The following is a 72,089-nucleotide window of genomic DNA, read 5'->3' on the forward strand; positions in this document are numbered from 1 at the left end:
CTTTGACTTGCTCAAATTGAAAAACAGACATTCTCTCAATCTTTGTGGTCTTTTTCTATCCTTAGTCAAACAACAAGTTTTTCTAAGGTCATCTCTTTACACTTATGTTTGAGATATTTTTTGAAATCTCTCAATCTCAATGATTGCAGCAACTTGGAATGACTCACTCAACGTCATTTTCTCCACATGAATGTCATGGAGAAGAGAATTACAGTTATTGCGCTTGACTGATGATTGTCTCGAAGTCTATCATCTTGTAATTAAGGAACTTTTCGATGATGAATTTTTTCATGCGATGTCCTCCATTTTATATCTTTTCTCCAAAAAAATCCCAAAGTTCTTTAGTAGATTTCAGTAATGAATATACTCTTCTATCTAACGCCAAAATTGACAAATAATTTGAGTAACTATTCACATGTTGGGATACTGCAATCTTGTTAATTAAGGTTGTAAATACGATATTCCATACTTATTTTGAATTGAGCTATTTGTACCTTAAAAATGTACATCCTTGAAATCAAAATCATTGATTGCTTTAAGTATTGTTAAAATTAATGATAAAAACATGTGCTATATCACACAATGTCAACAAACCTATCAAGGAAACTGTAAATGTAGCTAAACTAACTTATTTCACTATAGAAATAAATGGAATAGAGAATCGATTTCCATTGCTTAAAATCTTAAATATATTTAACTTTTCCTATTTCCCCTATATCTTAAAAGAGAGAATCCCATGCTACTGTTCATTTGTGTTTTTTCTTCATGGTTCATTGTTCAATTATAAAATGTGGTATGAAAACTTCTGCCCTTTAATTTATTGTTCATCTGAAATTGGCAGCCACCTTTTTTTAAATAGAATCCCCCTATCTACTTTGACCTTAAAAGATGCCTAGATCACTGTTCTTCTTGAGGCAGAGTTTTCACACTTAACTGGTTCTCCACTGTAGCTCAATTGGTTCTACATTTTTCATCTAAAAAAACACATTTAGCGCGTTCAATTGTTCACAGAGCCATTTACTGTTGCCGCTTATTTAAAGAAAAGAGAAGTCTTAGTGAGGACCAATATTTTCAGTAGCTTTTGGTTCATGAATCCTAACTTCATCTATCTTGCTGCGAAAATCCCTAGAAAAATCTTGATTTCGGGCTTAGAAAACAACCAAACGAATACCACCCGACCAAGGCTCGACCCAAACCAAACCAAATGAACACTTTTGTTGCCTCAAATTTCTAGGCTCACGCAATTATCCTCTTCTAACCTACAAAGGATCACGGTGGCGGTGATTACAACATCACAAAGGGAGGAAGAAGTGAAAGGGACCAATAGTTGGATATCACTAAATCACCTCACCAAGACATGGCTGCCTCTCTCTCATTTTCTCTCCTCTGTTGTAACTCTCTCACGCACGCATCAAGGAAGATAGGGCTAGGAACAAAACATATATAGCAAGACATTAGGTCACTCATATGGATTGGGCCACAGTTTTCTCTATAGATGGGCTGACATTTAATTACAAATAAATGGACCACACAATCCAAAAACCATCTAACCCAAACTTGGGTTATCTAAAAGAATAGGTTGTTTTCGAGCCAAGCCAAGCCTATGGTGTCGATAAATTTTCCGTGAACTATTTTAAATCATAGCTTAGATTTATTGGGTATCAAAACCCAACAAATCTTCACCTTAATGCCCATTAAATCTATAAGCAATGAAAACACAAAGTTTATACTTGTATAATCAAGGTAACCAATAAAATTGGTATCACAGACCTTACCTCGTATTTCTAACATGAAATACATACCATATCTGCTCTATGTACTCACCAGGGCTAAGATCAAGAGCACTCGAGCAGAAGCTGATATTCACAGTAATCAACTAAGAGCAAATAAACATGCGATAACGATATAATATAGGATAACACATAGATCTTTTCAAAAATACGGTCACATAGAACAACAGATTAACACCAAGTTAATCAAACACACGGTCAAATACACATGCAACAAATCTAATTCTTGCTGAATAAAGTTACTTCTTATGAAATCCACTATTAGACTCTGCCAGTTCATGAATTGTGATTTTATTAATACACTCTTAATGTAATTCTTGGCGAACTAGGTAACTACAAATGTTACAAAAAGCTATTTATTATTTGAATTTTATGTTATAACGGACCGGAATATTTCTATTTTAATAATTGTTCGATCTCATTTTGTAGATTAATTAATTTTATTATAGTACTTGCTGTTCGAAATTTGACTTTGTGGGTGGTAATGACTTATTTATTTTTGCCACTAGCGTAAAAATTTATGTTTTAAAAGTGATTAGCAATTCTATGGCTTTAGATGTCCATTGTTAAATAATATGTGCCTCTAAATGTACATTGTTCAATGTTATTACATCCAGGTTTAAAAAAATTGACCGAAGGCTTAACTGCGTGGCTCTGCACTACTACAACTAAGAAATAAGGTTGAAGTACTATGGATATCAGAGCTATCTGTTTAAATGACTCAAATTAGTGAACTGTGCTTATCTATGCTAGCAGGTTAGGTTCATCAGACTAGGTAGCTTAAGAGCGTAGAATTGGACCGCCCTCAATAGATGAATATGGTATATAATGGAATTGACCCAAAAATTTCTCTATTTAAATTTTTCCAGTCTTTGGTAACAGCGTAAAATCAGACAAGAGTATGTCCAGCTGTAATCCTCAATCGATCTTACCTGATCTAATTGTATTACTGACTATAATTGATTGCTTGTGTGTAATAGTATTTTATATGGCCTCACTGGTAAGTGGTTACCTATACCCTGCTTCCATTCCCCCTTTTTATAAGAAAGCCAAATGTTAGAAGAACTCGGTCATTCTAGCAGCGATAAGAAGACTATAAAAACGACCAAGATCAAGATACTACGGTCCAGTCTTGGTCACATGGCGCAGTTTCTAGGACCGACTGACGCCTCACCTGCATTGGTACCTAGTGTAGTGGTTGCACATTCAACGTAGTGTTTGGACTCACGTGCCTTCCAGGACCGAGATTTTTGAGTGTACTGCATATGATTTGCCAGCTTTGTGGCAACAAAAAGATTAGATGTCCCCCCATGCTATGACCATTTGTAATTTCATCTCTTTCACCCCATGTCCTATGTCCCAACATTGTATATCTCTTCACCTTGACACCTTTGACCAATTAGATTCCTTACACGTGTAGACTCTAATCATCATGAAAATTCAGCATGGCCATTGTTTCATTTATTTGGGTTGAGGATGCATTTTACAGTTTCTCTGTTGCTACAGAGCTTTTCATTGGAGAAAGGGACGGGAAAGAAGTGCTTTATGCTGGCTTCAAGGGACCTCATTATATGGGGTTGTCCACCCCGTTGGCAATGGATCTCTTTTCCCAATTCCAGGTTCTATATTTATCCTGCATAAGAATAACAAGTATCTTTTTTTTTTTTTTTAATATTAATTATCTCGCTTGATAGTTTGTTGCGTGTCTGATTCAGATTTCCAGAGGTCGGAGTGCGTCTTGTTGGGTACTTGTTTGCATTTTGTGGCAAGATAAATACCTCCATGCTTTCTTCAGGAACTAAATATGCAGCTTACCTCGTGTTCACTTTGAGATCAGGAATTAATGGATATGGGCACCAGCTTGCTCAGGCTTTGATAGAAATTAGTGGACAAAACGCTGATGAACAAACTAACTATTTACAAATTGGACAAGAAGCTGATGGTAAAACTGTCTATTGTCCAGATGAAGAACAGAGGCAAAGGTGCCAGACTGTTCCTAGACCCAAAACTTTCTTGCATTTAATCTCTCATGTATTTTGAGGGCTAGACATCATAGAGTCCTCAGAGTTGCACAGATATCCCAAGTTCAGGGATGATGGATGGATGGAAGTTGAGATGGGAGAGTTCTTCATCCAGGGAAAACAAGATCAGGATGTGAAAATTATATCTGTGCCGTGGAATCCAGGACTGTGGTGTAATTGTTGGCATGGTGGTCATCTTATTATTCAAGGTATTGATATCAGACCAAGAGCTTGGTGAATATTTGATTTACTATTTTCATCAGAAACAAGTACATGGGTGTGGGAGTCCAACTATGTACACTTCCAAGTCAGCTTATTGACTTTTCTTTGCTTATTACCTCTGTTTAGATTCTTTATTTTGTGTCCCAGACCTCACACATTATTCTCCAAACTCACGTGATAACAATTTTTTGAGCTTATGATGAATTGGAGAATTAGGATTATCTTTTCTATTCTCTTTTAGTACGTTTCCAGTGAATGAATGATTTCCATTGTCAGTCAGTTGTTTGAAACTACTAGTCATAACGACCTTTAGAAAGTTTTTGCTTGAACTTGTGGCTTGATGCCTTTTCTAATGCCTATAATGATCTCTCTGTTGTCAAAAACATGTTTTTAATTTTTAATTTTGAGTTTATTTTCAATTTTTTTTGAAGGTCTATTTTAAAATGGTTGAAAATGCGTTCGATTTGTCATTCTTGGAAAATGTTTATGAATTTTATAAATTATTTTATGATAGTTTACGTGATGTGAACCCGCGTAGGTAAACGCTACGAAACCCACGAACAAGATTTAAATCTTCCCAAGAAAGTCAAAGCAAGGTTTTGGATTGAATTCAATAGATTTGGAACCAAGCAATCTGAATTGTTGACGATGTGAGGACCTCTTGATTACACAAAAATACGGAATCTCACCTGGTTGATTTGAATGCCACAAGATTAAATCTTGATAGTGCTTGAATTGTTCAATTCTAGAACAAGAGTTGAAAGCAATATAGCCTCTCAAATTCGAATAACATCAAAAGGTTCTTACAATTAAAAATAAAATAGTATTTATACCAGGTGTAAAAAACTAGGTAAAAATGTGCCTTATATTTCAAATATGGTAAGAAATCTACTAAGTATCAAATTCTATCAAAAATAGGAATTTTGCGAAAAAAAACGCTTCAAATTTTAACTATGCGGTCGTATGGTGTAAAATCATGCGGTCGCATGGAACGTTCGAAAATCCCCATAATTCTCTGCATCAATACATGCGACCGCAGGATGGTTTTAACCATGCGGTTGAATGGTTCTTCTCTCCAGCTCCATCTTCGGCTGCTTGTATTGTGTTGATCCAATTGGTTTCAGCCTTCGATCCGAACACGAAAATTGTCTCATTTTGAGCCTCGAACATGATTTCATCGATGGTTGTCTTGACGAGTAATCTCATTGCCTCTTTCACTCCCTTTGTTCTCGCTCGTGTCATAGGTCCATCTTCGACTTTCAACGGATCTTTCCCCGGGCTTGACGTTGGATTTGATTTGGTTGTTTGCGGCTCCTGGATCACATCATCCCCTCCCTCTTCGAAACGATTCGTCTTCGAATCTGAACCTGCATCAAAGAGAGAAAGATTAAATACATTAAAAGTTATCGAAACATTATACTTACCTGGAAGATCCAATTTGTATGCGTTATCATTGATCTTCTCAACTACCTGGAACGGTCCATCTCCCCGTGGTAACAATTTCGATTTTCTTTGCTCTGGGAACCCTCTTTTCTGAAGTGCACCCAAACCCAATCTCCTGGTTCGAATGTGACAATTTTCCTGCCCTTATTTGCTTGGTCCGCATAGTACTTTCTTTTCTTCTCAATTTGCTCCCGCACCTTTTCATGGAGTGACTTCACCAATTCGGCCTTCCTTTTTCCATCCAAGCTACCTCGTTCATTAACAGGCAAATGTATTAAATCCATAGGTGTTATAGGATTAAAACCGTAAACAATTTCAAAAGGAGAAAACGACATAGTGGAGTGTGTGGCTCTATTATATGCAAATTCGATAAAAGGTAAGCACTCTTCCAAATTCTTCAAATTCTTATTAACTACAGTGCGCAAAAGTTATGTCATAGTCCTATTCACTACTTCGGTTTGGCCATCTATTTGTGGATGACAAGTTGTAGAAAATAGTAGTTTCATGCCTAACTTACTCTACAAGACTCTCCAAAAGTGATTAAGGAACTTAACATCCCTATCTGACACTATGGTTTTAGGTGCTCCATGCAAGCGCACAATTTCTTTATAGAACAAATCTGCAATGTTAGTAGTTCATCAGTTTTGTGACAGGGAATGAAATGTGCCATTTTACTAAACCTATCCACCACTACAAAAATTGAATCTCGCCCCTTTTTATTCCTAGGCAAACCTAACACAAAGTCCATTGAAATATTTACCCAAAGTCCACTAGGTACTGGTAAAGGTATATACAGTCCATGAGGTAAGACCCTAGATTTAGCCTGTTTACATTTTATGCATCGACTACAAACCCTTTCTACATCAACTTTCATTTTAGGCCAATAGAAATGTTCAATCAATATCTCTAAAGTCTTTGCTACCCAAAGTGACCCATAAGTCCCCCACTATGTGCTTCCCTAACCAATAGTTCACACATAGAGCAATTAGGAACGCATAATTTACTCTCCTAAAACAAGTATCCCTCATGCTTAAAGAACTTATCTATAGCCCCCTTGTGACATGAATTGTAAATGTCGAAAAAATAAGAATCAGTAACATATATGTCCTTAATATACTCTAAACCAAGCAATTTTGCACTTAAAGTAGTTAGAAGCACATACCTGCGTGACAATGCATCTGCTACTACATTTTCCTTACCTTGTTTGTAATAGATGACATATGGAAAAGTTTCGATGAATTCTATCTAGCGTGTATGTCGTTTGTTCAACTTACCTTGACCCCGCAAATATTTTAGTGACTCATGATCTGAATGAATTACAAACTCCTTCGACCATAGATAATGCTGCCATGTTTCCAAAGCTCGAACAAGTGAATAGAGTTCCTTGTCGTATGTAGGATAATTGAGAGCCGCACCACTTAGCTTTTTACTAAAGTATGCTATAGGTCTCTTATCCTGCATTAAGACTGCTCCTATACCTATTCCTGATGCATCACACTCAATCTCGAAAGTTTTGTCAAAATTAGGAAGTGCTAAAACCGGTGCTTTACACAAACAATTTTTGATAGTGTTGAATGCATATTCTTGCTCTAACCCCCAACGATATCCTACATTTTTCTCGACAATTTCAGTTAAGGGTGGGGTTATTGTGGTAAAATCTTTAACAAAACGCCTACAAAAACTAGCCAATTCATGAAATCTTTGAACCTCGGTTATGTTTTTAGGTGTTGGCCAATCCTTAATATCTTTTAATTTCTCTTCATCTACCTCTACACCGTTAGCACTAACCACAAAGCCTAATAATATAACCCTATCCATACAAAATGTACACTGTTTAAAATTGGCATAAAATTGTTCATTTCTTGAAACCACAAGCACAGATTTTAGATGTTCCACGTGCTCATCAAGACTCTTGCTATAGATTAAAATTCATCGAAATAAACTACAACAAATTTTCCAATGAAATCACGCAAAACATGATTCATTAATCGCATAAAAGTGTTTGGTGCATTTGTGAGTCCAAATGGCATGATTAACCATTCATACAATCCATATTTAGTTTTAAAAGCCATTTTCCATTCATCACCCTTCCTCATGCGAATTTGATGATATCCACTTTTAAGGTCAATTTTACTAAGCAACACATGTACCATGTAGCTCATCTAACATATCATCTAGTCTAAGAATTGGGTGACGATACTTTATCGTGATGTTGTTGATGGCTCTGCAATCCACGCACATTCTCCAAGACCCATCTTTCTTTGGCACCAGCAACACAGGTACTGCAGATGAACTCATACTTTCCCTTACATATCCATTTTTCATCAATTTCTCAACTTGCCTCTGAAGCTCCTTTGTCTTCTCTGGATTACTCCGATAAGCCGATCGGTTCGGAATGACAGCTCCAGGTATGAAATCAATCTGATGCTCAATTCCTCTAATGGGTGGTAACCCACTCGGCACGTCCTCCAAAAATACATTGTCAAATTCCTGCAACAAAGAAATAGCTAAACTAAGGAGGGATGTGTTATGCTCCTCAAAGTTGAGGAGTGACTCCTTGTAAACCAACAATATCATTTGTTGTCTCTCAACTATTGCCTTTTTTCAACTCACTCCCTCTCACAAAGAAATTTTGTTTCGGCTTTTCTCTCATCTCAAAAGACTATCTTTCTTTTCTCTCATGTGGCCCCACTCTTTTTTCCTCTCTATTGGCCACCTCACTCTTTTCTCTCTGTTTTTCTAACTCTTTCACTCTTGCTTCTTCTTCATTTTTCTATACTTGTTCCGGTGTTAATGGTGTAAGAGAGATAGACCTCCCATCTTTTATAAAGCTGTACTTATTTCTGTATCCATCATGCATTGCTTTCCTATCGTACTGTCATGGTCTTCCCAACAAAATGTGCCTCGCATGCATAGGTACAACGTCACATATTACCTCATCCTGATATCTACCAATGGAAAAATTAATCAACACCCTTTTTGTCACCTTGACCTCCCCACATTCATTCAGCCATTGTAACTTATAAGGTCTAGGATGTTTTAATAGTGTTAAGCCCAACTTTTCCACCATGTTAGTGCTAGCTACATTAGTACAACTACCACCATCAATTATTACACTACATACCTTACCATTAACGAAACACCGCGTGTGGAATACGTTTTCTCGCTGTTGTTCCAAGTCGACCGCCTTGATTTGAGCACTAAGAGCTCGCCTCGTGACCAACAACCTACTGTTAACTGCATACTTAGTTGTATCTTCCTCATCAACATCTTCCAATCCTGGCATGTCTGCATATTCACTTTCACTTTCCACTTCCCCGTTATCTCGTAGAATCATTGTCTTCTTGTTTGGGCATTGAGAAGCAATGTGCCCTACTCCCAAGCATCGAAAACATTTGATGTCCCTGTTTCATGATGGATTTGATTCCCCCTTTGGTATAGGCTTGCTAGCACCCTCTTCCTTGCCTCTTGGTACCTCAGCTCTTCCTCTTGCAGTAGTCCCATCTCTTTTGTTATTTTCCCAATTCGATTTCCAGGAAGGATTAGAACCCGAAGATCCAGATGGGTGCCTTGCTGTTCCTTTTCGCTTCAACTGCCTTTCTACCTTCATCGCCACATGTAACATGTCTTCAATTTCTACATAGTGCTGCAATTCCACTGCATTTGCAATGTCTCTGTTCAATCCACGCAGAAATCGAGCCATGGTAGCTTCGCTATCCTCCTCCACATTTACCCTGATCATTAGTGTCTCCATCTCCTTATGGTAATCTTCCACACTCCTGAAGCCTTGATATAAATTTTGCTATCTTTGATGAAGCTCCCGATAGTAGTGAGTAGGTACAAACCTCTTCCGCATGATAGTTTTCAATTCCTCCCATGTATTAATAGGTCGCTCCCCACTTCTCCGCCTTAAAGTCACCACCTGATCCCACCAAGTGATTGCATAATCAATGAATTCAAGAACTGCAATTTACACCTTCTTCTCCCCCGAGTAATTGTGGCAATCGAAGATTAACTCAATTTTCTTTTTCCAGTCCAAGTTGGCCTCCGGATCACTCCTACCTTTGAAGGAATGAATGGTCATTTTAATGTTACTCAAGTTTCCATCCACCTCATCTCCACCGAGATTCCTACCTCTCCTGTCTAGTCTGACTCCTCTATTTCTACCCCTTCCAATATCCATATACACTGTCGCATCCTCATCCAATCCACTATCAACCTCAAATTCACTAAGTTCCTCCATCCTAGGTTCCCGCCTACCCTGTCTCCGTGCATTAAGAACACCTCTTCGAGTATTGGCAGGCAATGGATTTTGCCTTTTTCCCCGTGTATCCTGTCTATCCATCCGATCTCTCATATCTACACATAACTACTCAATCCTCCTCACCGAGTCCTCTAGCATGGAAACCCGATCATCAACCCTTCCTGAATTTGATCCTTCCCTGTCAGACATCCTAAATCTAAATTATTTTCTGCCTCACAAGTTTTCACTCGGAATTTCACTCAATACGTCTTTTCCATCTATTTCTCCCACCACTCTGCCTTTTTCCACTCGTTGCGTTCACCAAGTCTCCAAAAGAACAATTTCGGAACTCAATAAAAAAAATAATCACGTGGAATTCAAACTGGTGTGAGTGAGACTACAAAATCAAGGATTTTTGTTCTGACTGGCAATTCGAACTAAACAATTAAAGACTGACTCAAAAACACGAAATAAGAAAAGAATTATTGACTGACTTTTAAATTAGATGCAAAATAATAAATGGAACTAAAGAGAGTCGATAAATTTTCCCCAAGATCAATAATAATAATAATAATTTTTTTTACTGCGTACGGATGAACAGTACCGTACAGATGAATAGTAAACTTTTTTTTGGACCCGGACTTTAACTACGACACCAACGAAAGAAACGGAAGTTGTTTTAGATGCTAAATGAGCCCAAAAATAACTTTTGAAGTTTTAGACGAAAAGAATTCAGATCAAAGACTCAAGAATTTACTGGACAGAAGAACGCGAAGAACGAAAAAAAACTAGAAACAAAGACTTAACAAGAATTTAAAAGGGATATAACCTTGAATTGGTGCCTAAGCTCTGATACCAACTAATGTGAACCCGCGTAGGCAAATATTACGGAACTCACAAATAAGATTGATATCTTCTCAAGAAAGTCAAAGCAAGATTTTGGATTAAATTCAATAGATCTGGAACCAAGCAATTCGAATCGCCGATGATGTGCGGACCTCTTGATTACACAAAAATACGGAATCTCACCCGGTTGATTTGAACACCACAAGATTAAATCTTGATAAGTTCTTGATTTGTTCAATTGTAGAACAAGAGTTGAAAGCAATATAGCCTCTCAAATTCGAATAATGTCAAAAAGTCCTTACAATTGAAAATAAAATAGTATTTATACTAGATCTAAAAAACTAGGTAAAAACGTGCCTAATATTTCAAATATGGTAAGAAATCTATTAAGTATCAAATTCTATCAAAAATAGAAAATTTGCGAAAAAAATAAAAAAAAAGGCTTCAAATTTTAGCAATGCGGTCGCATGGTGTAAAATCATGCGGCCGCATGGAACATTCGAAATTCCTGAATAATTCCCTGCCTTACTCCGTGCGGCCGTAGGACTATTTTAACCATGCGGTCGCATGGTTCTTCTCTCCATCTCCATCTTCGGCTGCTTGTATCGTGTTGATTCAATTGGTTTCGACCTTTGATCCGAACACGAAACTTGTCCCATTTTGAGTCTCGAACATAATTTCATCGATGTTTGTCTTGATGAGTAATCCCATCACCTCTTTCACTCACTTTGTCCTCGCTCGTGTCATAGGTCCACCTTCGACTTTCAACGGATCTTTCCCCGGGCTTGACGTTGGACCTGATTTGGTTGTTTGCGACTCCTGGATCACATCATTACTTCATTAATCTGATTATTCAATAAAATAGAATAAATTTTTATTAAAACTAGTTTTGTGTGTTATTTTGAAAGGGATGTTAGCGTCTTGAATGTCAAGGATTGGGGAGATATCGTATTACAAAATTTCCACACGCATATTTACATAGAAGAAATAATGTTTCATAAAGTTGTAAGGGTCAATGAATTGTGAAACATTTAAACAAAGAGGGCAAAGGAAATGTTATGGAAAAGGCATTAGGGAAAAGTTCAAATTTACAAGAGGAGAACGTGTTACAACGTATAATACAACAACGTACTTCAAAATATACTTTCGTTTGGTTTCTTTTCTACTAAACTGACATGGAAATGAAGCAAAAGTTCCATATAGTCAAAATAGAAACATAGATGCAAATTGCAATGGTTAGAAAGAGACAAAATCAACTTATCAAAGAGACAAAATCAACTTATCCAAAACAAAAGCTCGCTACCAAAAAATAAAACTAAAAAGCCTAAACCAATCTTATCTTCTTCATTTCATCTCATCTATCCCTGCCATTTCACAGTCGCGGTGCTGTTGTTTGTGGTTCCAAAATTGCTATTTGTCGTTTGATGCCATTTCATCCATTTCACAGCCAAAACCAATTGAATTTCTCCGCTGTCTACTTCCATTTCAATGATTTCATTATTTTCATCCATCCCTGCTTTCTGCTGTCATTTCACAATCTGCCCTCTCAAGAACATTTCTCAAACCGATTTCAACGGAGAGACCCCCTTCAATTTTTGGCCTAAGGCGCAGGCCTCATCCACCTCACCTCAGGACTGGCTCTGAGTACACAATATGGAAATTATCAAAGCAAAATGTTATTATATTTAATACAAATTACAATTTTATTGAGGGCCTTACATCTGCATTACTTGTCATGCCCGCACGTTTAACATTGGTACCAGAGTCTAAGTAGGTTGTTTTCTTGCTTAACTATATGCTGAAAATGTTTTAAATTAAATTGAAATGCATGAATTTCGATTTTATTTCAAAGCTTGAATGTTGTTAATGGCAACTTTTGATATACTTCATATAAATTCATGAAATTTATACTGTATGTTCATGATATTATGGAGAACATATCTGGAAAATTTCACTTCGTTTAGATTTGTATTGTAGGAGAAAAATCGAACCCTAGTTGAGAAAACATAAACTTCATCGCATGATAATTTCTTGCATGTTAAGTTCCACCTACCCATTATATATGGTTGAATAGTTTGTCCTCAAATATTGCAAGTGCAATTTGGAAAATTGTATGTTGCTCTCTACACTTTTGAATGTTGAATATTTCAAATGTAATTTGAAAAATTGGATGTTGGTCCCTCAAATATTACAAAATGTACTTTGAAAAATTGCATGTTAGTCCCAACATATTTGAATGTTGTTTATTCTAATATCAATTTGAAAAGTTGTAAGTTGGTCCAATTTTTTTTTTTTTTTTTTTTTTTGGAAATTGATTATTCCAAATTCAATTTAAAAGATTGTGAATTGGTCCCTCAATTATTCTTGATTTTTTTTAATGCAATTAAAATAATTTTTATATAATTAAAAATATTTATATTTACAATTTTTGAATTTAATTAAATTCTTTTTTTTTATTTTATAAAAATCAAGAATATTTTTGTGAAGTGGTATTTTCCTGGTGGGAGTTTTTTTTCCCTCTCATTTTTTAAATGAAAAATACTCCAAAAGTATTCGATATACTGTCTTTTCTACTAGGGCTAGATAAAACTTCCGAACCGAATCGATCGAACCCAAACGGAACGGTTCTTCCTAAGTTAAATACCCGAATGGGCATCTGAATCGAGAACCAATGAGTTTAGTTTGATTCTCGGTTCTAGATCAAGAACCGAAAAATCGAATAAGAATCGAATTTTCTTAATTTTTTAATTATTTTATTTTTTCTAAATAAATTTGCCAACTAGTTAGTTTAGTTCATACCAAAAAATATGATTTTTCTATTTCTAATTTTTAGTTCAAAGCCAACTTAATCAAATTGACTTAAATTTTATCCAAATCTGTTACTCAACCGTAGTACTGTTTCTGTCGTTCTAGAGAAATCGAATTGAAGCTCAACAACGCTTCTCTTAATTATTGTGAGCTCGCTATATTCCTCTCCTTGTGATTTTAACAATCAAATTTATGAAGAACTCAGTAAAGATAGACACATAAAATTGGACTACATTATTTTGTAAAAGTTAAGATTGAACATATAAATAGTTGAATTAATGTACTTTGTAAATATTAAAAATTTTAATTATAATACAGAACCTGAGAATCGAATAGAATCGAACCGAACCGAACCGAACCAAATGAAACTGAACCCGATCGATTCCATAATTAAATTTGGACTCGACGATTCTACTTACTAAATACCCAAAAATTTCAAGTCTAGTTCGATTCTAAAGAGAACCGAACCGAACCGAACCGACCAAGTCAGCCTTAGTAGTGGATTGATTTACATTTTGGAGATTTTTTGGGCTTTTAGATCTGACTAATCTGCATTTTGGTGGTTTTTGGATCTGGCAGCAGTTTTCATTGGAAATACATGTGAGGGTGTTAACAGTGGTGGTGAGGTCGGCAACGACCAGTTGGGGCAGTTGCTGGTGGGGTGGGGGTAGCACTTTCTCTCACCCTCCTAGGGTACATTTTCGTAAGAGCTCATTTTTTAGACTTAACTTCAATTTTTTTCCTACTTGTGGGGCCTCCTCTTGTTCTTTTTCAATAACAAATCATTTTTCAAGGAGATGCCCAAATGCTCTTTTACAGTAAGCTTTCGCTGCATGTTTGCTCGTGGTTATAGTAAATGGTTTTGAGGGAAAAATCTGCTTTCATGTAGAGTTAATTTTTTTGTTATAGTAATTTTGGGTAGGATGTTAGTTAGTTTGTTTTATATATAAGAGTTTGGTTATATTTTTGATGAATTGGTTGAGGTTTGGAAGTTCCAAACTTTGAAATTAATAGAATTGATTTCATTTAAAGGTATTATGTTAATGGTGATACCTGTGGATATATACAATAAATATGTTTTCGTGCAACATGAGAAAGAGTAGTAAATTAAATTAACAGGAAAATATTTCCTACATAAGAATAAGATTGAAAGTTAAAAAAAAATTAAAAAGTTTTATAGACGTGTCAAGCTTCCAATGTGGTTAAGCTTTCGTAAAAAAGGGACAACCTTAAAATTAAAATTGGAGTTCTTAGCTTAAAGAAAAGAGAAAAAAGAAAAAAAAAATTCGAAGCAGATTCTGCGTGCACACATGTAGTGCTCTTCGTGTGTGCAGTCTCCGTGCACAGATAGTGCAGTCTCCATGCACGGAATGAGCACTCTCCATCCACGGAGAGTGCAAATAGACAATTGGGAAAACTGATACGAGAGAGAATTGAAGAAACAATAGGGAAATTGAATGCCAAAAAGAAAAAAAAAAAAAAAAAAAGAGAGATCATTTGCTCTATGCAATCGATTATCGAAACTTGTTTCTTTTCTGCATCAACTTCCTGGACAAACTACACCTTAATTGAATTTCTAAGAGTTTTTTCTTTTCTTTTTTTCGTTATTTGCACCATATTCAGGAAAATTTGAACTTTTAATACATTCATTACTTTGTGTGGTGGTGAAATTTAACTTCAGAGGAACCACTCTTTTGTGGTCTCAGGTAAATTATCTTCATTCTACTTTAACATTGGCAAACGATGCTTGTTTTTTCTTTCTATAACTTAAGGTTTTTTTTTAAAAAAAAAAATTGGGCTTGATTTTTGTGGTAAAATTTGATTGTTTGACTTGTGAATTGTCCAGGGAAGTTTCTGAAATTTTAGCTGGTTTTATTTGCCCAAAAAGAAGATCAAATTTTGGAATACACTGCTATGTTATTGTTCGACATAATCGATGGATTATAATTATGTAGAGCTTAATAGTCATTCCATGCTTCATTCCTGTTTGCTAAACTTACTGTTTGCTTAGTTGCTCCCAAATCCTTACTGGAATTTTTGAAATCGACATGAAAGAAGAAAAATGAGGCCGCAAACACAAGAAAACAAAAAACATATAAAATATTAGTGATATGGGAGAATTTCACCATTGATCCCCAACTTATTGCTCAAATTTCAATTAGTCCTCAAATTTTTTAAAATCAATCTTCAGCCCCTTATTCTTATCTCTTAGCCCGAACGGCCTTAATTATGAAAAAATATATAAATCTATACTAGACCACCACAGTACTTCCATAAGTCCAAAGTTATACCTTTGTGGTGGAAACAAGTAATCCTATCAAATAATATAAAAAATTTGACATGTCAGTTGAAAGAATCCTTGAAAGGCATTACATAAAAATTTGTAATTTTCTACGATGGCTAAACATTTCTTTTTCATGAAAAAATGATAAGTAAATTATATATAGACATGATTCAATGTGAGTTATTTTGAGTTAATTCAATGCCATGCCACGTCTTTTAAGTATTTCAAACCGAGGTTCTAAGTGCTACGACCTTCCATCCAATTACCATAAGAAATTCTATATGAAAATAATGAATGCTCTTAAGAAAGTCCAAATTCCTAGAAGGAATTCCGGATGAAGCAATAAGTATTGCTCTGGAGCAGTTCGAGCTAAGGTTGTGAGTTTTGTAACTCCCACAAGGAATTTTAGAAGAAAACATATTGCTCTTAAACAAATCCAAATTCCAAGAAGGAATTCTTGAGGAAGAAATAAGCAGTTTGAATTGAGGTTGCGAGTGCTGAAATGCTTTCAGCCAATATTTTATAAGAAATTTTGAAGGAAGAATTAATGATTTCTCTTATGCAGTCCGGAGCTGAGATTACAAATGCTATAACACATAACTAATTTTTATAAGAAATAAAGATTAGTCTAGCATAATCCCATAGTTACAAAAGTGTCAATTTTGATCTTCAATAGAGAAATATACAATTGTAAGCTAATGAATACGCAATAAATACAAAACTCGTGCAATGCACGTGACAAAGACTAGTTTTTAAAATAGGTTGAATGCCTAGAACTTCGTGTGACGGAGGTGACTTCCGTGTTTTAGTCCCATTTTTGTAAAAAAAAAGTTTATTATAGAATACTGATTTTTTGAACAATGTGTGCTTAAAAAATAAAAAAAAATATTTTTGATTTACATGTAAAACTATTTTATGGAGAATGTGAAATTGGAAATGATTTTTTTTTATTTTTTTTTTTAAAGGGGGGGGGGGGGGCCAAGGGCTCGAAGTCACGCTAGTTGAAGGGTCAGGAATCTCAGCTCAAATTCTTCAAACAAGGATTGCATCACAAAAATAAAAAAAGCGTGACATTTATTTTTTAGAGCGCAACAACCTATTTCTCTCCCATTTGTAAACAATTCTCTCTCCATACACTAAACCATTTCCCTCTCGTGAAATTAGTGGTTTCAAGAATTTATTGCTTTGAACAATGTTGTCCTGTATTGAATTGACAGGAAGAAGGTGTTCTTACTAAAGAGCCTCGATGAAGTGATTTTCGAGGTGGAGGATGTTGGAAAAAATAGTATATGGCTCGCTTTTGATACAATTTTTGGTGGGACTCGTTGGTCCAATTCGGAAGATCAAAATTGATTTGTGTTCTCATTAGAATATCGAAATCATGTATTTACTTGTCAAAAATGAGCTTGGGTGAATGAGAAATTGAAGCTTAAAGTTGATCATTGGAAGATGATTTATGTAGGAAAATGAGTTTATCCCACATAGGAAAATTATGAAAGCAAGAACCACTTTATATATGGCTACACATTAAACGGGTGTAATCATATGTAGTATAAAGACTCTCTCCACATGCGCTCGCAGTGGGATGCAAATCACAGACCGAAATAGCTTTAGGACCTTGAACTCGTGTACGGGCGCACTTGCGTACACGAATGTCAAACCGAATGGAGAAAAAATTGGCCCGTTTGAAGTGTCCACGTTTTGCAATTTTTTTTGCTTTATCCAATTGACTTTTGAGTTTCTAAAACTGCTAAAACTCCGATGGTTATTGCAGAAACTAAAGTAACTCCAATTTTTATTGCCATAGAGTTAATGGACAGAATTAACTTATATTAAATCTCACTTTCTAGCAATTCTTACACACGAAATACAGGAGAAAAAATGTGCCTTCATATTATCATTCTTTGCGAAGTTGGTCTGTCTGTATATACAATCTCGATTTCTGTCAACGTCGTCTTGGTTGTAATATTGTTCGAATACTAATCAATTCACTGAAGTAGTATCTGTGATGCTCGGATCCTACTGGTTTTATTATTGTATCCTGGGAAATAGACGTTCGAATTAAATCTTAATTACTTAAAGTGAAGGGGTGAATCTGTTTTAAGGAAATTGTGTACGCACAGACTTCGGGTTAAAAATTCATTTTCCTGAATTTTATTTTACCATTTGACTTGCAGATTTATATGCATTTATATTATTTTTGTGCTTCATATATTTGAAGTTTATTTCATGCTTATGTTAAAATACAAATTTGAGTCTGTTTATGTTAAAAATAAAAAACTAAATTTTTTTTACTGACATTTGGTTTGGTAAGTGCATATATGGTATTATCCAAGTTTGATATTTATAAGTGCAAAAATCGGTATTTGAAAATACGGTATCTAACCTCACTGCATATACGGTATATGCAAATACGTTAAGCTCTTGCATGTATGGTACGTTGGTGCAAATACAGTAAATTGTTGTAAATACGGTATACTGTTGCAAATACGGTAAAATATTGCAAATATGGTATGCTGTTACAAATACGGTAAGCTGTTGCAAATAACTTTTGATACGGACTATATGGCAATTTTATTGATTCAATTATTTTCTTGTTTTTGGGCACATGGGGTGAAATATAACAATTTAAATTATCTTTTACGAGTAAATTATTAAATATATACGGTAGTACAACGTATTGCTCATTACTGAAAATGTAGAGGTCGGTCAAAGTTCTAGCAATGATGAAAATATAGTTTATTGAAAAGAATTTGAACGATTAATCACAATCTAAATGAAAATTAATCTTTTTGATTTTTAAAACTCAATATTCGTCAAAAGAAATAAGTGAGATATCACTCTAAAATGTTTACTAATTTAAAATTGAAAATATATTCCTCATCATGCCTTTTATCCATCTGTTAAATAACATATATATAAAAATCCAATTTCAACATTATAATCTATTGTGAGACAGAAACTCGTTTGATAGCTGCAATGATTTCCATGTGCTGTCGAGGGTTGTATAGTGAACGCTTTTTCACTAATGAGCCCCAAGGACGCTTGCCGACTGTCGTCGGTGAATTCCACATTCCGATTAGCTGTAGAATCCAACGTCGTTTGGGGAAGGTTTTTGCCGCCTAATTATCGTGACATTTGTTGGTCAACAAATCTTGATTCCTCTCAATTTTTTGTAGGGATGAAGTGGTCAACAAATCTTGGATCCAGAAGGATATGTAGAGAGAAAAATGAGAGAACAAAGAGTGAGTGTTACTCTCCAAATTAACTCACTCTCTATGATTAAATGTATTGAAAATATTTCAACATAATGGATAAAATAATAAAATAATTTGAAGAAAAGTTAACGAAAATAAAAGACAAAAAAATAATAAAATATTTTTCGGACTAGTAAAATTAAGTGTAAAACACAAAGAGTCCATCGGAGTACTTAAAAAATTTATTTCAAATTTATAGATGTTCTGTAAATTGCTAAAGATGCTCTTTAAACCACAATACCAAAAAAAAAAAAAAAAAAAAAAAAAAAAAGGTCTCTTGCAAATATTCAAGTAGTTCAAAAATTTTTATATTTTTTAAATAGGTTGAATGACTAGAACTTCGGGTGACAGATGTGACTTCCCTGTTCTAACCCCATTTTTGTAAAAAAGTTTATTGTAGAATATTGATTTTTTGAAAAATATATGCTTAAAAAATAAAAAAAATATTTTCGATCTATATGTAAAACTATTTTACGGAAAATGTGGGATTAAAAATGAGTTTAAAAAAAAAAAATGGGGGCCAAAGGCTCGAAGTCAAGCAAGTTGAAACGTAAGGGATCTCAGCTCAAATTCTTCCCTTTTAACCTTCAAAGAGGGATTGCATCACGAAAATAAAAAGAACCCTGCTACTCTTACAGGTAAGGATGGCAATCGAGTTCGTCAATTCAGGCTGTCCGTGGTTCGACTCGAAAAAAGTTCGAGCCCGCCCGGCTTGAGGTTCGGGCTGAGCCCCATTTTTAGATGCCGGACAAAGCTCAAGCCGGCCCGTGTGACTCGTCGGCTCGGAGCATATATTTTTTAATAAAAATAAAAAACAACACGCTGCTGCCAAAAATAGGACAGCACCTGCCTTGTTAGGCAGCAACCTGCTGCCATTTTATTTAATTAAAAAAAATTTCAAAACCAAACAATACCCGAGCCGGCCCAGCTCGGCTTGAAAAGGCCCAAGCCAAAAGCTCGGGTTGAGCCCAATTTTTTTTTGCTGAGCTTTTGCTCAGCTCGAGCCTGGAAAAAAGCTCGAATATTTTATCCGAATCGAGCCCGAGCCTAGAATTTCAGCTTGCGAGGCTGCTCGACTTGGCTCGTTGACATCCCTACTTACAGGGAATACACACAATCGCTGGCCTCGACATATATATATTATTATTATTATTATTATATTTTCCACATGGGACCACCCCTCATTGGAGGGGTCGGTAAGTCCCCTTTAAGAAATTACACAGAGCAATTTCCAAATAAAAAAAGCGTGAAGTTTAATTTTTACAGCGCAACAACCTACTTCCCTCCCATTTGTAAACAGTTCTCTCTCCAATCACTATACCATTTACCTCTCGTGAAATTAGTGGTTTCTAGAATTTATTGCTTTGAACAATGTCGTCCAGTACTGAATTAACAGAGAAGAAGGTGTTCTTACTGAAGAGCCTCGATGGAGTGATTTTCGAGGTGGAGGAATCGGTGGCGGTTCAATTGGAGGTGATCAGAGAATTGATAGAGGGGGATTGCGCCCGACCCTTCATCCCTCTTTACAATGTCACCTCCGAGATTCTGGCTTTGGTCATTGAGTATTGCAAGCACCACGCTGAGACCTGCTCCGGTGGCACTTCCGCCACCATTGCCGATGAGGATTTGAAGACATTCGACAACGAGTTTATGAATGTTGATGAGAACATACTCCTTGAACTATGCTTGGTATCTCTTATTTCTTTTATTAAGAAATGCACTTAATTAACTGTCGGGTCTTACTGTTTGAAATCTGCCGTAATTCTGGATTAGTTGTTGCTTTCCGCTGATGGTTGATTTCCCCTTTTATGGTGTTATTTGGGGGCTGAATTCCAGTGAGTGATAATGGGTTGAGTGTTAAACTAATTGTTCGAAAGTCATTAAATAGCTGTTGTGGTTTCAATAATCACTTGTTATGGATTACTCAGAAATCCATGCTTGTAATTGCTCGTCGCCTTTGAAGGCTTATGATTAAACCGTTAGGTTAGAATTTAAGAAATTAAAACAGAGCATTTATAATTCCATTTCAAGGCCCTAATACCTTACTAATTTGAACTTCATGTCCAATAATAAGCATCATCTAGGGGTTACTAGACACCTTAGTCATACTGTGAGGCATGATTCTTCCTGTGATGGAGCATGTGGTAATGCAGATGCAGTGATCTTGCTGCATCAACAAATACAAATGCTTTTGTATAACATTTAGCAATTTTATATTTCAAGCAGTTGAAAGGTTTTGCTAATGGCTGCAATAATTCTTCAGGCTGCCGACTATTTGGACATCAAGAGCCTTTTTGAGCTTACATGTCGAACTCTGGCATCCTTGATCAAGGATAGGACCATCATTGAAGTTCGCAAGATGTTCAACGTTGAGAATGATTTCTCTGTGGTTGAGGAAAAGGCGGTTCGGAAAGAGTTCGCTTGGGCATTCAATTGATGATTCTGCAATTGTCCATATAGCATAAGAGTGTGCCATATTCTGTTAGTAGCTTCTATGAATATTAGACTTTGAACTTCAGTAAACTGTAAAGCATATGAAACTATAATCTGCAAGGTAAAGCTAAAAAAATCGAAGATGGTAAAATTGTCAATTGTCATCAATTAAAATGATTGGCTCCAACAAAGCTATAATCTGCAGGGTTTCTAGCAAATTAAGAACGGTATTTTATATCGACATGAATCTGTTGAGCCTGAGTTTTATCAGATGATTCAGATTTAAAGTTGGCTATCGATCAATTTATAACACATTTTCTGCCCTTTTGAAATTAATTAATAAGGACAAACAATAAAGAGCAAATCGATATAAGTTAAAATTAGAGGAAATTTCACAAAATGTCCATTTTTATCTAGTCATTTGCAAAAATGTCCACCATTGCAAAAATGTCTAATTTGGAAGAATTTAGACAAAATACCCTTATTAACAATTTATAATTCCACACTAAGATAAAAAAGAGACATTTTTGCAATATTGTTATTGGCCAATAAAATTTTGGCACATAACCTGCCATATTTATTTCAAAAAGTATACATGTCAAATCACAATAAATGCTATGTTTTTCATTGATTCAGAAATGTCGAGAACGACATTTTTAAATGTAGAAAAATGTCATGTTCAAAATGAAATATCATTATAGACAAATGAAACGGTATTCAAATGTCGAAAATGACATATGAAATGTCGAGAAACATTATCTTAATGTAGCTTCTCATAGAAGCCAGTTTTCAAAATTCGTGACAAATTGATAAAAAAATCAAATGTCCAAAACAACATTTAAAATGTCGAGAATACAATCCAAATGTAGCTTTTCATTAAGAGTATAATAGACAAGTTGACACTAAATTCATATGAGTAGACACTTTTCAACTCATACCCTTAAATTGACATTCTTAAAAATGCCCCTTAAAATTATAGTGATTGTTTCTCACCCCATACCTTAGTAAATGCTGACTACTCAATGTTGTTATACGACAAGATTAATCTGGACAATGAAGGTGCTTAGCGTAGTGACCTTTTCTTGCAAAAATTCAATCTTGGCATTGATAGAAAATGCAAACGGCCTGCATGACATAACATCCTCCCCCACCTAACTGGGAACAACCTCGTTGCGTTGAAATGCCGAAGTCTCTCTTCAAATTGCGACAAGTCTTTCTAGATTACTTTGCCTCACTAGGAAGAGATTATCTCAATAATTCTACGAAATATGTGTTTTACGGATTGCTTTAGTATCTATGATTCTATAGAGGGAACAACATTCATATGAAGAGCATATAGAAATATCTACCCGAAAATATCTTTCCTCAAGGTTGGAATCCCTAGGATAAGGATGTGGATCAATTAACTAATGCTGAAAATCAATGTCATGGTTTGGGGATTCAACATGTCAAAAATTTTGAAAACCGGTTACTCTTTAAGGAAATCTATACGAGTTTTGTTTTTTGAAAAATTCTTATAACTCAAAGCCCAAGTTCTGTATGAAAATCGTTTTCCAAAGTAAAGTTTGCATCTTACCAACGGTACAAGATTTATCAAAATCTAAAATTTCCGTAAAATTAGTGATTTTCAAAAGTTATCATACTTTCTTGTGCACTTATTTGAGATATAAATTATTGTAACTCAAATCAAAGCACAAGTCTTGTAATGAATCCCCCTTTTTTTTTTAAAAATAAAAAAAATTAAAGTAATGGATACAACTTTTCAGCGATATAACATTCATTCAAATCTATATCAGTGATTTTTAAAGGTTTTTAACGACTTTGTTGGATTTTTTACCCAAATTAGGTTAGATTTTTTTGAAAAAATATTCTTTCATTTATTGCACCGGCTTTTATTGGAAAAATATTATTTCCTTTTTATTCCACGCATTTTTATTGGAAAGATATTATTTCATTTTTATTCCACACATTTTTATAGGAAAAAAATATTGTTTCCTTTCTTCTACATTATTTTTATCCCGTTTCCATCGTTGTAGTATTCTAGGGTTTGGCATGCACCCCTGTAAATACTGGATTCTTTCCACAAGTTTTCTATTACTGAAATATAAAATAATTGTATTTATTTTCTCCGTATTTGTCAATTGAATAAAGTACTCAATTCCTTCACCAATTAATTCTTTGCCTTTTATCTTGTTATTTGTTTGCGATTATATACTTCATATCATTATTTCTCAATGAGTGGTATTAAAGCTATTAGTTGTAATTTAGTTTGAGGTTTCAATTATCTATGGCAGCCATGATGTATGAATTTCGCTTTTTGATCGCAATACAAGATTCTCGTTATGGAAAATGAAGATGCTGCTATTTTGGCGCAGATGGATTTGTATGACGGGTTGTTAAAATTTGACCAAATACTCACAACTTGGACAATAGAGAAGAAACAATGGAAGAGTCGGAAGGCACTTTCACAAATTCATCTTCATCTCTCCAACAATATTTTTCAGGATGTTTTGAAAGAGAAGACAACTGCATTGAGGTTGAAGTTGGTGCAATTATACATGATCAAAATTCTAACAAGCAAATTGCATCTAAAGCAGAGGTTGCATTTTCATCGCATGGCAGAAAGCAAATCTTTGGAAGATCATCTGACTCTATTTAAGGAGATCGTCATTGATTTGAAGACCTTAGAGGTAAAGCACAATGAAGAAGATTTTGCCTTAATCCCATTGTGCTCGCTGCCTGCTTCGTTTAGGGACTCGATTTTGTATAGTTGCGATACTCTCACTTTTGAAAACGTGTATGATACCCTATTCTCAAAGGAGAAGATGGAGCATCTGGTTGGCTATTAGTCCAGAGATGGAAAAGGCCTTGTGGTTCATGATGATTGGAGAAAGGGTAAGTCGAGGTTATGTTTCAATAAGTAGATTTTTTATTATTGTAAGAAAAAAAGGATATATTAAGAGGGATTACGACAAATTGCAGAAGAAATGTAATTTGACTGCAAATCATGAGAAGTAATCAATACTTCATAGGAGACCAACATTGTCAAGAACTGTTTGAGTGATGGAGATGTTTTAACAATTATTTTGACATGAAATCCAAACTTGACAAGGAGTGAATTTTGGATACAACTTGTGCATTCTATATGTGTCCCAATCGAGATTTGTTTGAAACATACGAAACAAGGACACAAGGTGTCGCTGTCATGGGTAAAAACGAACCTTTTCGGGAGTTGGTATTCGTAGAGTAAGATTGAAGTTGGTGGAAGGAACATGTAAAACACTTGATCACATTCGATATATTTCATACTTGAAGAAGAATCTCATTTTGTTAAGTATTTTTTATTCAAAAGGATATACGTTCTCTGGAGAAGGTGGAACAATGAGAGTCCGAAAAGGGTGTTCGTGTTGTGTCAAAGAGGTCCCACTTATATATTTTGCAAAGTTGGGCAAAATCTAACCTGCACTCAAGAGGGGATAAAAATGCAATTGAGTTCTTGCTTATAAATATGTAAAAGTTGATTAGAGATAATAAGATAATTAAGAATTATATTTAATAGTTAGGTAAAATCAAGTCCTATGCTTTCTTATCTTGTGAAAGAAGGGGGAAAAAGTATAGGTGGATTATCATCCCATAAAATCATGGAGGTAATTGGTATTAATTAAATATGATTTTTTGAAAGTAATAGATATGATATTTAGTTGGCGACATTTGAGGAATTGTAATAGATTTTTTTTATTGTTATGTATTTTAATTGGAGATAGTTACCAAAAATAATCCGACTACGTTAAAAGTAGTTTTTTTTTTGGAATATTGGAGAATGAAAAAGATGTAAATGTAACAGTAATTCTATAAATTTTTTTTTTTTTATTGAGTTATATAAGAAAATTTCCCTTTCTTTTTCTTTGTCATATCAGCCCATGGACAAATTCAAACCAGCCCATATTTCCATTTGCTCAAACCCTAAACAAAACAATTAAAACTTACTTCAGCCCAATTCACACACCCAAACCCAAATCAAACACCCCGAATTCCCCTTTTTCTTCCATTATTCCGTCTCTCTCCATCTCTAAGCAACGCCTCCTATTCATCCTCGGATTGCACATCGCGTTCTTCTCAAAATTAAGGTTTCCTTCTTCTTTATTTTGTATGTCACTCTCCATTAGCCTTCTTTCTATCTTTATTAGTTTATGTATCTGAATAGATAATTATGTTTCAGTAAATTAACTATGTCCAGAAGTCTATTAATTGGGTAATTTATAACAATAATAGGTGAGATGATAATCTGTGTCCAAATCGGAATTATCAATTACATCTTTATCATTAAATTTTTGGTTTATCATTAAATTATTTGATGAAAATGACTTTTAATGTTATGTATGAATTTATTTTAACACTGTTTGGGCTCCATTTAAAGGAGCTTGAAGAAAAATGTATTTTTGAAATAGTAATTTTTTAAAAATGTTCAAAAGAAGGAAAAGTTTGAATATACGTGTAATATTATTTTATTAAAAAATATTGATTGAAAAAAAGAAAGAAAAAATGTATTAAAATTAAAATGGAGCCACATTATTGCCTTTCTCAAATTTCAGCCCTTGTGTCTTAATATCCTGGTCCGCGCTTAGTCCTCTTTGATACCCTAGTCTCTCTATTTACAATAGGTCTTGACATCGAGAGAAAAGGATGTCGATCGAGAACTATGGTGATTTTCAGAAGTTGCCGGAGGGTTGCATAGCGAGCTTGCTATCGTTTATGAGCCCTAAGGATGCTTGCAGGCTGTCATCGGTCAATTCTACATTCCGTTCGGCTGCTGAATCTGATGTCGTCTGGGAGAAGTTTCTGCCGCCTGATTGTCGTTACATTATTTCCCGATCAATTGATGGTGCTGACTCGCTTCTCGCTAAAATTCATACCAAGAAAGAGCTTTATTTTCACCTGTGTCATAACCCTATCCTCATCGACGGTAGTACCAAGGTAATAGAATTTCCAACTAGTTTTCCTGATTTTGGATTATCCACTGGAATTATTAGTAATTTATTTACTAATTTTGGGTTCTTGCGTATTTTATGCAAATTACCAATCAACGGGGGTTTTAAATGGATTGCTTTCGGTGTTGGGGACATGCCTTATGCATATAATTTGCATTAGTTTCGATTAGAAATTATCTAAATTCTACCAACCTCTTCTACAATTTTTATTTATTTATTTATTTGCAAGTTGTAATTTTTTTGAAATCCTAACAATTAAATTCTTGCTGAATCAAGTTACTTCTTATGAAACCCACTATTAGACTCTGCCAGTTCATGAATTGTGATTTTATCAATACACTCTTAATGTAATTCTTGGCGAAATAGGTAACTACAAATGTTACAAAAAGCTATTTATTATTTGAATTTTATGTTATAACGGACTGGAATATTTCTATTTTAATAATTGTTCGTTCTCATTTTGTAGATTAATTAATTTTATTGCACTACTTGCTGTTTGAAATTTGACTTTGTGGGTGGTAATGGCTTATTTATTTATGCCACTAACGTCAACATTTATGTTTTAAAAGCTATTAGCAGTTCTATGGCTTTAGATGTCCATTGTTAAATAATATGTGCCTCTAAATGTCCATTGTTCAATTTTATTACATCGAGGTTTAAAAAAATGACCGTAGGCTTAACTGCGTGGCTCTGTACTACTACGATTAAGAAATAAGGTTGAAGTACTATGGATATCAGAGCTATCTGTTTAAATGTCTCAAATTAGTGAACTTTGCTTATCTATGCTAGCAGGCTAGGTTCATTAGACTAGGTAGCTTAAGAGCGTGGAATTGGACCTCCCTCAATAGATGAATATGTTATAATGGAATTGACCCAAAAATTTCTCTATTTAAATTTTGCCAGTCCTTGGTAACAGCGTAAAATCAGACGGAGTATGTCCAGCTGTAATCCTCAACCGATCTTACCTGATCTAATTGTATTACTGACTGTAATTGATTTCTTGTGTGTAATAGTATTCTATATGGCCTCACTGGTAAGTGGTTACCTGTACCCTGCTTCCATTCCTCCTTTTTATAAGAAAGCCAAATGTTAGAAGAACTTGGTCGTTCTAACAGCGACAAGAAGACTATAAAAACGACCAAGATCAAGATACTACGGTCCAGTCTTGGTCACATGGCGCAGTTTCTAGGACCGACTGACGCCTCACCTGCATTGGTACCTAGTGTAGTGGTTGCACATTCAACGTAGTGTTTGGACTCACGTGCCTTCCAGGACCGAGATTTTTGAGTGTACTGCATATGATTTGCCAGCTTTGTGGCAACAAAAAGATTAGATGTCCCCCCATGCTATGACCATTTGTAATTTCATCTCTTTCACCCCATGTCCTATGTCCCAACATTGTATATCTCTTCACCTTGACACCTTTGACCAATTAGATTCCTTACACGTGTAGACTCTAATCATCATGAAAATTCAGCATGGCCATTGTTTCATTTATTTGGGTTGAGGATGCATTTTACAGTTTCTCTGTTGCTACAGAGCTTTTCATTGGAGAAAGGGACGGGAAAGAAGTGCTTTATGCTGGCTTCAAGGGACCTCATTATATGGGGTTGTCCACCCCGTTGGCAATGGATCTCTTTTCCCAATTCCAGGTTCTATATTTATCCTGCATAAGAATAACAAGTATTTTTTTTTTTTTTAATATTAATTATCTCGCTTGATAGTTTGTTGCGTGTCTGATTCAGATTTCCAGAGGTCGGAGTGCGTCTTGTTGGGTACTTGTTTGCAATTTGTGGCAAGATAAATACCTCCATGCTTTCTTCAGGAACTAAATATGCAGCTTACCTCGTGTTCACTTTGAGATCAGGAATTAATGGATATGGGCACCAGCTTGCTCAGGCTTTGATAGAAATTAGTGGACAAAACGCTGATGAACAAACTAACTATTTACAAATTGGACAAGAAGCTGATGGTACAACTGTCTATTGTCCAGATGAAGAACAGAGGCAAAGGTGCCAGACTGTTCCTAGACCCAAAACTTTCTTGCATTTAATCTCTCATGTATTTAGACGGCTAGACATCATAGAGCCCTCAGAGTTGCACAGATATCCCAAGTTCAGGGATGATGGATGGATGGAAGTTGAGATGGGAGAGTTCTTCGTCGAGGGGAAACAAGATCAGGATGTGAAAATTATATCTGTGCCGTGGAATCCAGGACTGTGGTGTAATTGTTGGCATGGTGGTCATCTTATTATTCAAGGTATTGATATCAGACCAAGAGCTTGGTGAATATTTGATTTACTATTTTCATCAGAAATAAGTTCATGGGTGTGGGAGTCCAACTATGTACACTTCCAATTCAGCTTATTAACTTTTCTTTGCTTATTACCTCTGTTTAGGTTATTTATTTTGTGTCCCAGACCTCACACATTATTCTCTAAACTCACGTGATAACAATTTTTTGAGCTTATGATGAATTGGAGAATTAGGATTATCTTTTTTATTCTCTCTTTTAGTACGTTTCAAGTGAATGAATAATTTTCATTGTCAGTCAATTGTTTGAAACTACTAGTCATAACGACCTTTAGAAAGTTTTTGCTTGAACTTGTGGCTTGATGCCTTTTCTAATGCCTATAACCAGGGGCGGACCCAGCCGTTTTGGATTGTGGGGCCAAAAATTAGAGTCGTGCTGTAGTGCCCGCATGAACGACCGCGGAGTTGACACAACACACACATGAGATCGGGATTATTTTATTCATGGGGTTCCCGTTGGACATGTGAGGGCACAGTCACTTGCGAGTTCATCTTCGCGGGTTGTGTTTAGCTCCAAAAATTAATGTGTAATTTTTTAAAACAATATAATATTTATAAAAATAAGTCAATACGTATTTTGACATCTGGAAAGTGTCTTATAATTCGATCATTATCAATATTGTTAAATGAATTTTGCTATATGTATAGTTTTGTTTATCATGTCATTTATGGATGTTGAGTTAACGACGAGTAAATCAAATTGGATGTAAGAAGTAAATGAAATTTAAGTTTAATGAAAAAATAATTTGAAACTAATTCAAATTACATTTAATTCGTAATAATTTTAGAATTTTTGACATCATATTTAATGTAAAATTTCTTAATAAAATAATGTAAATTATATTAAAAAATTTATCTTGAAAAAATAATAACTGTAAATGAAATAATTAATTTTTTTTAAAAAAATGACGAGTTAAACGCCTATTTTAATACGGACGTTTGATGCATATTTAACTATTTTTAATATCTGTTTGGACCATTCAACATAACTACGATGTAGTTTTCATAACAAGCTTTTAGATGATGCAAGCGATTTGTAGATTTGGATAGTATATGATCATTGGCAAATTTTAAAAATTATCATATTATCAAAATTTTCGAAATACTAATTTGGAACAGCATACTTTGATATATCGTAACTTTTGCTATAGTTGATCATTCACACACAATTAAAAAGCGAAAAATGAAAGTTTTTGCTTGAACTTGTGGCTTGATGCCTTTTCTAATGCCTATAACCAGGGGCGGACCCAGCCGTTTTGGATTGTGGGGTCAAAAATTAGAGTCGTGCTGTAGTGCGCGCATGAACGACCGCGGAGTTGACACAACACACACATGAGATCGGGATTATTTTATTCATGGGGTTCCCGTTGGGTTAAGAATGTAATATTTCGATTTCATTTGGTATGTATTAAAGTGGGTCAAAAATGGGTTAAAACAACCGTTTTCTGAAAATAAATTAAAATTTGTGGGGTCATCTGACCCCACATGATCGCCCCTGCCTATAATGATTTCTCTGTTGTCAAAAACATGTTTTTAATTTTTAATTTTGATTTTATTTTCAATATTTGGAAGGTCTACGTTAAAATGGTTGAAAATACGTTCGATTTATCATTCTTGGAAAATGTTTATGAATTTTATAATTTATTTTATGATAGTTTATTTCATTAATCTGATTATTCAATAAAATAGAATAGTTTTATATTAAAACTAGTTATGTGTCTTATTTTGAAAGGGATGTTAGAATGAAATTTAAGTTTAATGAAAAAATAATTTGAAAGTAATTCAAATTACATTTAATTCGTAATAATTTTAGAATTTTTGACATCATATTTAATGTAAAATTTCTTAATAAAATGATGTAAATTATATTAAAAATTTTATCTTGAAAAAATAATAACTGTAAATGAAATAATTAATTTTTTTAAAAAAAATGACGAGTTAAACGCCTATTTTAATACGGACGTTTGATGAATATTTAACTATTTTTAATATCTGTTTGGACCATTCGACATAGCTACGATGTAGTTTTCATAACAAGCTTTTAGATGATGCAAGCGATTTGTAAATTTGGATAGTATATGATCATTGGCAAATTTTAAAAATTATCATATTATCAAAATTTTCGAAATACTAATTTGGAACAGCATACTTTGATATATCGTAACTTTTGCTATAGTTGATCATTCACACACCATTAAAAAGCGAAAAACTAGGCCATGAGCGTTTAGAAACGATATTAAGAATGTAATATTTCGATTTCATTTGGTATGTATTAAAGTGGGTCAAAAATGGGTTAAAACAACCGTTTTCTGAAAATAAAATAAAATTTGTGGGGTCATCTGACCCCACATGATTGCCCCTGCCTATAATGATTTCTCTGTTGTCAAAAACATGTTTTTAATTTTTAATTTTGATTTTATTTTCAATATTTGGAAGGTCTACGTTAAAATGGTTGAAAATACGTTCGATTTATCATTCTTGGAAAATGTTTATGAATTTTATAAATTATTTTATGATAGTTTATTTCATTAATCTGATTATTCAATAAAATAGAATAGTTTTATATTAAAACTAGTTATGTGTCTTATTTTGAAAGGGATGTTAACGTCTTGAATGTTAAGGATTGAGGAGATATTGTATTACAAAATTTCCACACACATATTTACATAGAAGAAATAATGTTCCATAAATCTGTAAAAGGATCAATGAATGGTGAAACATTTAAACAAGGAGGGCAAAGGAAATGCTATGGAAAAGGCATAAGGGGAAAGTTCAAATTTACAAGAGGAGAACAACGTGTTACAACTTAGAATGTAACAACGTACTTCAAAATATACTTTCGTTTGGTTCCTTTTCTACTAAATTGACGTAGAAATGAAGCAAAAGTTCTATACAATCAAAATAAAAATAGATGCGGATTGCAATAGTTAGAAAGAGACAAAATCAATCATTTGGTAAAAACCTCAAAAATCAGTTGGGGACTTTAGATACCATTGGGCTAGACGGAGTTTTTGTAAAGGTTAATCGAGAATTTAAGCCACCTAACTGGAAAACAGAAAATTTGTTAAGGGACAGAATATGCAAGTACACAATATGGAAATTATCAAAGCAAAATGCTATAATATTTAATACGAAATACAATTTCATTGTGGGCCTTACCTCTGCATTGCTCTTCATGCAGTTCGAAGCAGGCTTTGTGCAACCATTCATAAAGGGATTATTTTGTTGTAAAAAATAATATTAATTTCCCAGAAGGTAGGGCTTTCACTTTGTACATCAAAACTTTAGAAGAAGTGAACGAAAGTTCATCTAGGGAAAATAATAAGGTGGTTAACATGAAAAGAGACGTAATTCGTGGAGAATGTGGAGCTATTTAACGCTTTCCATACTATTATTTTAGAGAATTCTGCAAGAATCTCCGAAATGATTGCATAGAGAACCTTAATTAGTTACACATTTTCCATGTTAACCATCTCATTATTGTCCATTTGAGAACCTTTATGCATATCTTATGGAGTTTTTATATAAAAGTGGAGGCTCTTGTTTTCTATGTAATTTTATGTTGTTTCTTAGTTGAATGGAAAGTACTTTCTATTAGATCCTGCAAGGCTGGAAATGTAATTTGGTTCAGTTCGTATTCATAATTGACAAAATGAACAATTAATTGAGCATGAAGATTGATGTATATGTTATATATACGGATAGATAAAAGGAAGCGCATAATATACCGTAATAATTTTACTTATATGGAATTCGATTGAAGTTAATAATGCCTCATGTTGCTTTACTTTAAGCAAGGTAGAAGTAGCATGGAAAAAGTTTTATACCAACTGTAGTACTTTCTTTATTATTCTTATGGAGCGTATTAAAAAGGAAGTATTGTTAACATAGGTAGGTAGAGAAATTCTGGAGATGCGGATAGAGTCTTGATTGACACAGTTACAATTGTTACAAAGGGGATATATTATTAAATTGAAATGCTTTTGAACACGGCCGTGAAGTGCAAGACACATCATAATTGTCATTAATGTAGGAGAGTATTTTCCTAAAATTAATAGCTACACAAAAACGCTTGCAATGGTAAAAAATTCATATTTACCGGTTAAGTTGCAAAGTTTGAAGTCGGCCTAAGAGTTGTCTGCAAACAGCTTAGCATTGCTAGGATTTAAATTAATTTTTTTTTCCTACCATTGCAGGCGGGGATGATTTCTCGGGCTTAGAAGGCTTCCCGTCTTCACTGTTTCCCATGATAACGCACAAAGTGCAGTCCTTTATTAAATTGGTATCCCAAAAAAAATCTTTTGATCTTCGAAACAAAATGTCAATGTAGTTTAGATCGAATGCTTGGAATGTGTCGAAACATTGACGAAGTACAAGAAAGGCAAATCGGGAAAGAATCAAACTGAAAATGAAATAGCTATTCAAGTCAAAGATTCATCAGGTAGCCACTTCAAACCAACTCGAAATTGATCGTGTTGAAATTGGATAAGATGAGATAAACAAAACTTCAGCTACTATATTTGATCCACTAGAAATGATATGTTTAGTCCTTGATTAGAGTTTTTCTCTCAACAAAAAAGATAGATCTTCATGTGATGATCCTGTGTAATCTGGCAAGAAGCTTGTACTGCATACTATGTTACATCCTCGGCAATAGAAAAGCTGGGCGTTTGTTGTATTTCTTCGACCATTTTAAGGGAGGAAGTAGTTTTTCTTTGCTGTCATTCTGTGCAGCATTTGTAACGTGCCTCAACGGAATGAATGTACATATCAGTACAACTTTTCTGGTTTTGTTGGAATGGATAGGACGAGATGGTAAAGAATGTAATGTCTTTCAGCGAACCATGCCTAGAGATGGTTTAATGGGAAAATAGATCAGTATTTGATCGAGTAAATATTATGTGTGTAGAAGACATAATTGGGATCTGTAGTTTTTTCTGAACAGGAAAGAAACTTCATTCCACAGAATCAACAGTAGTAATGTTTCCCAGAAAACTAGGTGGTCTATCCAACCACACTTTGCTACGATAATTAGAAAATGCATAGCTAGCTGTCCCCAGTTGCTTACCATCTAATTGGCACAAATAATATTCCGTCAAATGAGCCCTCAAGTTTTGTAATGCAGCATAGGATGGTGCCCTTGGAGACCTGAATTTTTGGCTGCTGCTACTGTTGAGAGTAAATTGCATGCCTTCCAAGATAGCCTAAACCTTTGTCGCATGAGGATAGCAACGGGCAGATACTCTGAGGACAAAGAAGTTGCGTCCTTCCCTTTATTGCGACATCAACATTAAGCTTCAATTGGTTACCAGCCATAACATTCACTTTCTGACTCACCTTCCTTATCGTCCCATGCCCTCCCGCTGGAGCTCTAGCCAATTGATACTCCTCTACATAAGCGGTCGAGTGGGGCAGAATTCTATATGCTTCACATAGCAGTCTTTTGAAGACAATGGAATTTCAATCATAGGAAACAATAATTTTTCAAGTAGAAGTTATTTATTTCACAATACAAGAATTCTATATGTTCTATTTATCAATGGAAGTCATTTATTTCACAATACATCATAGGAAACAAGAATTTTTCAAATTAAACGCCAAAAAATTATGGGTCAATTTGTTGACAAAGTTCATGAACAAAGTACAAAATCAAATAGTGTTGGAAAAAATGAGTAAATGGCTCGCTTTTGGCAAGGGAATGCCCTCCTCATTCCAATACTTCATCTTCATCACCAAGAAAAGAAATTGTTTCATGGTAATCAACCCATAAACCATCTCTAGAAACGTCTTCAAGATATCTAGTTTGCTGCTTCTCAATATTACACACTGCCAGACGGGAATCATTGCACCCAAAAATGATATTTTCCTTCTTTGCAAATTTAACATATAAAGGTCGTTCCCTAGTTCGCACAATAATCTCTTGCCATGTTTCAGCCACCCCGAATTGTGTCATTACCCATACACTCCAATCGGTTAAAACATCACGAGGTACAACAACGAGAGCAAGAACCCCTCTGTAAACAATGAGATCTGGAAATCTTGCAAGGGGCTGCTCAAAATGTGGCAACGTCACCTGATGAAACGTTTCTGTTCGAGTATCAAATGAAAAGATAAACACATCCCCTTCCAGCCTGAAGGGAGGAATGACCAACCAATTGATTCGTCCATTAGCAACTAAGGGGATATCTGACTTTACGAATAGAGGAGGAACTTCCACATCAGAGAGCCTTTTCCAAGACCTTGCTTTCAAGCTAAATATTTCAACTTGACATTGTTTCACTTCAAGAATACTAAAAACTTGTAAGATTCTGAGTAACTTATAATCGTCGTTTATATTGTCATACCAAAATCCGACATTATACTGGAATCTGTAACCAGAATCATATAAAATATTGAAGCTAGTGCTCTTAATGCATTTAAATTTCTCAAGAATCGGATTCCACAAGTATAACACTCGACCACAACATCGAACATGATTGTTAGTAAAGCAAACAATGCCATTGAAAGAACCAATTGGTCGAGAGAAGAAATCAAACTTTGCAGGCCACTCAACCTGATATTCCACGTTCCAGTTACAAAGTACTTTGCAAGGTTCGTACCAATAGGGACCAAACCAAGGGTTTGGCATGAGGAGAGCATAATCTCTTCTATCATCATCTACACATCGACTGAGATGAGTAGAAATGAAAGCAGGAGATTTAATGAATTCATAAGAGGATTTGTTTACTATAGTAAAACGCCCCACAAATTTTGGGGGCAGCCATGAGAAAACTTCATAAAGGACACATTCCGGAAAATATCGATTGGTATTATAAGCCATGGAGATCCTACGAAACAACAAATAGGTATTAACAAATTTATATTTTCTGTTAAAGATCATTTTACATGAATCCAGCTCTGTATTATATAACAAAATTATGCTGATAGCATTACATTTTACGATTTTAGTAAAACATACGAATCTACACAAGTAATTATGATATTAATATGAATATTTAAACCTAAAAATTGATTAAAATAACAGCTTAATCCACCATATTGATTTGAATTTAAATTAACTTACCTTCAATTCAAATCTGAGAGAGCGAACGAGAACAGGAGCACAAATGAAGAATGGAGCAGAAAAAATTAGGTGCACAAATGAAGATCGAGCGAGCGAGAATTAGAAGATCAAGAGAGAGCGAGAGCGCGAGCGCGAGCGAGAACAGAAGCGCAAATGAAGAATGGAGAGAAGAGAGGGGAGGGGAGGGGATGATAAAGAAAAATTGGCGGGAGTTTCCACGAGATTGTTGAGTCAGTGTCATGTTTGGCTATTAATTTAATTGTACCTAAATTATAATTTGAATATATATTATTTCTAAGTTTTGATTAAACAAAAATAATAAAATTTACAGTATTTTTTCTCCCCACTTACCCCAGGCATCAACTATATTTTGATAAACTCATTTTGAATCATACATATTTCATCCATATTAATCAAAATCTACTAAAAATTGGAGTTTTAACAAAATCAAATAGTTTTTGGTACATATTCAATCGCACATTGTTTTGGATTTGGTTGATCGGAGTTGAAATATCTCCATATTTGTTTATCTTCTTTTCATGATTTCATCATTCTTAACGGACAAATCCTTTCTGGATATTTTTGACGATTTTGATAGGTCAAATAAACCTCAAAGTACAACTATGTTTTCCAAGTTCGAGTTTTTTTTTTCCCTCCAAGTTTTTAAGTTCGATTTTTTTTGGTTGTTTGTCTTCAAGTTTGCAATGAGTCGGAATGATGTCAATCTTGGCTTGTCGTTATCATTTGCTCGGCTTCTATGATAAATCGATGCTTTGTGATCAAGGTAAATAGAGAGGAGCATGTTTAATACACATGATTAAAGCCGGTCCTCAGGCGAGGGTGGGCGAGGCAAATGAGGCCCTCGCCTCAGGCCCAATACCATAAGGTGCCTTATTTTAGCCCAGATTTTTTCCCCCAAAACAAGGCCAAACAACCTAGATCCAATGGTGTGCAATTTGATGCAAATTTACTGAAAACAAGATCTAAAATGGTTAAATTTGGGGTTTATTTTCTTAAAAATGGTGTGAGATTTGATGAATTTTATAAATGAGTGTCTATAAATATTCATATCGTTGCTTATTTTTGTACAAAAACTTTGTGAAGATAGATATTTATGTGGTTGTATTTGTTAAATCCATGTCATTGTCTTATTTTTGTACAAAAACTTTGCGAAGATATTACAACATTTTATAATTCTTTCATTCTAGATCTGCTTTAAAAGGGACAGAAAGTTGTATTTTAATATATATGTATGTTTTTGTTTAATTTTAGTTGATAATAAATCTTTAGTCAATTATGTCGATTTCTTAATCTGCACTTCCACACTTGGCATCAGTTCCTTCATTCTATGATTAAATCTTTGGTTTTATTATTTTATAATATAAATCATTTCTATAATATATTTGGTTATTATTTAAATGTTAGTTTTAAGTTAGCAATAGGTCGCATAATACACTGTTGAATTTTACATTTACGTTGATTTCGTCGATGCCTAATTTGTGAAATTTGCCCTGGGCCCCGACAATCCCAGGATCGACCCTGCACATGTTGTGCAATAAGGCATGTGAATGTGCATATCCATGCGATTAGGGCGCAACAAGGATAGTTCGAGCTTATCTTTATGTTCACTATAAATACAACGATCCTCTCATCCCGACAACTCTACAACCCTCACACTCTAACCCCTCAAAAGAAATTTAAATAGAAAATATTGTCATTTAGATTATAAGTTGTAGATTCTATGAATTGTAAATATATACTCAGACATCATAGTACAAAAAAACTTTTTTGATGAAAAGTACGGTGATCATTTGTACTCTAACAGTTAAAACAGTTATCATGAAAAAAATGATTATGGATAAGGCAAATGAACGGAGTGTTGGCTAGTTTTTGAATATCGTATATATATTTTTCATATATAAGGAAAATAAGGTGAAAAGTGCTTATGACCTTTCAAATCTTTTGGATACGTGTCTACCATTCCTTATATTGTTCATTGTCACAAGTTCATCCTGTTGAATTCGATTTCTTTTGTTTACATGGCCGTCAATCCCTCTCCATTTGATGTAGGGTAATGTCACTACTTCGCTAAAAAATTATAGCTAATTGGTACAAATACAATTTAGCCTATACCATCTAAAATCAAGCTTCCGAATCCATCTCAAACCTAATCCGTCGGGTCCACGCCAACACTAAACTCAATTAAATAGCGATAGAAAAATAATTTATTACGCAACCGAAACTTACCTACCAAAAGAAAATCTAAAAGACAACTTGCGTAATTTACCCTCATCCAAATACACACATTTCATTGGTAATTAAGTAGACAAAAAGGGCAGGATGTGGCTGCATTTACCAACAGTTAGCAAGAAAATTCAAATAATTTTTTTTCTATTTTTATTTCTAACATAAATATAAAACAAGTAAATTGCAAAATATATGAATCTAGTAAATTGCAAACGTGTAAATCGTTAAATAAATAAATAAATAACCGTAAGAATAAATTGCAAATATGTAAATTGTAAAAGATAAATAAAATTTCAACTCGAGACCTGTGCAAGCACAGTTTCCTTAAAACAGATTTGCCCCCTCACCGTAAGTGCTTGATGTCTAATCCGAGCGTTTGTTTCCTAGGATATAATAGTAAAACCTGTATAATCTGAGTACCACAGATACTACTCCGACGAACTGACTAGTATCCGAACAATATCACCATAGTGACGACGCTAAACAGAAATCGAGATGTTGACAGAAAAAATTGCAAAATGTTTTTCTCCTATTTTCGTGTTTGTTTCTGTATGTGCTGGATTTGCCGAAAAAATGACCTTTCATATAAGTTTAAATCTGCCTATTAACTCCATAGTAATAAATACTGGAGTTGCTTCAATTTCTGAGAGTTTTGGCAGTTTCAGGAAATTTAAAGGTCAATTGAAAAAGGCAAAAAATTGCAAAATGTGGACAATCCAAACGGGCCAATTTTTGCTCTGTTTTGTTCGACATTCGTGTACGTAGGTCACGTCTGTACACAAGTTCAAGGTCCGAAAGCAATTTCGATATATGATTTACACCCCCCTGCGCGTACACGTGGAGAGAGTCTCTATGCAACATATGATTACACCATTCCAATGTGTAATCCTATACAAAGTAGTTAATACTTTCTTCATTTTCGTATGTGGGACTAGACTCATTTTTCCCACATAAACCATCTTTCAATGGTCATCTTTGAGCTCCAATTTCTCATTCACCCAAACTTCATTTTTGGCAAATAAATATATGATTTTGATACTCTCACGGAGGAGAACACGAATCAACTTTGATATTCCAAATTGGACCAACGGATCCCACCGAAAATTTTGCCAAAATTGAGCCATTTACTCATTTTTTCAACAAATATGAGTTTCTAAAAGATGAAGATCGAAAACTTATAATGGCCTTGCATGTGTAGTTGAATTTTCTCTTACACATGAACAATTTTTTTTTTTGATCGGTACACATGTACAATTTTTTTCATAGTAAGAGTGCAGCAAGACTCCAGAATCCAACATAGATATTTTTTTTTCTTTTGTGGGGAAACTTAAGATTTTTCTTATATTTTAACAATATATTCTCCAAAAAATCATTATTCAAAATATTATTTTTACACAATAATGACCATCAAGCCAAATATTTGGTGAAAAACAAATAAAATGGGAAGTACAATTTTTTTGATCGGTACACATGTACAATTTTTTTCATAGTAAGAGTGCAGCAAGACTCCAGAATCCAACATAGATATTTTTTTTTCTTTTGTGGGGAAACTTAAGATTTTTCTTATATTTTAACAATATATTCTCCAAAAAATCATTATTCAAAATATTATTTTTACACAATAATGACCATCAAGCCAAATATTTGGTGAAAAACAAATAAAATGGGAAGTACAAACTGATGTCCACAATGCACAATGAACTCGTTCTGAAATGATCCAGCTTTGGGGAAAAATGAAAAAAGAAGAGAGAGAGAGAGATGGGGGTGGGGGTGGGCGTGGGCGTGGGCGTGGGCGTGGGGATGGGGATGGGGCCTGGGGGAGTGTTAAACGACGTCGCATGTGCAATTATTGCTTTCAGCAATGCTTTTCTATGTGTAAAACCAAAGACGGCAGAAAAATATTGTAAGGATATGTTTATTTACTTTATTCTTCATGAAAAATATGTTATTTTTTCATGGAAGTTCGTGATTTTAATATGTTTGATTGACATTTTTTTCATAAAAAATATTTTTTAAAAGTTGGTTATCTGATCATATTTTTCTCAAAAATAAGGAAAATATTTTATTTGGGGAAGCTAGGTAAAACATTTTCCATGCAATTCATACTTTCTACAAACTCTCTCTCTCTCTCTCTCACTCTCTCATCTACACACAAACAAAGATGAAAAAGTATAATATATTTTTAATCGAGATTTAAGTCAATCAAATACATTTAACTAAAGGTTTCATCGATCTAGATTGAGTAAGCTCACGGCTCGTGCGCAGTCCAATAAAAAAAAACTCAAGCTTTTTTAAGCCCAAACCAAGCAAAAGTTGACCATAATTTGGAGGCTTGAATCGGGCTTTTGGCTTAGGCTTTATCAAGCCAGGCCAACTCAATAATTTTTTATTATTTTTTTAAAATTCATGAAATATTCACATAAAAAAGTCAAGTTTAAGTTTTTCTTCTAAACTAAAATACAATAAAAATTTAATCATATAAATACAATAATATATGAATTAGAGTACAATTTTAAAATATATAAATATCCTAATATTCGTTTGTAAAATTAGAAATATTAACAAGTAATATTATATTAACTCATATACAGTAAAATTTTAAATTTATATGAATAAAATATAATGGAATATTAATGAATATGATAAGAAATTAAAATATAGATAATTGTAACATAATTATGAATATTAATTATGTAAGCATATTTATATATAAATCATATTTTATTGATTTAAATCTTAAATTAAATATTAATAAAACAAAAAAGTTGAAAGTTGGCATCAAATCGGGTTGGGCCAATGACACGGGCCATTTTCATGAGCTAGCCCATACAGCTTGACGAGCCACATGGGCCGGCCCAGCTCGAGCCGAGTCCCAAATTTTGGGCTTAGCCCGAGCCTTGGCTTGATTCTATCAAACCCCAGGCCGAGCCAGTTCGAGCAGCCTGAGCCATATGCATCAGTAAATGCAAAGCATGGCATCCCCAATCGAAAAGTTACAAATGTGAGTTACTTTCTACCAATAAAGATACAGACGATAATGATATAGAATATTAATATTTTGAAGATTGCAGTTCTGTATCTTTTGTAGCTTGAATTTTCTCAGGAAAAAAAGACAAAAGTGCAATAAATAGGATCAATTCCAGCAAGCCTTTCAGAACATATTATTATGTTTATAGACATGCACTTCTATGTAGCAAAAAAATAAAAAATTAAAACAACGAGACGCCGTTCTGCAACTATTTTTCTCCCTCTTAGTAAAAAGATAGAATACAATTGAAGTAGGTCCTAATACTTTAAAACCATGGCGACTAAGCAATGACACTCTAGTTTCAGAAGCACAATGTATTCATAAACTCGGGTCTGGACTCGTTTTATCTCTCATATACAAATAAAGAGAGAGAGAGAGAGAGAGTTAAAAGTGTTATTTGTAATACAATAGGCATAGCCAATGACATCTGAAATTCAACCCACAGGATAATGAAAGACTGACCAAAGTTTTCTGCAAGCTCCATGTCAAGTTATAGAATGAATAATACAAAAGAAAACTGTCATTAATGTTGGCTTCAGCTTCTTCCCTGTCTTCCATGTTAAATTACTTGACATAAAGAAAGACAGAGAAAAAGGGTAATAGGATACTTATACAGCAACTGCAAATAAACAAAGTTCGAGGCTCTGACAATAAAATAGCCGTGCAGGAGGCTTCAGCAAAATGTGGATGCATCAGTAGTTTCGCCATGTTAGCTTAGGGTCCAGATAGCTGGATTCACAAAGAAGCCCCAAGTACCATTATAAAGAAGGATCAGCACGAAACAAGTAATTTGAAATTATCATCCAGATAATCTGTCAGAGAAAATAGCAATAACTTATACTGACACAACAGCATTATTCTCATACACATGTCAAGGCATTTAAGTGTGTGCATAGACTCACACATGCATACACATTCAATGTCAGGGATGAGCATAAAAGTGAATATCATTTTTGCTCAAAATAACGCAAAGGGATTTGATAAAATTATACGACTTTAGTAACCTAATTGAAAAACATACAAGTTAGAGTGCCAACCTTATTCCAGAAAATAAAAAAAGAAAGAAAATGTCAACTTTGTGAGGTTCCTCTCAGTTTCCCCACAGCTATAAACTCCAATATCCTTTCCTTGACAGCAGTTAATCCCTAATTGTTTTCATCAAGAATCTTATGAGCACCTACAACATTGTTGTCTATCGTTTCTTTTCTACTGGATGAGTGAACCCCACCTACCTGTGCTGGATTGCTTGGGTTAGAGGATGTTTCGCTAAGATTTTGAGTCCTTTCAACTCCACCTACCTATGCTGGATAGCTATGTATTCGGGGATGTTTGACTAAGCTTGCTGTCAATATACTAATGACCTGTCACGTATACAATAGTCCCACTAGGCATTATCTCCTGTTGGAATAAGTGTTGAAAACTAGTTGAAATACATATTATGCCTGGTGCTGCATTTTCACGGGTCACGAAGTATGGTTGTTATTGGTCACTGCTTTAGAGGGGTTATTGTCTTTCCTGCATCATCAATTACTAAACTTGGATTTTGTGTTGCAGTAACGATGGTAAGCACTTGCACATGTTACATTTGGACTGAAAAGGACGAAGACAACAAGAGGATCTAAGGGAATCAAGCGTAAAGGGAGAGTTTTGAGAAGCATAAAAGCTCTCTAAAGACAATTATATCCTTCAACAACTATCATTGAGTTCTTTCAGTTTGTAAAACAGTTACCGCCTGATTTTTAATTTTTACATGCACATTCCAAATTAGGTATATTTGCAATTTCCAGAAATTCTAGGTTATATTCTTTAAAGACCAAGTCATTACTTTTCTAATACAAAGCATTAAGACCAGTTTTGCAGGTGATCAACAAGTTTACCTATAAGAGTTCAGAGTCCAACTAGTCTAGAATATCTCAAGTCTGTATGAAGCATTATGATGATTCTAAATAAAAATTGGAAGTTGATTGTTCGGGTGGATTTGCTTGAACCTTTGCAAGGCAAAGCACGTTCTTCTCATCTGCAATTCTCACGATTCCACATTTTCTGTACCTAGGTCAATACCTGTTCTCATCTTCTCTTCTCTTCTTATCTGCAATTCTCGTGATTCCACACTTTCTATATCTATGTCAATACCTCTTCTCATCTTCTGTTATCATCTGCAATTCTTGTGATTCCACATTTTCTGTACCTATCTCAATACCGGTACTTATCTTCTCTTCTCATCTGCATTTCTCATGATTCCACATTTTCTGTACCTATGTCAATACCTGTTTCCCCTTTTCTTTTTAAAAAAAATAAAAAATGATAATAATAATAAAAAATAAACCCTTGGGCCGTCGACAGCCAAGAAATACCAGAACTTTTCAACATCATTATCCAACTTTTTACAATTCAAGGGATAAATCGCTCCACGCAAGAAAGCTTCAGAAGCTTCCAGGGGTTTGCCCAGCCTTGCGACAAATTAAGCATGAAAGTTTTTGCTTAGATCACAGGAAAACTATTTACATTCAGGTAAAATAGCATTTGGGCGAAAAGATTGGTACCATCAATATGATAAAAAGGTCACTATATTAAAGAGTTAAAAAACATCTAAAATCTAGTTTCTCAACTATATCCCATGAACAACAATAATAGATTCAAAAACTTAACGAGAACATCTCGATAGATTCTTTATTTTTAACAAGCATTTTTGTACATAATAAAGAGCATCTTTAAATTGTAAAATTTTCAGCAAACTCCAATAAGCTGTTTATTTTTGCTCTTTATTTTACATTTTCCAACAATCATTCATTTTTTCTCTCCCAGTTTTCACTAAACATATATTCTTAAATTTCAATAACCTGAATATTCAAAGATAAATTAAATTATTTATTTATTTAAGTAATGGACTTGGAAACTTGCAATTTATTAAATGTAGTCATTATACAATACAAATTGAGAGTTAGTTTGACTCCCCCAAATGTAGAGAGCCTCACTCACTCACTCACTCACTATTCAAAAAAGTTAAAATGAAGAGCTTATTGGAACCCAATTTCAAGATTTGGCTCTCTAAATTAGAAAGCATCTTATGTTTAATGAGTTTATTGAAGATGCTTTGAGAATGCATCATAAGATTCAACACTGACTCAAAATTTTAGATGCAATGGGAGAGGAACAGAAGAAAGGTGCCAAATAATGAAATGTGGACTGTATTATGAATCTGAGATGATAAAAACTGCAGACCTGTATTCACCCCAAGGCAATGCAGTAAACCAATCAAGATAATTACGTGTCACATTAAATTCACTCGAACTAGATTCCAATAATTGCAAATTTATCAATTCTTCTTCTATGACTTGCAAAACGTGAGGTGCGAGTTTATCCTTCTTTGGGTAAAGCCTTTCCCTGAACATTGCAGCAGTATTTCAGAAACCAATGCCAATGAACAAGTTGTCATCAATTTATAAATAAGATCCTTGTTTGTGGAGTAAAAGCAGTAAAAAGGCAAAAATCACTTGAAACTAAAAAGCACAGATCAAGATTAGCAACAAATTTCAACTTAACACAGATTTTTGGGGAAAAAAATGACTTTTATTATAGTAACCTTTGGAGAATGTATGGTTAAAAAAAAAGGAGTAAAATTATTTTACTCGGAGAATGTGCCATCGAAAAATGAATTTGGGAGAAAAATGAATTTTTAGATAATGGGGTTCAAACGAAGGCATAAGTTCATACCTATCTTCAGCGAGAAAATATTAGTCATGGATTAATCAAGAGAAAAAATTAATAATTGACACCGATTTAAAGCAGATTTTTAGCAGTAAAGAAAAATAACAAACTGATTTTTAAAGCAGAGATTATGTTGCTAATCTTCTCGTACCAGTTACTAGAAAAAAATTTATGTTCACAACCTTCTTCTAGCCTAATGTGTTACAACCCAATTTTTCTTAGTCAAAAACCAAAAATTAACTAGTAACAAAGTCAATTAAGGACTAAAATAAAATAAGATATTTTAATGGGGTTTATTTTATAATTGGCAATATATGAGGGTTAAATTGGATTCAATTTAAAGCTTGGAATTTACTTTTATATTAAGGGAAGCTAGAAGGATTAAATTTTATATTAAATGGAGTTGAAGGACCTCCCTTGCAATTTTTAGTTAGTGGGTCTTTATATACCTTTGACCCATTATTTTTTCTCTCCAAACACACACACACACACACACTAGAGAAAACGTTTTCTGGGTCGAGAAAGACCGAGAGGAAAAGAGAAGGAAAGAAAGAGAGAAAAATGAAGGGAAGAAGAAGAAGAAGAAGAGTTCAAGCTAGGGTTCTCAACTTCTTCAATTTCTCTTTTGATTTAGAATGGTAAGTATTAAGTATATTGAATTAATTTTTTTTAAGGGTTATGAGAAATTTGCTTTAATTCAAAGTTTGGCAAGAATCATGTGTTATTGATATGTATTTGATGTTATAAATAAGGATATAGCAAAGAAATATTTATTTGGATGTTGATGTTGAAGAAAGCGGAAACTTTGGAAATGGGTTTGTGAGATAAATGCATATTCTTTGAAATTATTGTGATTATATGATGCTAAACACTTAAATTAAGGATTTGAGTTTGAAATTCTCCAAATTTTCAGCCATTTTCGAGCTATTGTACTATAGGTGCTATTTTTGAAAATCTGCCCGTATAAGCACTATTTCTGTCCATGCTATTATGGGCTCATTATATAGTTGGTATCTTTAGTATATTTGATTATTGTTGAGTGTAAAGCAAGTAAATGTCGATTTACCAACATTTTATTTGAATAGTTTGCATTTTGAGGGACTATCTTATCCTATTCATATTATAGGTATTAATTTGAAGAAAATTGATTATTGTTCAGGTGATTTTAGTTTATATTTCAGGGAAAACTCTGTCAAAATTTTGTTAAAATATTTCCCAATCAAATAAGTCAAGATTGCCTTGGTGGTGGGTCTAGCGTTCAGCTGGTAACTATCATCGGCGCACGACAAGTGTCGAGTCCACTAAGATGATTCGGGACGGGTCATGTCATAATGTGAAATGCACACACACACAATCCATGTATAAACATATACAAATCACTAATATAATATCACACATGTTCATCTCAGCCTATAAAATTCCATCAAGGCATATTCGGACAGATTCCAACCAAAGAAAAGAAGGGTGGTAAAGGAGTAAAAACCAGAGAAACTCAAAGAGATTTCTTAATCTTTTAATTGCATTCTCTGTGCCACTTGAAATTCCTTTATTATCCAACGTAAAGCAACGGGTGCAAGTCCGACAGTACGCACCCATCATGCGACAATCTGTTTTAGCAAATGTGTCTGTCTTCTTGCACATCAAGCATCTGTGTTCAAGTTATGAGCATAGTATCTTCAAACATTATTATACATCTGTCCCTTCCCAAGACAAAACAAGGGAACAAGCAAATCACAAGTGAAAAATCATTGATAACATATCAAATGACATTGCCATTCATCATATTCGCAATATACCAAAAACATTATTATCAGAATCATGCCTAACGTCAGCTGGACCATTTTTCAGCCTGGCAGCCTTTTCCCTAGATGCTGATAGTTATTTTTAAAGTGTATGCTGACATGTTAATGCCACAAGACCAGATAAAAAATGGTAGCAAATGCCCAAAAAAAAGGCCCGTTTAGTACATTATTGTCTAAAGAAAAGAAAAAATTAGGTACAAAGAAAGAGAAGTAGGCATCATATTGGAATTGAGATGACTTGTATTTCTAGTGAATCATCATTTAGCTAACAGGGATGCAGCGGAACACCTTTCAAGACTAAAAAGGGACTTGCGAACTAACATGACATTTGCCATAAAAACCTAACTAAAATGAAAAAAAAAAATAGTCCAAATTCAAAATAAAAATTTCTGGTATAATAATTCACATAAAATATCTCTTGCTTTATTCAATAATAATAATAATAAATAAATAAAGACAGGAAAAATAAAAGTTCTATTTTCTTCAATTTTGGCCTCGAAGCTGAAACCATTCTGTGTTTAAGAAAAATAGGTATTTAAACATAGGTATATTCCTATCACCATAGATTCTAAAAGGAGAAAACAGAACAATAGATAGTTACGAAAGGCTCGATATTATGCACCCAACAATTGTAAATCATGAGGCATCCAACTAGACATCATGAATTAGTACTGCCAAGCACTCAGTAGGTTCAAATGTTTGAGGTATAATGCAAGTACTAACACAGCTCTTGCATCACAACAAAGCAACAAAGATACAAGGCAGAACACCAACTGTAAGTTATGCAGAAGAAGGCATACCAAAAACAGTGGTTTTGTCGTCAGTCTCTAATCCTAATTCCTGCACAATGCAAATAAATTTGTTATTAGATAATTCCCAAATCATCTCATGACATCTAAACTATTCAAACAGACATACAGCAAGAACAGAGTCTTCAATAACTCTTAGAAAATGTATATTATAAAGTAAGCAAATCATAATGCTAAAGTAACATGCTTTCTTTATGACCTTCAGTTGCCATTCAACAAGTATCGTCGCTGCTCTCCACTTTTCTTCAATTGCCTTTGCTATTGATTCCTAAGTACTGCCAAAAAGTAGTGAAGATTAAATGAATAGGGAACAGCAATTGAGAGTGCCAGAATTGATCTCTAGTCCAGACAGATATACCTGGATCTTACTAATCTCCATCTCCTCCTTCACTAACTCCAGAGTAAGTTTTAGTCGATGATGAACTTGAATTTCAAGATCGTGACGAGCATCAGAAATATGGAAGGTAGAAACTTTGACGGGGATAATACAGTCTTATTACAAGAAAGCAACAACCCCTTAGCTCCAGGCCCAAAGTGTGGGGACAAAATGAATGTCCTTATTGTCCTATTGTCAAATATTATCGAAGAATGAAATAAAACATCTTTGTCCGGAGCACCTTGAACAAGCAACTCAAGATAAAATAATAACTAATTCCATAACAGGGCAAAATTTATATTGTAGCTTTCCTTTATATGGTACAAAATTTTCTAGCTTTCTACCATTTCAAATTAGGAAATTCATCAAGGGGCAAGGGATAAGGGATGCATTTAAGTTGATAACAAATCTCAAAAAATAGATTATTTAATCTTGTAGCGATTCCGAGATCTTATAAGACTACGAGATGCTGAAAACCCACAGGTGGGTGATGCTAAGACCAAAAGTTACAATGTTACTCTTCTAGGTAGAATTGGAGGCAGATTCTAGAAAAACTAGAAGCTTCATTCTCAGAAAAATGTTGTCGATAAGGCTGTAGACTACTTACATCTAGTTCTTCAAGAACTTGCTGGCACTGTGATTTGTTTGCGCCTGATATTGCAGCTCCAAAATTTGCTAATCTTGGATAAAATCACATATATGCTGCAGATATTGAGAAGTGAAGAGGTAGCATAGATACTACATGTAGACAAAACCAATTGAAAAACTTCAACTTAATTGTGATATTGTCATGTTCAATTTAGGCGATAGATTCCTTTGTTAAGTAAAAGTACAACATTCTTGTGATAAAAGGGATGTTACACTGTCCTTCCAAAGTACAAAAAATGCAATTATTTATGCATGAAATTAGTGAATCAAATATCTTAAAATAAAAAAATCTTTCATGAGCACAATCATGGACTATCTTTCGAACAGCAGTTAGTATCATACATGACCTCAGACCTCATAAACAGCAAAAGAAAGGAATCAAATAGTTGATAAGAATAATTTGCAAATATATAATAGGAAAAGCATGGAAATATTCTTCTTGAGGTGTATAAATAAGTAGAAAAAATATTTGTGAGGTAATTAAAGGAGATGAAAATATAAAGAAACGAGCAGAACTTTATACCTACAAAAATCATGAATGAAGAAAGAGTCATACAAACCATCTCTGTCATTCGAAGTCGCCTGTGACCAATAAGAACCACCTGATCTCCTTGGATGCTTGTAATCTAAAATCATTAAGCCAGCTTGATGAATCAAAGAAGTTTTTTACCACAGATATATAACTTCAACAATAACTTAACGAAACTAAACGAAAGAGAATTACCCGAGCTAGCGTACCACCTTCATGGAGGCGATTAAATAACTCTTTTCCTTTGAGATCGTATATATTTTCCTCATCTATACCATCAGTTACTGCCTCATCTTTAAGTAGGAAAGCACCAGCATAAGGGCCTTGCGGTTTTCTACTCTCTACTAAAGCTTCTAGCAATCCTACAGAAAAATGGTATGTACAAGAAGGGTCACAGACCAGCTCACTAGTTACTAAGAATATTAGTAGAGTTTATTTTACCTTCATCTTATATAAGATATAAAAACACCATTTAGGAAAAAAAAGGCTTTCAATTTTTCACCACTTCTTTCTTGTATCAAAAGAAATTCTATAATTTAGACAAGCACTATTTGTAAAAAGCTAAAGTAAGCAGATAGGATATAAAAGACAAATTACAGAGAGCAAGCCATGTTGCTTGAACTCGGGTGTGGGTGTCCGATGCATATCTAGGAGTCAGATTTTTTCTCTCTAAAATCTAGGATACGAAATAGAGCTAAAAAAATTCAAAATTTAGACATGAGCATGTGGATATGTCTTATATTGCATATTTAACCGTAAATCTAAAATAAATTAAATTGCAAGTTGTGATACTTCTTTTGAAATTTCATTTCAAGTCTAGAAATGTAAAATACAAACTAGAAATCTTTATAAATACAATACCAAATTAACAAAAATGATATAAAGGACACTCTTTTGCTTTAAAGGATCCGAGAAGGATCCCTTGTCATGTGTGTCCAATATAGGCAATTCCTCTCAAATGGAGAGTCCAAATAAGCGTGTTCAGAATTTAATGACAAAAAAATCATAGCATGATTACATAAAGAATGGTGCACACAAGGTATCCCTTGAAATACTATGAAATTATATATTAGTAAATTATCAGTACATCCATCAGAACTTGAACTTACAAGAATTGTGCACACCAGGTATCCCTTGAAATACTATGAAATTATATATTAGTAAATTATCAGTACATCCATCAGAATCTGAACTTACAAGAATTGCCTTGTAAATCTGATGCTAGTTAATCAATAAAGTTATGGCACAGAGAAGTAATATTGAATACGAGATGTTAAAAACAAAATATCAAATGAAGTACTCAACCATAAGTAGCCATACCTTCACATAAATAGGCACATAAAATCCAGGAATAATGGTCTATGTGGCAGAGGTAATGCTATAACCTGCACAAGTAAAAGAAATCTCGATTATTAAATATCTTTAAAAATAAGATGGAACAACAAATACCAACTAATCTCTTAACATAATCTAATGATTTTCATCCTTTCTAATATATAATTCAATAACAGAAAATCTGATACAAATGAAGATATTTGCTTCTTGTTTGGGACCCCGCAGCATTTTGATAAGCCTCCCATACGGGTCACTTATCAACGACGTCACAAGAAGAGCATGAAAAGAAGTTAGAAGGAATATTAGTTGTTAGATCTATTAAGTCATGTGGTTACGAGTCTATAAATAGTGTAGGCAAAGGCTGAAATAGGCATTCAAAAAAGAGGGAAAATCTGAATCACTTAGGAGAGTGGCAGCTCTCGAAACCAGCCTTGTTATTTTCTTAATCCATTCCTTGTTCAATTTCATTCAGTTAAATAAAATTCTTATTCTAATTCTGATTGTGTGTTTGATCAGTCCAGAGTTTCGTTGTAATTGGGCCAGTTATTCATCGGGTTGTCAGCAGGTTCTAACATTTTGGTATTAGAGCACTTGAGATTCTGGGAAATGAATGCCGGTTACAAGGATGGACCATCGAATTGAAGCATTAGAGGATGCGGTAGAACAGATTCCACCATTGGGTAATTCCATGGTTGAATTGAAAGGAGACTTGGAGCACTTGAACGCAAGGCTGGGGATGGAGCTGGGCAAATTGAATGATAAGATCGAAGCAAGTCTAGCAATGAGCCGGAAGGAATTAAACGAGGACCTTCAGATATCGGCGAAGGGGATACCACAGGAATCCACCAGCGTGACTGAAGCAGGTAGTGAAATGAAGTCTACTGCCTCTATCACTAAAATTACCGGATCGGAACCCAGAGCCACTGAGAATACAATCGTTTCTGTTGCTGAAGATAACTTTCGAAAACTGGAGCTACCGCTATTTAATGGGGTCGATCCGGACTCCTGGATATTCCGCGCTGAGAGGTATTTCAGCATAAACAAGTTATCGGACACCGAGAAGGTGATGGCAGCTGGGGTGTGTATGTAAGGAAGTGCCCTATCCTGGTTTCAATGGGAAGATGGAAGGCGGCCTATACGCAGTTGGGTGGAGCTTAAACAGAGGCTATTAGAGAGGTTCCGTGATACCCAGTATGGAACCCCACACCAACGGTTCCTTATGATCAGACAGACAGGAACTGTTGCAGAGTATAGGGAAAAGTTTGAAGTAATGTTTGCTCCCCTGATGAATGTAAGTGAGGACACACTAGAAGGAGTCTTCATTAATGGGCTGGAAGAAGAAGTGCAGGCAGAAGTATTGATGGTGAGACCGGCAGGACTTTCACAAATCATAGATATGGCACAACGAGTGGAGGGTAGGAACAATTGGATCAACAAGGCGAAGGAGCGAGAACGCCCACAAATTCGGGGTGTAACTGCTCTGATTCCAACTAGGGCTGAAAATCGGACAATTCCTTGGGGCTTGAGTAAGGGAACCATTGTACAGGACAAAGGTGGAGGAATGGGTTCAGGAAGCTCTACTGTAGGGTTCAAAAGACTAACCCAGGTTGAGATTCAAGCAAAAAAGGACAAGGGCTTATGTTCTCGATGCGACGAAAAGTTTCATGTTGGGCATAAGTGTTGCAATAGGAAACTACAAGTGCTGTTGGTGGATGAAGAGGAGCAAAACGGGGCAGGAGGGGAGTGTTACCTCTCCTAAGACTATGAAGGTGAGAGGAACGATGGAAGGGTAGGATGTAGTTGTACTAATTGATTCCGGGGTTACGCACAACTTCATGTCATGGGAATTAATTAAGAAACTCAATCTGTCAATAACGGAGACCAGTAGATATAGGGTACAAGTGGGAACTGGTATGGCAATTAAAGGAGAAGGGAAATGTAGGGGAGTGGCATTATACATGCAGTCCATATTAGTGGTGGAGGATTACTTACCGATAGACCTGGGAAGCTCGGACATAATACTTGGAATGCAGTAGCTTAGCACCTTGGGCAAGGGTTCAAGTTAACTGGAAGTCATTGGAGATGAGAATTCCTCTGGGAAATAGCACTATCACTCTGAAAGGAGAAGGGTTGAGCAAATCATTGGTCTCACTAAAATCAATGATCAAAACCTTACATAAGGAGAGAGAAGGGATTGTAATGGAGCTGTGCTCGGTTCAAGTGGATGAGCAACCTGTTGAATTGGATATTCCACTGCCGGTGCAGGAGTTGATAGTGAAGTATAGGGCGGTATTTGAATCACCAGTAGGGTTGCCTCCTCTCAGAGGTCATGAGCATGCAATCACTCTGAAGGAAGGAAGTGAACCCATTAGTGTAAGACGCTACAGATACCCCTATGCACAAAAGGCTGAGATTGAGAAACTAGTAACTCAAATGCTGAAGGCAGGAATAATTCAAGCAAGTAGTAGTCCTTTTTCTAGTCCGATACTGTTAGTGAAGAAAAAGGATGGGGATGGAGATTTTGTGTAGATTATCGGGCCTTAAATCGAGCTACCATACCTGATCGCTTCCCAATTTCGGTTATTGACGAGTTGTTAGATGAACTCATGGCACCACCATCTTTTCCAAACTGGATTTGAAATTAGGGTATCATCAAATACACCTTAAGGCTGGAGATGAATACAAATCTGCCTTTCGAACTCACGAGGGGCATTACGAATTTTTCGTAATGTCGTTTGGGCTTACTAATGCCCCAGCAACATTCCAATCTTTGATGAATAAACTATTCAAGGGGCTACTAAGGAAATGTGTATTAGTTTTCTTTAATGACATCCTAGTCTACAGTCGGCACATTGGAGGAACATTGTGAACATTTAAGGATGGTATTTGATGTCTTACAGGAGCGGCAATTGTATGCAAATCGAAAGAAATGTGAGTTTGGATGCACTACCTTGGAATACATGGGGCACTTAATTAGGTCGCAAGGAGTGTCAGCTAACCAAAAGAAAATTCAGGTCATGCAGTCACGGCCGTTACCCAAGGACCTGAAAGAATTAAGGGGGTTCTTGGGGTTAACGGGATATTACCGAAGATTTGTGGAAGGATATGGACAAATAGTTGAACCACTCACCAGACATCTGAACAAAGATAGCTTCCACTAGGATCAAGAAGCTAATATAGCCTTTCAGAAGTTGAAGAATGCCATCACAGAAGTTCCAGTTTTGGCACTGCCCAATTTTCCTAGGCGGCCACTCAGGGGTACTAAAGTCATATAAAAGGTTGTCCAAGGAGCTATTTTGGACAGGGATGAAAAAAGATATTCAGAAATTCGTAGAGGCCTACTTGGTTTGCCAGCAAAACAAATATTTAGCTGTCACCAGCTGGGCTATTACAACCTTTACCTATACCAGAAGCAATATGGGAGGACATAACTATGGATTTTATAAAAGGATTGCCGAAGTCTCGAGGTTGGGACACAGTGTTGGTTGTGGTGGATAGGTTGAGTAAATATGCTCATTTTTTGACATTGAAGCATCCTTTTACTGCTAAGACGGTAGCCGAATCATTTATTCGAGGAGTGGTTAGACTTCATGGATTTTTCCACTCAATAGTAACGGACAGGGAAAAGGTTTTTCTCAGTTTGCCTGGTCCAAACTTTTTGTCTCCAAGGTACTAAACTGAATCGAAGCACGGCCTATCACCCCCAAACTGATTCCGGTCAATCATTGTTTGGAGACCTACCTAAGATGCTTCGCTAACAGCCATCCCCGTTCATGGTCTGATTGGATTCCTTAGGCAGAGTTCTAGTATAACTCCTCGTTTCACACATCCACTAAAACTACTCCGTTTAAGGCTGTTTATGGGAGGGATTCTCCTTCTGTCATACGTTATAGATCACAACACACACCTTTGGCTGATCTTGACCGAAAATTACAACAACGTGATGAGATGATTGGCATCTTGAAGTCCCAACTAGAAAGGGCTCATTCCAGAATGAAGAAGGTAGCAGATAGTGGGAGAAGAGCAGTTCAATTTCAAGAAGGCGATTTGGTTTATCTGAAACTCCAGCCATACAGGCAGAAGTCCTTGGCTAAACGTGCTAATGAAAAATTATCTCCAGATTCTTTGGTCCTTATACCGTCATCCAGAAGGTAGGGGCAGTGGCTTACAAACTCCAACTACCAGCAGAGTCCAATATACATCCGGTGTACCATGTCTACAGTTGAGGAAGGCAGTGGCCTCTACTACCTCAGTCTAACCCCTTCCCGCACTTCTCAATCCAGAATTAGAGTGGAAGGCACAACCAGCAAAAGTGTTGGGGATTAGGCCAGCAAGTGAGCTGGGTAATGAAATGCCAGAAGTACCGATTCAATGGCAGGACCTTCCCCCTTTTGAAGCATCATGGAAACCCTTTGAGCTCAACAACTCTCAATTTTCGGAATTCCACCTTGGGGACGAGGTGCTTGCTTTAGCGGGGGGTATTGATAAGCCTCCCATATAGGTCAATTATCAACGACGTCACAAGAAGAGCATGGAAGGAAGTTAGAAGGAATATTAGTTGTTAGATCTGTTGAGTCATGTGGTTACGAGTCTATAAATAGTGTAGGCAAAGGCTGAAATAGGCATTCAGAAAAGAGGGAAAATCTGAATCACTTAGGAGAGGGACAGCTCTCGAAACCTGCCTTGTTATTTTCTTAATCCATTCCTTGTTCAATTTCATTCAGTTAAATAAAATTCTTATTCTAATCCCGATTGTGTGTGTGATCAAATATCTTAAAACAAAAAATCTTTCATGAGCATGATCATGGCCTATCTTTAAAAAGGATTCGCAGTTAGTATCATATATGACCTCAGATCTCATAACACAGCAAAAGAAAGGAATTAAATAGTTGATAATCAGTTATGTGCATTCAGGCATACAAGTGCATTTTAGGCATGTACACCAAAAAGTTCAATTGTATTAGGAAGGTGATGTGTAAAACATCTGCATAACTTCATTCCAATTAACATAGTTTGGAAGCATTCAAAAACAAAGGCTGGAGAATTGAGCTAGTACAACACCTCAATGTGATTCAAAGTAGTGATTCTGTCACTAGAATAGACCTTTTATATCAAATTTAAACAAATATAAGCGTGTGCATTCATACAAGTGCAAATTTTTTACTGTGTTATTCTGCATACAGAAAAAGAAAAGAAAAAAAATCAGAAAAAGGAAAAATTATACCTGAGTACAAGTTTGTACATGATCGCGCCAAAGAGAAATAGTTTTCAAAACATCTCTAAAAGATGATATAACTTCAAATGACGTTGCCTTAGAAACATTGTCATCCTTATCATAAGGCTTTTCCTAAAAGATATGAGAACAGAAGTCCTCAGAAGTTCATTTTACAAATTTGGATTATTATATGAACTATTCACACGAGAGATCTGCACACACCTTGAGATGATCGACCTTGACCATAAGAGGATTCTCACTAACCTGCACAAGACAATTATTTCAGTTGTGCATCTATAGCACAGAGATGGATAAAGCTATTAATTTGCGAAAATATACCAACAACATGGAAAAATTCTGCTTGAGGTGCATAAATAAGTAGAAAATATATTTGTAAGGTAATTAAAGGAGATGAAAATATAAATAAACAAGAGAAGAACTTTAAATCTACAAAATCATGAATGAAGAAAGATCCTACAAACCATCTCAGTTATTCAAAGTTGTCGGTGACCAATAAGAACCAACTGATCCCCTTGGATGCCTGTAATCTGAGATCATCAAGCTCGCTTGATGAATCAAAGAAGTTTTTTACCACGGATATATAACTTCAAACAATAACTTAACAAAGATAAAAGAACGAGAATTACTGAGCTAGCGTACCAACTTCGTGGAGAAGATTAAATAACTCTTTTCCTTTGAGATCGTACATATTTTTCTCATCTGTATTCTCAGCTACTGCCTCATCTTTAAGTAGGAAAGCACCAACATAAGGTGCTTACCATTTTCTACTCTCTACTAAGGCTTCTAACAACTTTGGGTCCTGCAGAAAAGGGTATGTACAGAAGGATAGGCAGATCAGCTCTCTTCTAGTTACTAAGAACACGAGCAAAGTTTATCTTACCTTCATCTTATATAGAAAAACCATTTAAAAAATAATAATAAGATAAAAGCTTTCAACTTTTCACTTCTTTCATTTATCAAAAGAAATTCTAAAATTCCAACAAGAACTATTTGTAAAAAGTTAAAAGCTAAAGCAAGCAGATAGGATATAAAAGACAAATTACAGAGAGTAATCCATGTTCCTTGGACTCGGGTGTGGTGTCCGATACATATCGAGGAATCCGATCATTTTTCTCTCTCTAAAATCTAGGATACGAGATTCAGCTAAAAAAAGATCCAAAATTTAGACACGGGCACATGGATTCATCTTATGATGTATATTTAACCATAAATCTATGATAAATTAAATTGCAGGTTGTGATTCTTTTTTTGAAATTTCATTTCAACTCTAGAAATGTGAAATACAAACTAGAAATCGTTTTAAATACAATACCAAATTAACAAAAATGATATAAAGGACCCTCTTTTATTTTAAGGGATCCAAGAAGGATATCTTGTCGTGCATGTCCGATACACGTAAGAACTTCTAAAATTCCAACAAGTACTATTTGTAAAAAGTTAAAAGCTAAAGCAAGCAGATAGGATATAAAAGACAAATTACAGAGAGCAATCCATATTGCTTGGACTCGGGTGTGGTATCCGATACATATCTAGGAGTCCAATCATTTTTCTCTCTCTAAAATCTAGGATACGAGATACAGCTAAAAAAAAATGATTCAAAATTTAGACACGAACAATTCCTTGCGATCAGACAGACAGGAACTGTTGCAGAGTATAGGGAAAAGTTTGAAGTAGTGTCTGCTCCCCTTGCTCCCCTGATGAATGTAAGTGAGGACACACTAGAAGGAGTCTTCATTAATGGGCTAGAAGAAGAAGTGCAGGCAGAGGTATTGATGGTGAGACCGGCAGGACTTTCACAAATCATAGATATGGCACAACGAGTGGAGGATAGGAACAATTGGATCAACAAGGCGAAGGAGCGAGAACGCCCACAAATCCGGGGTGTAACTGCTCTGATTCCAACTAGGGCTGAAAATCGGACAATTCCTTGGGGCTCGAGTAAGGGAACCATTGTACAGGACAAAGGTGGAGGAATGGGTTCGGGAAGCTCTACTGTAGGGTTCAAAAGACTAAACCAGGTTGAGATTCAAGCAAAAAAGGACAAGGGCTTATGTTCTCGATGCGACGAAAAGTTTCATGTTGGGCATAAGTGCCGCAATAGGAAACTACAAGTGCTGTTGGTGGACGAAGAGGAGCAAAACAGGGCAGGAGGGGAGTGTTCCGAAGAGATGACTGATTGTAACGAGCTGGAGGGTGTAGAGTTATCAATGAATTCTGTGGTTAGGATAATTAAAGAATTTTGTACTTGTTATTCAATTCTTTGAAATTTAATTTCTTCTTTGAGAAATTAAATGTGCTCTTTCTTGAAATTAATGTTGTTAATAATTTTTGAAACAAATTCTTGTTTCAAAGAATTAACATCCTTATAAAATGGAGGATTTGTGTATTTGAAAAATATTTCTGACCAAAGATGCTGGTTGTTGAACCTTTTGAGTCTACTTGAAAAGGATAAATTGAAACAATGAAAGGAGTACAAAGTATGACTTCTTAGTTTAAATCTTTGACTAAATAGAAGATATTTTTGAAACAAATATTGGAATTACAAACATGTGCCTTTGAAAGTTTGTATTGAAAGTTGAGTTTTTCACCACTAACACCATAAAAAAATGCTCAGTAGCTTTTTAAAAATATTTTACGGGGCACCAGAATCAGTTAAAACCATGGAGGAGAATTTGAATTCTTTATTGATCACAATGGTCATAGTGCAGTACCACTTTTGAAGTTGAATACTGCCACATGACTTATGCAGTGTGATTTTACACTGCAAGTGCAGTGTAAAATTTTATAATATAGCTTTGAAATACGAGTGTCGAACCCTCAGGGATTGATATTTGAATCTCATCAAGTACTATAATTATTTTAACTTTCACTTTATTTAGACAATCGATTTTTGAAATGATGTTTTATTGCTAAATTAAAATAAATGGGATGAACAATGCAAAGTGAACAAGGGTAATTTGTAAAGTTTCTTATCAAATTATGAATGCCTAGATAGTGATTTCATCATACTATCGACAATGTTTTTCAACCATTATAACTATTTCTATCAATCGTTCCAAAATTTATAGGCAATAACACTAAATTGATTACATTTCCCTCTCTCGAGCGCCAAAAGGAATCTATTTCTATATTTTAATTTCAATATCTCGATTTCGAACTAAAACATAAAAATCATCAAGCACGTGGTTCTTAATTGAAATAAGCCTTAAAGATTTAGCATTTTCTCTCAAAACTTGCAAAATCTAGGTTATGTTATCTTAGATCACGACTAAATTTCTCTCTCTCGAGTGCCAAAATTTAAAGCATCAAATCATTCAATTAGTGACCAGTTAATTGAAAGGATTGCGCAAGAATCGACATAAATAAATAAGCAGAAATATTAAATGTTATAATTATATCGAAATCAAAACATGTCTACATAGGTTACATCAAACCCTACAATTAATGTTTAGTTTATGAAGAAAGAATTAAATCTAAACAAATTGATGATTAACATAAAGAGGGGAAAAAAACTCTTTTGAAGCTTTTAATTGGAGTTCCCCTTGATGTTCTTCATGCATCCTTGTCCTTGATGAATTGTTTGTTGCATTGTCTTCAATCTTGCCCTTCAATTGTTGTGTTTGGCCCCTTCAATTCTTCTCAAAAATAGGGTTTTTTGAATGGCATTTATAGTATGTTAGGGTCTTGGACGAATTAGGGTTGAAATGGGCCAAGAAAAAAGTCAAAAAATATTTAAAAAAAAAGAAGCATTTTCCCGCATATCCAGCACCTCAGAACCCAAGATAGGTGCCGAGGTACCGGGCTTGCTATTATTTTCAATGAGTTGGGCACTGCAGTGCCCAAATTGAGGCGTCCGATTGGGTTGAAAACGACAGATTGCGCGTATTTAAGTACTTATAGCATAACTTTCTTCTACAATATTCGATTAAGGTGATTCAAGATGCGTTAGAAAGCTAACTCCAAGGGCTACAGCTTTACTTCAGACATTGTTCTCCAATTCGATTGTTTACTATGTCAAAAATCGGTCTCAATGTGAGGCTGAAATTTAAGAGCATAACTTTTCGATTGAAAATTGATTTGTGGCCATATTTTGCCTTAATTTGATCCCTTTGACATCTTTCTTCATCCAATTGACTCCTAATACTCTCTGATCTTTATCGTGAGGTTCGACACAACTTTTAAATATTTACACTTTAGTCCCCAAACTTTGGATCTCTTACAATTTAGCATTTTCTCCAACTTAGCCAACTTTTGCTTATTTCATTTAATTTCATCAACCTATATCACAACATCAAAACACACATTATAACGTTCTAAAACACTCTCAATGGCAACAAAATAATGAATTAAGTGGTACGAATATAATGAGTATGGAGCACTCATCAAATACGATTGATAACCTTAATTTTTTTCTTATTCTATATGAGAGGCTTCAGGAGAGGTGTGAAAAGTTTCTTCTTCTAAAGAATCATTATTGGAATGTCTTCTTGTTTTATATTTTTAGGGGGTGTTTGATAGCTATTTTTATGTAAAAATGCATTTTAGAATAGTAAATTGATGTGAAATGTATGGTTGAGAAATAAGGAAAAGTTTTTTATTTACGTGTAATATTATTTTATTAAAGAATGTGTAGTTGAAAAGAAGAGAGAGAAAAATGCATTTTGAAAAAAATGGCTACCAAAACGGGGCCTTAGTTTTCGGAGAATAACTTTTATACGGACATCTTTCATTTGACGTTCAAGAACAACAATTTGAGATTTCCTCGCCTTAATTTCTAATTTTAATTCAGAACTAGAAGATTTTGAAGATGTGGATTCAGTATTGAGCATATTTAATATACCCTTTATATTAAATGGTGTTGCCGACATTTTGGAAGTAGAAGGTAGAAGAAGAGAGAATTTCTTCTTTAATTGAGGATCTTCTATTTTCTCAATTATTTCTTGAATAAGTTCTTCTTCTTTGGTAAGGATATTTATGGTTTTACAACCACTAACTTCCTTAGCTTGACTTGAAGTAGAAAAAGGGGAACTTGAGCTGGTCTCAACGCCACAGTCTTCCTGATGCATGTAAACTTGCTTGAGTTCAAAATTAGAATCTTCACCTAAACTAGAATTGAGTAGATTAAGAAGTTCAAATTTAATATCTTCTTCTATTTGAAGATTATTAATCTTTCCCTTCATAGGACATTTATTTGATCAACAACTATTTGTTTGCACTTCCAACAGGTAATGTTTGAAGTTTTAGGAATTATTTTCCTTGAAAAATTTCTTTTTGAATATTTGGGAGGATAAGATTGAGAAATATTTTGTATTTGAAAAGATCATTTTCTTAAAAAGTAAGGAAAACTTTTCTTTTACAATCTTGAAGAAGGGGGAACATTTTTTCCAAACCATATTGATCATCGGATGATCCAAGTTCTTTTTGACTCTCAGTTCTTTCTGACTTTAACTTTGCCTTGAGTTTGAGATCTCGCCATAAGCAAGGAAAGAACAAGGAATAGGATCATTATGGTGAAGTCTGATGGAATTATGCACTCTTTCAACAAAATGTTTAGGAAGTCCAGAAATAATCTTTCTTTCCAAAAAGATTGATTACAATCTTCATGAAATAAAACTCTAGTAGGAAACATATCCTTATACCATTGAAAATCATCAAGTTTAGGATAAGTGAGATTTAAGAAATGTCCTATCTTGAAGGAGATCTTGAGTTCCAATAAAATGTTTGAGAACGGAAAAGACAAGTCTATTGAAACTATCATTACGAAGTTGTTCATTGGAAGCTTTAGTAATAGTGTCGCGATCTTCGACAATAAGATAGTTATTCCATGGCTTTTAAGCTCACAAACTAAATTATTGAAGGTAGTAATAGGAGATATATTTCGACATATATAAGCTGTGTAACACACGGCCATATGTTAAAGCAATTGTAATATTTGATATTCTGTCCATCCGTCAAGATTTCATTAGACGATCTCACCATCCGATAGGAAACTTTTGATTATTTCTTTTCCTCTTATGACATATCAGAATATGAAGAACGAGAATAAAAATTTGGAAGTTTCGATTTTGGCCTTTCAATTTATTGAAATGAGATGGTTTATTTTCAATAAATTGCGCTTCAAGTTCTTCTAAAATATCAACGGTATTGATTTTGTTATATGTTTCTAATTTGGATATTTGGTTAGCGAGTTCTTATAAAAAATTTATGTAGGCAAAGAGTCTTTTCTTTAGTTTAGGAGTTAATTTTGAATTAATGGATTTAAAATTGTATTAAGAGGTATTTTCTCATTTTTCTTGGATGAGGAGGCTTCGGAATCAGAATTGGCTTTAATCCTAGATAATTTAGAACACAATGACTGGAGAACAATATTTGTATAATTGTTCTGTGTTAAATATTTTTTATATTTCTGGTTTAGTGCTAGATTCTTGGGGTCTATCAGTAGGAACTTGCTTGATATGTGATGCAATAATATCAGTGTTTCCATAAGAAACAACTATTTCTTGCATTGACGGATCTTCAGATTGAAAATTTTGTCCAGAAGGAGTTTTTCAAGTTTTTTTTTTTTTTTTTTTTTATTAACATGAGTATTTTGAAATAGATGTAGTTTTAGCAATCTTCTTGCCAGAAACTTTAAAGTGTGCTCAATCATAAAACTTAAATCTTTAGGAGAATTATAAAATTCTTACCATAAAAATTTGATCTCAATTTAACATTTGTTTAAGAGAAAATTTTGACAGAAGGAGTTTTATCAATTTTGAACTCAGTTTTTCTATTAATTATAGAAGTAATTACATTACACTGTCTATCCAATCGTTCATATGGACTAGATAGCATATCTGACAACTCAAGCAAATCAAGCTGTTCTAATTTGATATCCCTATTAGTTATATATTGAGTTTTTGGAATAGTCATTGTAAAATCGACTACTTTTCATTTATCAAAAGAAATTGAAATTCTTGATGATTGAAAAGGATTTTTAGATCTTGTCTCAGATCTAGAAGAGTAGGACCTTGGAAGATTATTTGATGATGATTTTTCATTAAAAATCATCTGGACTTGTGTATTTGGGAAGGAAAAAATTTGATTAAGAACTGTTCAAACAGGTGTAAGAATTGGGTTTTGAGCATTTTCAAAATCTCATTCAAGTCCTCTAGATTAAGATTTCAAGGTATTCTTTTTTTTGGAATTATGGTACTAGAATGAAGAGAATCATCGTCCATCAGAAGACTTTCATCTATAAGAGATGAGCGAAGAGCTCAAATATTGAGTTGAGTGTTCATAAATTTTTAATATACACGATATATTATAGCAAATGCTTTGGAAAGATCGTCATAATTAAGATTTTTTGTTTGAATTTGAATAGATGCTCAGATTTTTAACTAGCTGCCTGATAAGGAAAAACGTGAAAAAATATATGAGTTGATAGCTCAGTGAGTGAAGAAATTCAAAATAAATATACTTTTTCATTTATATATTTTTATTGAAAATCAAATCCATATCATTTGATAATTCACAAGCTACCATCATGTAATCATAGTCAAAAAGTAAAATATTCACATAAGGTCATAAAAATATCATCTTAAAATCACGATATAATATCAGCTGATAACCATGTTATAATCTTATCATATCAAACGTGCTGAAAAATTCACCAAAAATGTACCCTCTGACTGAAATATATAATCCGCCCCTCGGGTTAAGAACTTTCGCCATCCCTCCGTGAACGAAAGTCGGTCTCCAAGCCTCTCATAATCAATTCTAGAACACGGTCAAGGTCGCTCTGTGAACTATATGTACACGATCAAGACCAATGTCGGGTCAAGACCCTCCGTGTAGGATAGAACACGGCCAAGGCCCTTTTGTGAACTAGAATAAGTATATAATCATGGGTACTTTTCTGGCCGATCTCAATATTGCATGTCTCACACACCAACCAAATCTCAATATCACATGTCTTACATAGCAAGTCACAAATATGTCATAAATAATCTTTGATATTCCACATGTATCATAATAAAAGAAATTTCCATAATAACCATATAATTCGAACACATAATTGCACATACTTTGACATACTTAATTTATAAATATTTTAAAAATATTTATCTTTTTTCTCTCACAGAACTATGTATGCCAAAATCAATTCAATTGGTACGCTGTTCCGATATCCGTATCGCCGCATGAAATATAATATAATTTTTAAATCAACAATTAACTAATTTAAGTAATTTCAATAATCAAATAGGCGATACCTAAACATAATTATTTCATGTTTAGGGGATTTCTTAAGTCTCTTTAATTACTAAAATTAATTTTTCTTTCATTTTACTCAATTTCATAGTTTATTACACTTAACCACTTCAATAAAATTAAATTTAACCTAACAATCTAACAACTACAAAATCAAACATAACTTAACAATAAGTAACTTTTTACTTACCCTTCAAAATTGAGAAATTTAAGCCTAATAGGATAGAGCACTTAATTCCTAACACATTGGCGAAATTTTCTTTTTTTTCCTTCTTTTTCTTCCTCTTTTTCTTTTTTTTTCTTTTCCTCTTTTTCCTTTCTCTTTTTCTTCTCTGGTACCTTTTTTTTTTTTTTTCTGTTTTGGTGTGTGTAAAGTGTGATATGCGTGTCTTATTAAAGATTGGATTACATATATATCTAATACATTGGAAATGGGTTGGTTTGCCGCCTGCCATTTTTGTCTTTTTCTTTTTAATTTTTTTGTTTGACTTTTTTTTTTGTTTAATGTTTTACAAAACTCACCCCCTTAAAAGAATTTCGTCCTCAAAATTCAATTGACTAAGCGTGGAAAATCTGGGGATACTGAGAACGCATCTGCTCTTCACTTTCCCATGTCGCTTCTTCTATAGCATGATTCCTCCACAAGACTTTAACCAAAGGAATGGTCTTACTACGCAAAGCATGTTCCTTCCTATCCAATATCTGAACTGATTTTTCTTCATAGGTAAGTTTTTCTTTAGCTATTTTTCTTCAGCTCTACTGGTTGTGATTCCAAAACATGAGATGGATCTGGAATATACTTACGAAGCATAGAAACATGGAATACATCATGAATTTTAGACAATTCTGTTGGCAAAGCCAATCGATACGCAACTGGACTGATGCGTTCAACAATCTCATATGGGCCAATATTCTTCGGACTCAATTTACCTTGTTTAACAAATCTGATAACATCTTTCCATGGAGACAATCGCAGGAAAACTCTATCTCCAACATCAAATTCAAGGTTTCTTCTGCGTCTATCTGCATAGTTCTTCTGTGTATTTTGCGCTGTTTTTAACTTTTCTTTAATTATCTTTACTTTCTCGGCAGTAATCTGGACATATTCAGTACCCAATAACTTTCTTTCACCAACTTCATCCCGACATATTGGAGTTTTGCATTTTCTACCATACAGTGTTTCAAAAGGAGCCATTTCTATACTCGAATGATAACTGTTTTTATAGGCAACCTCCATCAAAGAAAGATGAGTATCCCAATTCCCTTTGAACTGTAGTACAAAAGCTCGTAACATGTCTTCTAGAGTCTGAATAGTTCTTTCTGACTGACCATCTGTTTGTGGATGAAAAGCTGTACTGAAATGAAGTTTAGTACCCATAGCTTTCTGCAAACTGGGCCAAAATTTAGAAGTGAAACGAGAATCTCTATCTGAAACAATAGATACTGGTGCCCCATATAAACTAATTATCTCGTCAACATATATTTTTGCCAATTTATCTAATAAGTAAGTGACTTTAATAGGCAAAAATTTAGCAGTCTTTGTCAATTTGTCTACAATGATCCATATGCCATCATGTCCACTCTGAGTTCGTGGAAGTCCAAATAGAAAATTCATAGTAATGTGTTCCCATTTCCACTCAGGAATAGGCAACATTTGGAAAAATTTTGCTGTTACATCTGGACACAAACTTAGCTATTTCTCTCTTCATTCTATGCCACCAATAGTATTTTTTAAATACACGATACATTTTTGTACTACCTAGATGCATCACGTAAGCTGAACTATGTGCCTCTTCTAGAATTTCTCCCTTTAATTTCGAATTATCTGGAACACATAATCTGTTTCCCATAACTAAAGCTCCATCATCTCGAATGGTATAATCTGTATGCTTACCTTTACTAGCTTCTTCTTTCAATTTACTCAACACTGGATCTTGAGTTTGAGTTTCTTTAACTATGTCAATCCAAGTAGGCCTCACTTGAAAGTTGGCAAACAATGCTTCTACACTGGTAACTGATAATTGAGCATGAGAACCTCTGAACTCACTAAACAAAGATGAACATACTGCATTAGTTTGAGTCATAGGACTCGATATTTTTCGACTGAGAGCATCCGCAACTACATTAGCCTTCCCTGGATGATAATCAATCTTGCAGTCGTAATCTTTTATCAGCTTTAACCATCTTCTTTGCCTCAAGTTTAACTCTTTTTTTATTGAAAATATACTTTAAGCTTTTATGATCTGTATATATTTGGCATCTCTCACCATACGAGTAATGTCTCCAAATTCTCAAGGCTAGAACAACTGCAGCTAGCTCTAAGTCATGTATAGGATAACTCAGTTCATGTTTCTTCAACTGCCTGGAAGCATACGCTATAACTTTCCCATTCTGCATCAAAAGACAACCAAGACCCTGACGTGAAGCATTACTATATATCACAAACTCTTCACCAGGAGATGGAAGGGTAGGAACTGGAGCTGACACTAATCTATTCTTCAATTCGAGGAAACTTCTCTCGCAATTTTCATTCCAAACAAATTTAGCATTTTTTCTAGTCAAATTGGTCAAAGGCAGAGCAATCTTAGAAAATCCTTCTACAAAACGACGATAATAACCTACCTATTAAGCCAAGAAAACTTCGGATTTCTGTCACATTAGTAGGCCTTTCCCATTTTACCACTGCCTCTGTTTTCTGCGGGTCAACATAAATTCCTTCTTCTGATATGACATGTCCCAAAAATACAACTTTATCAAGCCAAAATTCACATTTACTGAATTTAGCATACAACTGCTCATCACGTAGAGTCTGCAAGATGATTCTGAGATGTTCTGTGTGCTCATCATGATCTCGAGAGTATACTAAAATATCATCAATGAATACAATCACAAATCTGTCTAAATATGGGCGAAACACTCTATTCATCATATCTATAAATGATGCTGGTGCGTTGGTCAACCCAAATAGCATCACAAGAAATTCAAAATGACCATATCTTGTCCTGAAAGCAATTTTTGGCACATCACTATCCTTGATTTTAAGTTGATGATATCTAGAACGCAAATCAATCTTTGAAAATACTGCAACACTTCGAAACTGATCGAACAGATCATCAATACGTGGCAAAGGATATTTATTGCGAATTGTCACCTTGTTCAATTGTCTGTAATCTGTGCACAGTTGCATGGTACCATCCTTCTTTTTCACAAAAAAAACTGGTGCTCCCCACAGAGATAAACTAGGCCTGATGAAACCCTTATCTACCAATTCTTGCAACTGAACATTTAGCTCTTTCAATTCTGCTGGTACAATTCTATAGGGTGCCCGTGAAATAGGTACAGTTCCTGGAATCAGATCTATAGTGAACTCCATATCTTTGTCTGATGGTAATCCTGGTAATTCTTCTGGAAATACGTCAGGAAAGTCCTTGACCACTGGAATATCTTCAAGTTTTAGTTTGCTAACATCTGTATCAATTACATGAGCCAAATATGCATGACAGCCCTTGTTAAGTAATCTTCTAGCGTCAATAGCAGATATCACACAAGACGGTAAAATTATATGCTGTCCATTGAATATAATTTCAGGCTGTCCTAGCTGTCTAAACACAACCTCCTTTTGAAAACAATCAACTGAAACTCGATTTGTTGCCAAAAAGTCTATACCCAAGATAACATCGTAATCGTGTATGTCAAGAGGTATTAAATTTGCCTTCAGCTCGTTCTTCTTTACCTTAATCCCACAATCTCAATATATATTGTTTGCTAATAGTGATTTTCCTATTGGTGTATTCACTACCAGACAACTGCCTAAAAGTTTTGGCTTTTGATTCACATATAAAGCAAATACAAATGACATAAAAGAATGTGTAGATCCAGGATCAATCAAAATACAAGCATTTCTATCAAAAATAGACAACATACCCATGATAACATCTGGTGACTCCTTTGCCGCCTGCTGAGTCATAGCAAAAAATTTGCCCTGGGTCTTTGGTCGTCCTACCTGTCCTTTTGATTTTGTACCACTACCGCTTGCAATATTAGAGTGGGCCACACTATTTGTACCTGCTCTATTAGCTGAATCATCTCTCTGAGTCTGATTCTGTCTTGTACTACCAGTACTCTGCTAAGGAAACATCCTTTGTGCCATGCTACCCTCCTGAAATAAAATTGGGCAATTCCTTTTCAGATGTCCTTCTTGGCCACAGCGATAGTAAACACCAATTCCCTTGAACTTTAAACACTCTCCAGGATGAGATCTTCCACATAATTGGCAAGAAGAAAATCTGGCACTAGTAGAATCCTCTCCCTGTTTCAGAGTAAATGATCTTTGGAAAGAACCCTGAGTGTAATTATGACTAGCCAATGGCTGCTGTACAGTAGTGGGACTGAATCTAGGACCCTGACTTCCTCGAAGTCAAGATTTGAATTGACCTGAACTGGACACACCAGGTCGAAATCCTCTACTGTCCCTCCGTGGTGGTCATAGCTAGAAGCACTTGCCATTGTCTAACTACCGCTTGCTCTGAACATTGTTTGTTCTCTACCACTTGGCCTATCAGAAATGCTCTTTTCTACCCTCAAAGCTGATTACACTAATTTGCCAAATTCATTCCAGCCTGCAGCTGTTACAACTGACCTGATTTCTTCCCTTAACCCATTTTCAAACCGTCTACATTTATCAATTTCGTTGCATACCAAAACTTGGGCATATTTTGAAAGTTCAATAAATTTCACCTGATATTCTGCAATAGTCATCTGGCATTGTATTAGTTTCAGAAATTACTCCTGCTTTGCATCTTTATAGGACCGAGGATAATAGGCATCGTAAAAGATAAGACGAAAAACTGTCCAAGTAATGATTGAAGGGTCTAGATATGTGCTCCGTACTGACTGCCACCAATAATACACACCCTTCTCTAATAAAAAGGTGGCAAGACACAACTTCCGATCGTCTAAGCAGCCCATAACGTCAAATACCGTCTCTATCTTTATCATCCATGCCTGCACAACTGCAGGATCTGCTGTGCCAATGAACACTTTAGCCCCTAACTTTGTAGCCCTTTCAATACTAAAATCTCTGTCAGTATTACGCATAGCAGATGCAACTGCAGTAGTAATTCTTTCAACAACAATATGATCGGTTTCAATCACATTTTCTTGTCCATGTTGTTCAGGAGTCTGGTGAACTGATTCATCTACTCTCTCGGGCTCTCTCAGTTCATCTCTATCAGGAGCAATGTGAGACTGGGGCAATATATCTTGGAACCTTCGAGTTTTGCCACCACGAGGCATGATTCACCTACAGTTATGCATGATATGCTAAATATGAGAATGTATGCATGTACAGTGCAAACCCATGAACTCTAATGCATGCTCTGATACCAAACTGACACACCCCGCCCCGTGTAACACTACTAGATTCGGACGTGGGATGCGCCGATGATAGATATCAACTAAAAGTCAGACCCACCATCAAGACTACTACAAATACAATATATTACTTTTTATACATCATTTTTCTAACAAAATTTCGGCATTATCTCCCCTGTAAACAGGACTAATCAACATGTGATCAATTTCACATAAATCCAAAACTATAGCACAGCACAATAAAAATAAGTCGAAATCTCCACTTTTACCAAGAAATACAATGAAATATACCTATGGATACATAATACATAGTGAGCCCCATAACTATCTACAAGTGATGCAAAATCACATCTAAACATGAACATGCGTCCCAAAATACTGACTACATGTTCTATGAAGTGAGTCATACTAACAAACTCTATGGTGTGGCTCTGATTCCAAAATCAAGACTCAACTCCAAAAGATACCCAGATTTTCAACTACTGTCTGATAAGGAAAAACGTGAAAAAATATATGAGTTGATAGCTCAGTGAGTGGAGAAATTCAAAATAAATATACTTTTTCATTTATACATTTTTATTGAAAATCAAATCCATATCATTTGATAATTCACAAGCTACCATCATGTAATCATAGTCAAAAAGTAAAATATTCACATAAGGTCATAAAAATATCATTTTAAAATCATGATATAATATCAGCTGATAACCATGCTATAATCTTATCACATCAAACGTGCTGAAAAATTCACAAAAAATGTACCCTCTGACTAAAATATATAATCCGCCCTTCGGGCTAAGAACTTTCGCCACCGGCCTTTGGCCCCCTCCATGAACGAAAGTCGGTCTTAACGACCTCTTATAATCAATTCTAGAACACGGTCAAGGCCCCTCTGTAAACTATATGTACACGATCAAGATCAATGTCGGGTCAAGACCCTCCGTGTAGGATAGAATACGGCCAAGGCCCTTCTGTGAACTAGAAGAAGTATATAATCATGGGTACTTTTCTGGCCGATCTCAATATTGCATGTCTCACACACCAACCAAATCTCAATATCACATGTCTTACATAGCAAGTCACAAATATGTCACAAATAATCTTTGATATTCCACATGTATCATAATAAAAGAGATTTCCATAATAGCCATATAATTCGAACACATAATTGCACATACTTTGACAATATACTTAATTTATAAATATTTTAAAAATATTTATATTTTTCACTCACAGAACTATGTACGCCAAAATCAATTCGATTGGTACGCTGTCCCGATATCCGTATCGCTGCCTGAAATATAATATAATTTTTAAATCAACAATTAACTAATTTAAGTAATTTCAATAATTAAATAGGCGATATCCAAACATAATTATTTCACGTTTAGGTGATTTCTAAAATCTCTTTAATTACTAATTATTCTTTCATTTTACTCAATTTCATAGTTTATTACACTTAACCCCTTCAATAAAATTAAATTTAACCTAACAATCTAACAACTACAAAATCAAACATAATTTAACAATAAGTAACTTTTTACTTACCTTTCAAAATTGAGAAATTCAAGCCTAATAGGATAGAGCACTTAATTCTTAACACATTGGCGAATTTTTCCTTTTTTTTCTTTGCCTCTTTTTCCTTTCTCTTTTTCTTCTCTGGTACTTTTTTTGTTTTTTTGTTTTGGTGTGTGTAAAGTGTGATATGTGTGTGTTATTAAAGATTGGATTACATTTCTAATACATTGGAAATGGGTTGGTTTGCCGCCTGCGTTTTTGTCTTTTTCTTTTTAATTTTTTTTTTGTTTAATGTTTTACAAAGACGTTGCGGAAGAATATGCTGTGAAACCGTTGGTTGTAAACATGATTCTAAAACTTCCACGGGAAAAGAATGGGTTAGATTGTTTTCTAAAGATATGTTTTTTGTTTCATTTGATGTCTAGCTTTTTAATTATCTTAATTCTTTTTTCCCCTTTCAGTGGAGATTGTGGAATTTATATAATTAGATAAGCACAATATTTCATCAACAAAAGTTAAACGAACCGTGAAAGCCATTTAACATTCTACAAATTAGACAAAACTTTGCTGCTCAATTGTTTATACCAAGAAGAAGCAAGATAAGAATTATAACAGAGACAATGAATGGGCGTCAAAGGGAAGAGATTCGTGATATATTGATGAGGTAGAGATAAAGATGTATTTGAAGAGGCAACGATAGATTAATGTACAGGACTGACAAGCAAATAATGATGATGTTTAAATTATGACATTTTGCATTTTTAGTTGTTAGGTTATTGATGAGATTTTGGCTGCATTCAATATGTTGATAGTTGATGTTAAATGATTGTACATAACTTGGTTGTATTAAGTTGGTTGGAATTTGATCTTTTTGGTACAAAATGAATGCTTTACTACAATTTTTATCCAGGAAAACTGGTGTAGATAAATATCAGGTTTTTATCTTGGACTTTAATTTTATTTTATTTTTTTAATTTTGTCAATTTTTCGAGTGTTTGTAACTTTTTTGAATTTTTTTCCTTTTTTTAGTGTTTATCACTTTTTTTTTAATTTCTATCACTTTTTTAATGTTTATCACTTCTGTTTAAATTTTTGTCATTTTCTTGAAATTTCTATTAATTTTTGAGTAACAAAAATCAATTTCTTAATAAAAGTGACATTATGTATAAAAAAAAGTAACATGTAAAACTTTCTTTTAGTGATATTGTTTCACTTAATTTCACATTTTATTTTTACTTCTTTTTTTATTTTTAATTTTTTTGTCAGTTTCTTAAAATTTCTGTCACTTTTTAATAAAAGTGATTTGGAAAAAAAGTAACGCTTAAAACTTTTTTTAAAAGTGATATTGTGTCACTTAATTTTACATATTATTTTTATATTTTTGTCACCTTCTTGAAATTTTTGTCACTTTTTAATAAAAGTGATATCGTATGTGACTTTTTCATAAAATAGTGATACTTAACTTAAAAAAATGAAACTGTGTATATAAAAGTTACATTGTGTCACTTTTAAAATATTT

The 72,089-nt window shown here is 34.5% G+C and overlaps 5 protein-coding genes across 6 annotated transcripts; 3 read left to right on the forward strand and 2 right to left on the reverse strand.

Annotated features, from left to right (window-relative positions):
• Nucleotides 1-2,883: 2,883 nt before the first annotated feature.
• Nucleotides 2,884-3,830, forward strand: LOC111409977 (F-box protein PP2-B11-like). Its single transcript, XM_023040120.1, has 2 exons — nucleotides 2,884-3,409; nucleotides 3,506-3,830. Exons 1-2 carry the CDS (start codon nucleotides 3,267-3,269, stop codon nucleotides 3,828-3,830), a joined length of 468 nt encoding a protein of 155 aa, XP_022895888.1. The 5' UTR covers nucleotides 2,884-3,266.
• Nucleotides 3,831-6,484: 2,654 nt separating this feature from the next.
• On the reverse strand, nucleotides 6,485-8,813 carry LOC111411156. Its single transcript, XM_023041715.1, has 5 exons — nucleotides 8,412-8,813; nucleotides 7,728-7,966; nucleotides 7,016-7,286; nucleotides 6,751-6,931; nucleotides 6,485-6,594 (listed from the first exon to the last, which is right to left on the reverse strand). Exons 1-5 carry the CDS (start codon nucleotides 8,811-8,813, stop codon nucleotides 6,485-6,487), a joined length of 1,203 nt encoding a protein of 400 aa, XP_022897483.1.
• Nucleotides 8,814-20,204: 11,391 nt separating this feature from the next.
• LOC111410953 (SKP1-like protein 11) lies at nucleotides 20,205-21,487 on the forward strand. Its single transcript, XM_023041543.1, has 2 exons — nucleotides 20,205-20,603; nucleotides 21,178-21,487. The coding sequence occupies exons 1-2, from the start codon at nucleotides 20,286-20,288 to the stop codon at nucleotides 21,349-21,351; spliced, it is 492 nt and encodes a 163-aa protein (XP_022897311.1). The 5' UTR covers nucleotides 20,205-20,285; the 3' UTR covers nucleotides 21,352-21,487.
• Nucleotides 21,488-25,941: 4,454 nt separating this feature from the next.
• LOC111409979 (F-box protein At2g02240-like) lies at nucleotides 25,942-29,943 on the forward strand. 2 transcript variants are annotated; one of them, XM_023040122.1, is made up of 4 exons: nucleotides 25,942-26,321; nucleotides 27,875-27,987; nucleotides 28,081-28,595; nucleotides 29,888-29,943. In XM_023040122.1, the coding sequence occupies exons 1-4, from the start codon at nucleotides 26,031-26,033 to the stop codon at nucleotides 29,926-29,928; spliced, it is 960 nt and encodes a 319-aa protein (XP_022895890.1). In that variant the 5' UTR covers nucleotides 25,942-26,030; the 3' UTR covers nucleotides 29,929-29,943. The 2 variants fall into 2 exon arrangements, with proteins under 2 accessions (XP_022895890.1, XP_022895889.1); XM_023040121.1 differs by lacking the exon at nucleotides 29,888-29,943 and adding an exon at nucleotides 28,977-29,233.
• Nucleotides 29,944-34,202: 4,259 nt separating this feature from the next.
• On the reverse strand, nucleotides 34,203-35,845 carry LOC111410954 (F-box protein CPR30-like). Its single transcript, XM_023041544.1, has 2 exons — nucleotides 35,712-35,845; nucleotides 34,203-35,475 (listed from the first exon to the last, which is right to left on the reverse strand). The coding sequence occupies exon 2, from the start codon at nucleotides 35,466-35,468 to the stop codon at nucleotides 34,356-34,358; it is 1,113 nt and encodes a 370-aa protein (XP_022897312.1). The 5' UTR covers nucleotides 35,469-35,475; nucleotides 35,712-35,845; the 3' UTR covers nucleotides 34,203-34,355.
• Nucleotides 35,846-72,089: the final 36,244 nt, after the last annotated feature.

The sequence above is a fragment of the Olea europaea genome, chromosome 15 (assembly GCF_002742605.1).
Source record: "Olea europaea var. sylvestris chromosome 15, O_europaea_v1, whole genome shotgun sequence".
In the NCBI taxonomy this organism is placed as follows: Eukaryota; Viridiplantae; Streptophyta; class Magnoliopsida; order Lamiales; family Oleaceae; genus Olea; species Olea europaea.

What these genes read in the sequence shown, in the direction of transcription:
- LOC111409977 (XM_023040120.1), top strand. Translation starts at nt 3,267, where the DNA reads ATGCATTTTACAGTTTCTCTGTTGCTACAGAGCTTTTCATTGGAGAAA. An exon ending in ATCTCTTTTCCCAATTCCAG is followed by an intron (nt 3,410 to 3,505) that starts GTTCTATATTTA and finishes TGTCTGATTCAG; the next exon opens with ATTTCCAGAGGTCGGAGTGC.
- LOC111411156 (XM_023041715.1), bottom strand. Translation starts at nt 8,813, where the DNA reads ATGATTCTACGAGATAACGGGGAAGTGGAAAGTGAAAGTGAATATGCA. An exon ending in TTGGTAGATATCAGGATGAG is followed by an intron (nt 7,967 to 8,411) that starts GTAATATGTGAC and finishes TCTTTGTTGCAG; the next exon opens with GAATTTGACAATGTATTTTT. An exon ending in CTGGTGCCAAAGAAAGATGG is followed by an intron (nt 7,287 to 7,727) that starts GTCTTGGAGAAT and finishes TTGTATGGATAG; the next exon opens with GGTTATATTATTAGGCTTTG.
- LOC111410953 (XM_023041543.1), top strand. Translation starts at nt 20,286, where the DNA reads ATGTCGTCCAGTACTGAATTAACAGAGAAGAAGGTGTTCTTACTGAAG. An exon ending in TACTCCTTGAACTATGCTTG is followed by an intron (nt 20,604 to 21,177) that starts GTATCTCTTATT and finishes ATAATTCTTCAG; the next exon opens with GCTGCCGACTATTTGGACAT.
- LOC111409979 (XM_023040122.1), top strand. Translation starts at nt 26,031, where the DNA reads ATGTCGATCGAGAACTATGGTGATTTTCAGAAGTTGCCGGAGGGTTGC. An exon ending in TCATCGACGGTAGTACCAAG is followed by an intron (nt 26,322 to 27,874) that starts GTAATAGAATTT and finishes CTGTTGCTACAG; the next exon opens with AGCTTTTCATTGGAGAAAGG. An exon ending in ATCTCTTTTCCCAATTCCAG is followed by an intron (nt 27,988 to 28,080) that starts GTTCTATATTTA and finishes TGTCTGATTCAG; the next exon opens with ATTTCCAGAGGTCGGAGTGC.
- LOC111410954 (XM_023041544.1), bottom strand. Translation starts at nt 35,468, where the DNA reads ATGGCTTATAATACCAATCGATATTTTCCGGAATGTGTCCTTTATGAA.